Source organism: Arvicanthis niloticus, chromosome 20 (genome assembly GCF_011762505.2).
Source record: "Arvicanthis niloticus isolate mArvNil1 chromosome 20, mArvNil1.pat.X, whole genome shotgun sequence".
NCBI classification, from domain to species: Eukaryota; Metazoa; Chordata; class Mammalia; order Rodentia; family Muridae; genus Arvicanthis; species Arvicanthis niloticus.
This window is the reverse complement of record NC_047677.1, coordinates 18,218,490-18,273,250: the sequence shown is the minus strand read 5'-3', so window position 1 is coordinate 18,273,250 and position 54,761 is coordinate 18,218,490. Positions and strand designations below refer to the sequence as shown.

Genomic DNA, 54,761 nt, shown 5'->3' with positions numbered 1-54,761 from the left:
AAAAATAATGTTTTATTAATAATTTCTGAGATTCACTTTCCGTATTAATTTGTACAAGTAATAGATACAAACATCCATTGTTTTAACAGCTAAACAGTTACCTCATTATAAAAAACACCACGATGTGTACCACCTTTATTATAACGTTTTAAAAACAAGCCACATCTCTTTGCTCATAATGTGTGACACAACTTTAAGTGTAATACATGAGCAGACTTGGGCAACCTGATTGAGGGCATTCTGGGTGGTGTCCCCTATGCAAGAGTGGGGAGACAGGACTGGCTCAGTCTGAGACACCTTCTGTGGGTGAGGGGGAGGGAGCCCTGCTGGCTGGAAGTTCACATCCGAACTGGCTCCCATCACCCTCTGATGCCTTGGAAGTAACCTGGATTTATATTACCCACACACCGCACTGTGGCATCGTTCTGCCTCCAGGACCCCCATCTGTGCAATAAATTCTGTAGGGTACTGAATAAACAAAGGGAAAAGGAAGAAATAAACTTAAGATTGTGAAATGAGAAGCCAGAGGGGTGTGTGTGTGTGTGTGTGTGTGTGTGTGTGTGTGTGTGTGTACAGTCCTGCACAGGGCTGTAGGCAATGAGTCCTTTGTCCCTTAGTTATGGGCAGCAAATCTGTTTTAGTGAGTTAAAAGACACAGTGTAAAGCTCTTGCTTCATGTTCTCTCCCATCATCAGGCCAGGTTTCCTCGTTTGAAGCTGCGCAAGAAAAAGCAGTCTGAATACTCGAGTTCAGCCTCCGTGAGACACCTTCTCAGGCGCTGTAGTAACCCAGAAGCCCGGGGCATTCCTCACAGTTCCTTATCTGGGTGGTAAAAGCAGGATGCAGCCTAATTGGTTGCTGGTTCTCTCTGGTGAACACGGGAGGTTTCTGTTTTAAGAAATAAAGTGACTTCACAGCGGTTTGATTCACTGCCCCACGGGGAGACGGCTGAGCAGAGGCTTCCTCCCCGTGGAGATTTGCATACAACATTCACTTCCTGCTCGGGAGCCTGCTCCACCACCTACCTGGACCTGGAGAGGGCGAGGGGAGGTCTGAGCAGCCCAAGGTGGATCCCGAGAGCAGATCCAGCGACCACCCCCTGGGCCCGACTGTCGGTGGCGATCTTAGGTAAGTGAGCTCACGGCGCCTGCCTGCTCTGACCTCTTTAACCACTGACCGGCTTTCCAGTCCACTGCCTTCGCAGTTGCCAGCAGGTCCTGATCTCACTTCCCGCTGCCCTCGTGCCCTCACGTCCCCACCTTTACCTTGTTCATCTGGAGGCCACTTTGAGCTGAGACTGTGACAGAGTTCCTGCAAGAATGTGGCGCCGGTTTAGGGTTTCTCTCGGGCCGGCCAGGCTGGGCTTAACTCTTTAAGGAGAGGACACACCACTACAAGCTGCCTGGTTGGAATTTTCAGTACTCATAGTTAGCCATCAAGAAATCAAGGTGCATTAGTGAGTTCAAGGCCAGTCTGGGCAAGGTATCGAGAACCAGTCTTTAAAAAGAATCAGAACTGTTTTTCCAAGGAGGGAGCCATGGTAGAAAGGATTAAGTAATTGGCTTTCAGCCCAAGACACGTCAGTGATGGCGGGAAGGCCAACTCCCAGTTTTTCTCTTATTTTATGCAGGGGGAAAACACCAACATCACAATCTTGGGTCTGAAAGTGCTCCACGCCCCTCCCACCTCCCCACACCCCTCAGGCCTCCATTTCCCTTAACCAGTCATTCGCTGGGTCTGGATGGTGCTGGGATGATGCCAGGGGAGAAACACTGGATCTTAGAAGCTGCCTTCTCTGTGACTTCCTAGTTCACAGTGGCCTCTCAGACGACAGAGACTTTTTTTAAGGGTGTCAGTGGAAAGTAACCAAATTAATAATTGAAAAAAGGACAGAAAACTTGCTTCCAAGTTCTCCCTCTACTTTGCGTGGGTCCATCTCTTAGGCAATTCTCTTTGGCTCCCAGAAGCCTGGATTTTTCATCTGCAAACACACCACACACACACACACACACACACACACACACACACGCACACTAACACACACACAAAACATGATTATGTCTAAATTCCTAAGAAAACAAGACCAGGGCAGTCCCAGAAGGGTACCATAATGGGTGGTCTCTAAAACTTGTTTTGTTTACTATTATTATACATATAAAGCGCCTCTGTACTAGTACATCAGGAAGGCCTTTGCTTCTTATATTTTTCCAGCCCCAGAACCTGGCATATCATCAAACGCTGTAGAGGTACTCAATCTTGCACGTAAACTTAAAAAAAAATTTTTTTTTTCTTCAATTTCCCTCATCTGCTTTCCAGGCCGAAGGTAAAGCAGCTGTCAGAGCAGGCAGCCTGTGGTGGGTGGGGGTGGGGTATCCGCTGCTGCTCTGCAGGAGAGCTGCCTAGAATCCAGCCTTCATTGGCTTTAACCACATAGGGGGAATGGGATTTCTTGAATTAGCTCATGTCCCATGTGTTTGCTGGATGTCAGGGCAGGCTCCAGAGCTGGCAGAGGCCAGGAGCTGGATCAGAAGGCACTGAAGGCACTGAAGGCACTCCAGGCCCCGGCAGTCCGTGTGTGGGCCTTTAATGGGAGGGGAAAGGGAACAGCAACACATCCCGGCACCATGTAAGGCTGGCAACTATGATTAGAGTCATTCTAGTTGGCAGACACGCTGGGTCCTTAACCTTTTCCAAACCACTGCTTTAAGAAACATTATTATTGTTTCTTTTGAGCAATTACTGACAGTCAATACAGTTCCAGCAGGTTCTGGCTGATTTGGAGCTTTGGATATTGCTAAACTCTCTGGAGGGTGTCCAGGTTCTGGTTTAGGACACCACTTCTCCGTATTCTGGAAGGAGGGCACCAGACTTCCAACATGTTTGCTTGTGGTGAGCTCCTGATTCTTATTTCAAATCCTGAAGCGTTATCATCTGAAACCTGGGTAGCAGTGTATAGCTGCCAGCCCCACTTTGATGGTAGAAGCTCCACCACGGCCACTCTTAATCTGGTGCTGTTCTTCCAAGTCATTCCACACAGGACAAGTGTGAGGAGGCGGGCGGATGATGCAGCCATTCTGACATGTTCACTTCCTGGGGCTGCCTTGAGCAGGAGGCCAGACAACGTGGCAGGATCGGGGTGGGGGTGGGGTGGGGGGGGGGGAAGAAAGCTTCATAGCTTAGAGGGCCCAAAGACACACACACACACACACACACACACACACACACACACACACACGGTGTTCAAGCCTGCACCTCCCTTGATAAAGGGGTTAGTGACTTCCAAATACACTGAAAATTAAAAGAGGAGAAAGTTCTATTTTCAGGCATCCTATAACTGGCGGTTGGCAAGATAGATTACGGCGGCATAGTTTGTCTAAATTAAATCAATGTCTTATATGTTGCAGAATGGAAATCTCAGATAGATCCTGAATCCAAATCATTTTCTGCAGCAGGCAATTTTAGATTAGCTTTAAGAAGCATATCTTTATGAACCGTAGGCAACTGCTATAGGGAAGGACACAGGTGGAGGTGTGGTCAACTTCTAGGTCCTTCCATAGCCAACTAAACAACCCGTAAACTTTGATCTTATTTGTCAGAACAGTCCGGCTGGCCTTCCACAAGAAGCATCTGATGGCTGGAATCTAGAAGCCGACCTCCAGGCCTCTCCTATTTCTTCTCAGTGTTCTGTCTCCTAGCTATTTTTAGGTCATGAAACAGGGTTTTCCCTTCCCCAACTCCGACATTCCTCCTCTCCTGCCCAGCCTGCCTCCTAGAGCCCACGTGTGCTCCAGACTCAGTGCTCTGCTCACTCTTCTTTTAGACAGGTATGCACACAGGTGTGTGGTGCATGCAGGTGTGCACACAGGTGTGTGGTGCATGCAGGTGTGCACACAGGTGTGTGGCGCATGCAGGTGTTGCACACAGGTGTGTGGTGCATGCAGGTGTGCACACAGGCCTTCTCGGAGACCACAGACTATAAAGCAGCCAAGGAAGGGTGGGCTTTCATCCATGTGGCGGCCCTAAGCATGCTGTCACTTTGGCTTGATTCCCTCATGGCATTGCTGAAAGCAAGAGATTTGGGTAGGTGGGAGGCCCTCACACAGCCTGTTCCCCTTTATCGCCCAGCACACCCAGTCTGCATGGGGTCTTGGCATCTCCCTCAGTGATGAAGGAAATCTGGCTCTTGGACGGTGTTGGAATCTTGTGCCCAGGCCTCTCTGCTGCTCCTCTCAGGTCTCATGCTCATCTCTGAACCTTTCCTATCCTGGGCATCCTGGCCACTGGCCCACCCTACACACACATGCCTCTTCCCTGTGGCCCTTCCTGCACCTGTAATGCACGTTGGTTAAAAGGTCTTTCTCCCATAGCAGTAACAATTCCCAGAATTTTTTTTCCTCTGTCTTTTTTTTTTTTTTTTTTTTTTTTTTCCTGTCCCTTCATTAGAAAGGCCACCTTATATGAAGTAGACAGACAATGACAACAGAAGCTCCTGAGCTGGCTTGAGGTTGATTCTCCAAATGTTTTTATTCGCAGCTCTCACTGTGGTAGCTGACTGTTCCCAGAAGTCTCCCTCCCCCTTTCAAGTTCAGCACTAAGTCCAAGTCCACTTTGCAGATCAGAGCATTATGACCGCCCTCAGCCTGTTGTGAGTCTTCCTTGTAAGGTCCAGCAAATGTTCCCGTGTCTCCAAGGCTCACACCGCCTCAAAGACTCTGGCAAATCATAATGGAACAACTTCTCTCCCAGGGAAATTCTGCAAGTAAGCTTGGAGTATTTGCTCACTTGGGGTTGAATCACTCAGGTGAGCCAGACAGTTCACCCCAAGCTAAACTTCTACTAGGCAAACCAATCTGATGATAATTTGCACACATTTAGGCAGTAGGCAAAGAAATTAATGAGTTTACAGATATTTTCTAAAATCTGTGACTAGATACACACACACACACACACACACACACACACACAAAACTCTTTGTGGCCAGCAAGATGACTCAGCTTGTAAAGGTATTTGCCACCAAGCCTGACAACCCGAGCTTGATCCTAGGAGCCCACGTGGTGTAAAGGGAGAACAGGTCCTGCCCAGTTGTCTTCCGGCCTATACATGGGTGCCATGGCATCCCCAATGCACCATAGAACAATAAATAAATGTAAGAAGAAATTTAAATTATTCTCTGGAGAGTGAAAACACCTTGAGAATCTGTGATTGAAAATAATCTGATCCAGGTCGGGTGGCAGTGGTGGTGCATGCCTTTAGTTCCAGCAGTCAGGAGGCAGAGGCAGGCAGATCTCTGAGTTCGAGGTCAGCTCTGGTCTACAGAGTGAGTTCCAGGACAGCCAGGGCTACACAGAAGAAATCCTGCCTTGAAAAAACAAAAGAAAAGGAAAAAAAAAAAAAAAAAAAAAGGAAAAATCTGATCCAAATTAGAGTTTTGGATACTCCCAATTATTAGTATATATATGTATTTCTTATACCCACCTGAAATATTCATGCTGTTGTATGTCTTTAGGACTCTTCAACCCCATCAGTAACCCAAACAGTATTTAAAAAAAAAAAAAAAAGTTCAGGGCTTGGAAGATGTCTCTGTGGGGTAAAGTGCTTGTTGCCCAAGTTTCAGGACTGGAGTTCAGACCCATAGAATCCACCTAAGAGGCAAGCAGGAGAACAGAGCCAGGGAATCTGAAGAGCAAATTGGCGGACTACCCACGACGTTGAGGTGGGGAGACCTCCACATGTATGCACCCACAATTGAGGAGGACGCTTGATGTCAATCTGGGGTCTCCAAAAGCAATCAACCGTGCGCGTGTGTGTGTGTGTGTGTGTGTGTGTGTGTGTGCGTGTACCTCATACAAACATGCAGACATACAATTCCTTCAATTGAGCCTAAATACTGGTACCTATAATCTCAGCATGTAGGAGGTGGAGGCAGGAAGATGAGGATTTCAAGGCCAGGCTAGGATCCAGGAGTCCATCTCAAACACAAAACACAATCCAAGCAGCTGTGATCAGCTAGTCTTGATTACTTAGGAGCTGTTATGCCATTTGTTAATTACGCTGGCTGCTCACTCCTGCCCTTCCTCTCCCTGGCTGTACTGTTTGTCTTCTCCCAGGGACACAATGCCTTCATTAAGTTCCACCCTTCTGTCCTTGCCTCAGAGACGTCTCCTGGAGGCGATCCCCTTTCCAGCCGCCTCGCCCGCCCGCCATTTATCATCGCCTTTGTTTGTGCTCTGTCAACCAGGTTTCAATTTATTTTGAATTCAGTTTATGATTAAAATTTAATGAGATCCAATCAAGTGCCGTTTTTTCAAATCAAGATGCCTCTGCAGTCCTGCTGGCATCCTCCATTGTAACCACATGAGGGACAGGCACCCTGGCTTCCTCCTAGCGCTGCTTCCCCCTGCCCCCCAGCACTGGAGGGGCGTGTCCACGCCCTGGCAGGTCAAGGTGAATGCTCTGAGCCCTGCCCTCCCAAATAACCAGCCTCAGTGCAGGCTGTTCATCACACAGGCTCTAGGGCTGAACTGCTACTGGCCATAGGACCTTGAGAAAGTTCTTTCACCTTCCTGTGCCTCAGTTTCCCCCATTATAAAACAGAACCAACAACAGTACCCATCAACTCAGATCATAATGAGAATGAAATGAGTTACTACGTTATAAAAGTCTTTGTAACCATTTCAGGAATAACTACCATTCAGTGAAGATTAACAAAAGACAGGCGAGGGAGGGGAACTTTTCTTAACTAGATCCGTGTTACCCGGCTTACACTCTGCCATAGCAGCCTGGTTTTTATATGCAGGTGGATCCTAGGACCTCATTTGTCAGTCAGGCTAGGGTCAGTGACAGACACTGTCCAAGGGAATAACATAAAAGCAACTTCTCTGTCCTCACACACAGACACACACACACTCATGTACACACACCTATATACACACAGACTCACACACATACTCATATACACACACCTATATACACATACACTTACACTCACACACACTCATACACCCACACAAACATATACTCTCACATACACATTCTCTCACAGAAACACACATATACACACATATGCAAGCACATGATTACACATGTGTACCTATCTGTGCATATACCACACACAGTCAAATACAAGAAAGAGATGACATATGGCCCATAAAGTAGAAAGGATACACTGTTTGGACTTTATAGGAAAAACTTGCCAGCCCTGGATCCAATGGCTTATGGCAATTGCTAGGAATCCATGGGGAGATTTGCCTTCACCAAGCTCTTGGTAAGTGTCTCATTAAGGAATAGCAGAACGCTTCCTGTTACCCTGCATGCGGACCAAGACCAGATGAGCTGACTCCAGTGTGGTGAGAACATTCATAGTTCTCTCATAGACAGCTACAGTCCCCATTCACCAGGCTGAGGTGGCACCCTACTACTGGTATACCGGCAGGAGACAGCATCTCAAAAACCTGTTCCAAAGCCAAGTGTCTGGCTGGCCATGGGAGAAGACCTCTTTAGCTTCACAGTACAACTGTGGAGAGAGTTGCTGTTCCTCCCTTTTGTAGATGAGGAAAATGAGGCCAGAGAAGCTAAGTAACTCTGTTGTGGTCATAGCACTGAATTACACAGCTGGCAGAGAAGCCTGCGCCCTGAAGCAGTTTAGTTCTGAGTAGCTGTCACTCCTGAGGAATACAGGTCAATCCAGGGTTAAGGCCACTTGTAAGTCAGAATCAGAGTGAACTGCGAGCATAGCATTAGATCAGTTCACTTGTGTCCTGAGACTGTCTTGCTTTGCAAACAGGAAGGGGTAGGAAGCTGTCTGATAGACATGCAAGAAGGGAGGCCAGTATGACCAGAGGGACAGAGGCTCTGGTAAGATCATACAGGTGCTATGGAGATTAATGGCCTCCTTTCTGAGACTCTGTTGAGTTAGGTAGGTAATATGCTATTATTGTAGGGTGTGGATGTTGGGGAAGGATCTGAGCAGAGCTGATGGCAGCTCAGGGATACTGGCTGAGCTGTGTACAGAGAATGGCTGGAGAGGAGCCTGCACAGTTCTGTGAGAGGAGACAGGGGCACACTGCCAGCGGAGTATCAAAGCTTTTGACTGCTGGATAAGATCTTGTCTGCAAACCCAATTTTGCAGAGGTTGGGGAGGGTAGAGGATATTGGCCTCAGACCTAAGAGGGGGAAAGGAAAGCCAGAGGTTTGGAAGCCGTGGAGAAACTGACAGAGAGCTGAGGAGAATGAAGAGGGCTGGAGAGATGGTTCAGTGACTAAGAGGACCCAGGTTCAGTTCCCAGCACCCCCATGTTGGCTCTCGTCACCTGTAACTCTAGCTCTAGGGGAGCCAATGTCCTTCTCTGTCCTTCGAGGGCACCAGGCACAGACATATATGTAGAAAAAACACTCATACACATAAAAAATTAATTTTAAACAAAATTCCCAGCACTCAGGAGACAGAGGTCTACATCAAGGTCAGCCTGACCTAGGAAGTTCTAGGGTAGCCTTGGATACATAGTGAGACCCTCTCTCAAAAAGAGAAGAGAGGAGTCCAATGCAAGCACTGGAACACAGCAAGTGCAGCTGTCTGCCCATAGTGGGTGAGGGAGACCTACTGCCTTTAGTCGGGCCAGAGGGTATGTGGGTCCTGCCACGTGCCTAACTGGCAGTTCACTATGGCAGTGCTCGGTACTAGCCTGTTGCAGCCATGCCCAGCCCCAGTGGTACTACATTTTTGGGTTTTATATTCTAAGTTCACTCTCTTCTGAAGGTAGAGGTGGGGAATCGTGGTGACATTGGTTCTTAACCTTTGTGAGCATCAGGTCAGTGTGGAATCTTTACATTTTTAACAGAGAGATAGACACACACTCGGTACAAATTAGAAAAGGTGCAGGCTGTTCCGAAAAGTGACCCCTGCCCTGCCCCCTCCCAGAGATAACCAGCATTCTCCTTCGAGATGGCATGCACAGGAACAGTCTTACATCACACAGAGCCACGTGCACACTGTCCTGTTGTTTTATTTTTTTAAACCTAACACATTTGGAGCTGCCACCACTGCAGTGCGTGTGAGGCTTATTTGTTTAAAGATGGACAGTTCATTGTCCAGATACACAACACTTTGAGACCCAGAGCCATTTTGTTTTAAGTCTTGCTCTGTTGCTGTCTTTATAGGCTCCACTGGGAACAATGTGCACTCTTCTCTGTGGAGGAGATTCTTAGAAGTGAAATACTCTGTCAAAGGCCACAGACTTTTACAATTCTAATACTACTTCATTCCTCTTGGCTAAGCAAGGGAGAGTCTGTTTAAGAATCAGACATGGCAGCCCTGCCACATCATGGCCTATAAGCTGGGACCTGGGCATCTGTCCTGGGAACTCCAGACCCCCCCCCCACCCACCAGGTTTCCTTGCGGCCCCTCCCTTTCCTCAGAGTGGGCCGAAATTTAGTAGGCATGTTCTAATTCTCAGGCCTGACAAGTCTTGGCTTCCAGAGTTTTTTTTTGTTTTGTTTTTGTTTTTTTTTTTTGAGCTGTTCCAGCAGTGCGCGCTCCAGGGCTCCCACAGGCTGACCACCAGGCCTTCTGTCCGCTCAGAGGTCAGGGGCTTTCTCCCAAGGTCAAGGCTGGTGAGCAAGGATTTTCTACGTCAGTCTGGACTTTCCTTGAGCCAGGGACTGGAGTACAGGCTGAGTGAGACTCACATGAACAGAATATGGAGCTAGCCTAGAAGAAAACAAGGCAAGTGGAAATGGTCAGCAGAGGGAAACCCTGGGTTGTTTTAAAAGTATAATATCTTTACGTTTTACTACAGATAAAACTGCATCTTTGGTAAACTACGTGCAGCTGCTCCGTGTGACAGCCAGGAAGGCTAGGCAGGGCACTCACCATGTCCTGCCAGTTCTGACCAGGGCTCTACCGACCCTGCCAGGGGCCTGTCCAGCTACAAAGTACTGCTGCACATAGACACAATCATGTGTTCAGTCAGCAAACCTTTACTGAGCATCTACTATCGTGGGTCAGATCAAGGAACCATTTTGATAAGCTTTCAGTGTCTAGTCTTCCATCCTCTTTCATTCAGCACTACTTATAGATAGTTAAAAGAGAAAAAAATTATAATGGAGCTTATGCTTGGGGGGCGGTCTGCTAACCTGGAGTAAGGGCCCACTGTGGAATGACTTACTGAAAACAAGCGTCCGTGTGATTTTGTAGTCATTACTGTCGCTACAGTATTACTGGGAGAGCTTTCGTTGCCAAGACAGGCATGTGTTAGTATCACCTGAGGGGCCATGTCCCCCTTTACAGACCAGTTTTAAGTCATGTGAGGTGGTCACACTTGTCATCTGTGATTTAGTTTCCCGTAGCCTCTGAGTTAAAAGAACAAATCTACAACTTGTCTTTTGGTAGGAACTACTTTCCAGATACCCACATTGAAACCAGAGGGGGAATGGAAACATTTGCACCTGAAGTGTTTGAAAACTGAACAGTGCATGGGACTCACGTGACACGAGCTGGCAGAACGTCATCCCTTGCTAGCCGGCTCTGTCCCCTCTCCGTGTGTTCCCTCTCATCCGAGGGTTCACACATGCATACAGATCACGCAGCGCTCAGCCACCCTTGAGAGACTGCTTGTTTCCTGACTAGCTGGGTTGGCAAGCATGTCACATGGTGCATTCCCATTTTGTAGCTGTAGACAGAACTATAAGGTTAATGGGGAACTGATGGTGCACATTTAAAAAATAATAAAATGTTGGAGCATCTTATATCTTTTGGTAGTTCTGGTCATTTTAAAAGTTCTAATGAATTTAGACAGTGGGATCTCTCCCAAGGGACACACATGACAGCATGGAAGGAGGAGCTCCAGCCAGGGAGCTGGAGGCTGGAGATGCACCCTGTGTGCCCACAAAGGGTTCAAGTGTTGAGACCCTGAGAGAAGTGTTTTGCTCCTGGGCTCAAGTGATTCTCCTGCCTCAGCCTCCTTAATAGTTGTAATTACAGGCATGTGCTAACATGTGTGGCTTTCTGTAGACAGTTAAGCCCACTGGATAGAGACCATTGCTCTAGCTCAGAAGTTCACCTACTATGTTGAGAAGCAAATGCTGGCCTACCTCTGACAGGCAATTGGTGCAGTGCAGGCTAGGGTGCAAGAGACAGTAACTTCCTATTCTCCAAAAGCTGTCACAATAATCTGTGTGCCCTGTGGCTTCAGGCACAGTATGCTCTCAGTAAACGTTGGTGGTTGAAAGGCTGCATAGATCCAAAGTTGGAATTAACGCTCCGCACGCAGCCTTTTCTCTCTAGTATTGAAGTGTGCTGTGTACAAGGCCCTCTGTAGAATAAACCGCTGGGATTTCCCACAGATACTTGCTCTCTTACAACGCTTGCTCTGAAACTCCTGTGAACCCCAGTGTCCCTACAGCACCCTGTTTCCAGGCTTTCCTCTGTTTCCTACAGCTGGGCGTCACAGCAACTAGCTAATGACTAGACAAAGGAAGAAAACCCCCCCCCATTATGTTAAGTCGATTTTTTTAGAGATAAAAGCAATATTGCTTGGATCGAGGGCAGCTCTGGGGCTGAGGGGATAGTTTAACAAGCCTTTTGGTCTCCCTACCTTCGATGCAGGCACAATGCCCAGAGGTAAATACGTCCTCCAAATGACCCAAGTTGTTAAGGAGAAAATGTCACCATGACCTGGTCAGTGCGTTTTAAGCTTGTGCTTTCGTTTTTAAAGAAACTTATTTAGTTTTCAATTAAGCAATAGCCAAACAGTAAAAAAAAAAAAAAAAAAAAAAAAAATGTAAGTTCAAAAGGTAAAAGTCTTCCGCCCACTCCTCTCTCCTGCCCTAGTGTGGAGACTGTGTACATCCCGCATCCTCCAGGCATAGAGGAAGCCACGTGCCACAAGCATATGCTGCCCTGCTTCTCACTTTAAAACCATGAGTATGCCTGGAGACTGTCCTGTATCCGCTCCTGGGATCTTTTTCATCATGCACTCCAAGCACACAAAGCAGCCCACTTTATGACAATCTCTCTCTCCTTAACATGTGGCAGTTGATTTTTTCACTCATGTTTCCCCCTTGCTGGTAAGCAATTCCTACCACAGACCAACTCCTGGTCATGTTTCTTCAACGGCCTTCCAGAAAATATCTTAATAAGCAGAATGCTTTGCCTGCAGAGTAAGTAAACAGCTTGATGTGATTGGGGGCCCCTGTGAGCACAATGCTGTCACACTACTGTTAATTTAAACCACATCCTGAACCAGGTCCTTTAAGGTCATAAAATGGGGACTCCAAGCGCTGATCTATCTTCTGAGACTGGCATGTTTCTCTTGTTCCAGAAACTAGAATGATCGAAGCATTCCTGTGGAAGTTGATGAATCAGAACCATTCCCGAGTCAGTTGCTGAAACCGATCCCAGAATATCCAGAAGAGGAATTGGAACCACCTGCCCCAAATACAAGGAACATGGCACCCAGCAGCTTGTCTGTACTCCAGTACCCTCCCCTGAAACTTGCAAATCACCAGCCTGTGTCACCACAGGTCACCTGCCTGCGTGCCAAAGTCTGGAGGAAGGTGAAGCCAGTTCGTTAGAAGGCACCCCAATCTTGGCAAAGATGTTTCCTCATGTTCCTCTGACGCCAGCGAGCCTGAGTCTGAGTCTGAGCTTGGAGCCCTTCTCCAGAGCATCGGTTTATACTTACGGAAAAACGCAATAGATGGCTGGGATCTCAGCTTTCAGCAGCTTCTCCCGACACCGGCCATGACTCAGACAAATTGGACCCAAGTTTACCTAATGTTTGGCAGACTCCTCCAGTTGTGGCCAAGAGATGATGCCCCGGCCCCGGCCCCGGCCCTGGCCCCGCCCCGACCCCACAGGAACAGGGCAGCCCCAGATGTGCCCACGATAGACACTGGGTATGATTCCCAGCCCCAGATGTCCTGGGTATCAGGCAGCTGGAGAGGCCATTGCCCCTAACCTCCTCATGTACCTGCAGGATCTCCCTGGGCCTCTGAGGTCCAAGGAATTTCCTCAGTTTGAACTTCAGAGGTATCCAGCGAATGCACAGATGCTGCCTCTCAATCCTTCCCCACAGGCTCCGTGGAACTATCAGTACTACTGTCCCGGAGGGCCCTATCACCACCAGGTGCCAGGTAAGTTATCTTTATCGCTGAGGGACATTCTGGACCAGGGACTGAGGAAACTAGGCCTCCCAACCCCGCCAAATTCCAGAGACTAGCAGTCAGGAGTTTTCTGGTTTGATGATGAGTAGTTGGCTTGTGATGGGGTCTTAACATTGCATCGTTAGCCAAGGCCTGCCCCCACGTGAATCTCTAGGAGACGTAGGACAAAGTGCATCCCCCCACTGAGCATATTGAGACATGCTTCTAGACAGAGAGAAGACCCTAGTGAATTCCAGAAAATTCCTTTGTCCTAGTTCTTGGGGCTTCTTCCTGGGTTCTTCCTTTTCCTGTTCTTTCCCTGTCACGGTTGCAGAAAACGTGGGCGGGACCACGTGCCTGCTGAGTGCCAATCACTGTACAGGTGTGGTGGATTTCTTACCTGTGAGTCACTGAGAACTGAACTTTGGTAAGGATTTAGTTCTCCAAGGTTAGTTTAAAAAGCTTTTAAAATTCTACTTCTCCTACTTAAAGAAACTTTTGCTGGTCAGAACAGCAGTGTGTGGGTCGTTTTCCTCCAAATGAAATATGCCAGAAGTTGAAAATAGGGCTATTTCCTTTACCCAAGTAGAATTCCCTATTGTAGGGATTTTTGATATATTTATTTCCAATGGGCTTTAAAAAAAAAAAAAAACCAGACCCTTTGCATATATACCTAATATAAAATACTTTGCAGTGCTATTGAGTGTGCTCCATCTAGCACTGCTTTAAAATGCCGACTTGGGCTAGTGAGATGGCTCACTGGTTAAGGGCACTTGCTGCCTAGGCTGAGAAGCTCATAATGAAGGACAGCCATTCTGCAAATTGTTCTGGCTTCTACATGTGCATGCGCGCGTGCACGCGCTCACACACACACACACACACACACACACACACACACGCACGCGCACACACACACACACACACACACGCACGCGCACACACACACACACACACACACACACACACGCACACACACACACACGCACGCGCACACACACACACATGCACACACACGAAAAACTAAACTGTCAATGCTGAACTGTATTGTACTAGAAATATTGCTGAGTTACCATTAACCTGTTCTCTTTGTCAGCCATTGAAAGTTTTTCCAGTTTCTGGACCAATAGTAAATACTATGGCACACATTTTATTCTGCATTTTGATTAACTCCTTAGACGAAGGGCAGAAGTGTGAACTCACAGTCAAAAGCCTTGTGAGTCTCAAGCAGCTGCCTTTGTCTGCAGCCGGAGATGGCTACATCTTGATAGCAAAGCAGGCGTTGGCTCTGATAGTGACTGTCCCAGAAGCCCTCCCCCTGGAAAGTTTTTCCTGTTGAGCCTTTGGAGGTAGCATTGCCCCTTGGGCAGCCTCCTTTGAAGACGGACATATCCAAATGACTAAGAGCTGGCTTGCTTTCACCAGCTTGCCTTCCCCTTGCTTTCTGTGTTATCTCTTCTATAGGAAGGGCTGGAAGGGAGTGTCTGATCACAAGTGCAGAGAGAGATGAAGAAGGGCAGACAGGAGAGAACTTGGCTGGACATGGGAATAATTCACTTACGAAATACAACAGAAACGCCACACACGGTGCTGGAGAAATGACTGGCAGTTACAAGCACTTGCTGCTTGGAGAGAATCCTTCAGTTTTCAGCTCACAATGGTCTAACTCCAGCTCCAGAGGGTCCAATGTCCTCTTCTGGCTCCAAGGACATCTGCATTCACATACATGTACTACAGGTGTATACACACACCACACACACACACACACACACACAAATGGATTGAAAAAGAAATGCCAAAAATGCAATGATGCATTCTATATAATGATGGATGCAAAAATAAAAGTCTTGCACATACTTAGGGTGTAAGATAACGAATACTTTAGTACATTCTTGGTAAGAGCAGAATCGGGTGCAATTCTGGAAGGCAACTTCACTATTTATCAGATGCTATTAATCCTCCTGTTGGCCAGCAGCCTTACTTTAGTAATGTATCCAGTAGGAACACCAAAGAAGCAAATCTATACTTGTTATTAAAACACTGGGGGCAGGAGGGCTGGAGAGATGGCCCAGGGCTCAAGAGAGCACTCTGCTCTTCCAGAGGACCTGAGTTCAAGTCCCACTACCCCTATCAGGCAGCTCACAATATGCCTATGTCTCTAGCTCCAGGGAGATCCGATGCTTCTGGCTTCTGCAGGAACCTGCCCTCAAAGTCCACAAACCCACGTACCGGCTCCTCACATGTCCTTATTAAAAAAACAAAAACAAAAAAAACCATTTTGTGGTGGCTGGAGAGATGGCTCAGAGATTAAGAATACTTTCTGCTCAATCAAAAACATCAGAGTTTGGATCCAGTACCCAACTAACATGCTGGGCTTCCTGCAAGTGCCTGTAACTCCAGCTCCAAGGGATCTGATGCTCTTCTCTGTTCTCTCTCTCTGTCTCTGTCTCTCTCTTTGTCTTCCTGTCTCTGTCTGTCTCTGTCTCTTTGTCTTCCTCTGTCTTTCTCTCCCCCCACTGTCTCTCTCTGTTTGTCTCTGTCTCTCTCTGTGTACGTGCATGTGTGCATGTGTATATATGCACAAATAAATAATATCTTAAAAAACATTGTATGAAGTAAACAAGCTACTGTCAATTAATAATGGGCAGAAAGTGGTAGAGATGGTTCTGATCTGGGAGTTAACTTCGGGATGGTGTGGAATGATGGATTGGACAGAGGCTGAAGAGAGCCCAGTGCCTGGTCAGCTTCAGGTTCTAGGTAAGCAGGGTGCTCAGCTCTGAGGGTCACGGTGCTCTGGCTGTTAGTACAGTACACGCATGTTTACTTGTTTTTTTTCCGTTTATAATGCGTGCATGGAGACATAGCTCCACGTAGGTTGAAGAGTACCTGCATGCCATGATTTATTTACCCAGTGGACCACTGGGTCCTATCATGTGGCATAAAACAGTGTACACATTCTGACATAAAAGGGTTAAGGGGGGAAAACAAGATACAGTGTTGATCCCATATGTGCTTATAAAAAAGAAACACCCTTTAAAGGCCCTGAAGGATTGCACTAACATGAGAGGAAGCCGGGAATTAAAAGGGACAAGAAGAACTTACTTCTCCTTGTAATCTTAATATACTTGTGTTAATTTTTTGTAACATTATTCCTATGATGAAAACATAAATAAAAGTCGAAAGGAACAAAACATGCCTAAAGCTGGAGCCTGCCTTAGCTCGAGCTGTTCACCCTGGACAGTCCTCATCAGAGGGAAGCTACGGGGGGTGTGGGGGGGGGAGGAGAGTGCTGGAGGTTTTCTGCAGGGTACTGTGGCCCTGGAATATTCACAAGGTACCCAGCAGCAAGGACTCCCAGGGGGTTGCTGCCAGGGCTGGCTGACAGCAGGCCCTCAGCAGTTCTTAGCATTGCTGTTATTTGGAAGTGGATCCTGCAGCCCAGCCCTGTGGAGGATTCACTTTCAGACCCCTCTTTGCTGCATGGATTTTCAACATTCAGGACAGATATACAAATGCTTAGTTTCCTGTCATATATAAAATATATATATAACTGCACCTAATTGCAACAAAACCACTTCAAAAAGAGCTGTTTACCTGGGGGAGGCCGTGCAGTGGAAACCGTGGCCACGTGGGTCTTCCACTCAGCTCTACAAGAACATTGCTTCTTTGCCTGTTAATGAGTTTGTAAATAAATAATGATCACCATGCAAATGGTGTATCTTCACGCTTTGCAAGTTAAAGCAAAAGTAACATTACTGGTCACCTTTTCGTGTTAAAAAAAAAAAAAAAAAACTTCAAGGCAGATGAAAAAAGACAATGTTTACCTCACTAAAGCTCCAGGAGAGGTTGGTCTCTGATGTCTTGCTGTCTGAGAGCCCTTCAACTGAAGGTCACCAGATGAAGCCTGAGCCCTTATATTTTATACAACTTTTGTTTCTTTATTAAGGTGGCAGAATAAGATAACATGGTGGGTACACGCTCCCATGGACACACACACATACACACACACTATACATACATACATACATATACATACACCACATACACACAAATATATATATATATAATATGTATATATCACACATACATACACCCCCCCACACACATACACATACTACACACATACCACACACCACACACACACACCACACACACACACAGAGAGACAGAGAGAGAGAGAGAGAGAGAGAGAGAGAGAGCGAGCTCATGTGATTGTCTGTATCCTAAGATGCATGTACAATTAAAACCAGGAAAAGTAAACCAGATGGAAGAACTGACAAAGGACGGCCTTGCACGAGCCGCAGCTGCGTACAGCTGTGGGAGTTCAGCTAACAGTTTATGTTGGCATTTTGCTTCCTGGCTAAACTGATCACATTTCATTGTGATGTTTTTGACAACTGAAAATCAGATTTTTATTTCCTCCCTTATAAGCTCTTTTACTACCATTCTTAATAAGGAAGAAAATTGGACAGTTTCCCTGATACACGGAAAAACCTCATTAAGGCTTGGTTTACAATTCCAAATGGTCAGAGCCCAGCGACATGAAGATTGTCTGTACTGGAGCCAAGCGGCTCACGAGACTGACAAACAACAGGCGGTGCTGGGCGCTCACTTAGAATTGTGCAAGATTCCCATCAGCTGTTTTCATGTTGTGCTCAACACCGCCTCAGAGCCGAGGAGTTACTCGCTAGCAAGTCATCTGTCTGTCACATCACCCACCTTCCATCTCCTGCAGAGAAAACCCTCCTGATGGAATTTTAGGCACAGGAGACAAGTCTGTGGGAAGCTATTTTTGAGCAGCGATTCTCAAGTAGGGCTGTGGCTGCTGATGTATGCCTCTCCTTCTCACACACTGACTAGTGTGGGTTTGTGTTGAAAAACAGACACCTACAGACACACAGATTTCCCTCTGTCTCTGTTTATCTGCACTGTGTAAGGGAGCCGTCTCATTTTAATCTTTGCTCACTATGTGCCTGGGAGTAGAGGTTCTATAATATTTGTTGAATGAATGAAAAGAAGGCTCTCCCTTCTGGAGAAAGGAGAGACCTCTCTCTAGTCATGGGAGAGTCTTTGTGACATCAAGTCTTCGAAAGCCATCTTAACTGGTGTAGCAGGGGAAGAAGGAAGGGAGGAAAATGAACTTGTAAATAGAACATGCCCATTCATTTATCAATTATTTAGTAAAAATTGCCATGCTGTGTACTGGGCACACATATAATGTTAAATCAGCATACAAGCAGAGGAGACAGAATAAATACAAATATGCGTATAACATGAGAAAGCATATATGCTATAAAGAAAATGCAGGGTTGGAAAGGATATAATAGGCAGGCAGGCAGGTCTCATTTGACAGACAGTTGAGCTGAGAGCTAAGAATGAGAAGCTCAAAGAAGCAAAGAGACGGATGTTGCTATGGTGCCAAGAACAGAGGCCATCGGGGCGGGGAGAGTGACATCTCAGAGCAGGGAGGATGCAGGGCCATGGGAAGGACTCTTAGCCCATTCTGAGCTAATTCTCTGGGAAACAGAAACTCGAACTCTACAGTCTTGAGAAGAAACCCTAGACCAGTACTCAGCATGGAGCACGGAGCTAGAAAGGCCTGGACATGCTAGTGAAACAGCAGGATTACACTTTGAGCAATGAGGTGCGGCAATCTGGCTCAGTGGGTAAAGGGTGTCTGTCAGTAAGCCTGATCCCTGCTGGACCCCTGGGACCCACAGGGCGGAGAGGACCAATTCTCACAGCTGTCCTCTGACTTGCAAGCGTGCGTGTGTATACATACTTGTGCACTTAGATCCAATGGATGAAAGTGTAAAACAGATAAACAAACAAAACAGCATAAATGACAGGCAGTGGTGGTGCACGCCTTTAATCCCAGCACTTGGGAGGCAGAGCAGGCGGATTTCTGAGTTCGAGGCCAGCCTGGTCTACAGAGTGAGTTCCAGGACAGCCAGGGCTACACAGAGAAACCCTGTCTCAAAAAAAAAAAAAGAAGAAGGAGAGGAGGAAGAGGAGGAAGAGGAGGAGGAGGAGAAGAGGAGAAAGGAGAAGGGGAGGAGGAGGAGGAGGAGGAGGAGGAGGAGGAGGAGGAGAAGAAGAAGAAGAAGAAGAAGAAGAAGAAGAAGAAAGAAGAAGAAGAAAGAAGAAAGAAGAAGAGAAGAAGAAGAAGAAAGGGGTTCATTTCAGTTGACCCAGTTGACCCTCTGAGAGTCACTTTTTGTTTTAAACAAGAGGATGGCACAGAGGATTATATTGTTGGTCCTCTAATTTAAAAAACCAACAAGGTGTGCCATTTTTGTTGTTCATATACACTGGTGTAACTTCTTACCACAGGTGGCTGTTTCAGAAGTGAGTTGCAGCTCGTCAAACACTCAGCCCACGTGCTTGGTGATTTTAATGATACGATTTGTTGCTATGAGACAAAAACATGTTGTGCGGGGGAGTAATCTGCTTGAAACCATCTGACCTCGATTCAAAGGCTCTTGATTACCAGCACTACCACCCGCCTGCTGGAAAGGGAGCACACCCTCTGATAGAGCCTCCGAGTCCCTCTAAAGCGGATAAAATGTTATTAGGTAGTCATTAATGAATATGGGGAGAAAAAAAAATGGCTCCAAATAGTGAAAACTTCACTTGAGTTCACTTCAGCATCTCCTTGGAAAAGCTTTCAGGGCCCCCGCCAGTTTCTCCTCTCTGACCTTGTCTTTCTCATTTTCTGGAGGGCAAAACTGATTTCTAAAAGAGTGAACAGCAGACAGGAAGCAGGCAGTACAGCAAACCAAGGCTTAGCAAGCAGCCTGCACAGTCCAAAATGGCTCCTCCTCCCTGCGTAAGCGGACTCTGTTACCAACGGTCAGTTACTGAGCACAGCCTGTGTAGCTGTACTGTGCCTGGTGAATGATAATGATATTACATCCACCCTGTTCTTACAAACCCTTCCCAGTGATGCGCAAAATAAAACTAGAGAGGGAGGAGCTAATGTGTCAAGGCTGGGTCTCCTTGAACAGTGGGTGATAAGGGTCATGGAGAGGTAGATCTGTGAAGATTTAAGGCAAGATCTTTCTGAGTAGTGAGGATGGTAGGCTCCGACCCAGAGCTGATGACCAGCTTGGGGTATTTAAGATGAAGGTGGCCAAGATCGACAAGACGACCAGGTCACGAAGGCTGAATCTCAAGTGCAGTAGTGTACTGCAGGATTGCAGCTAGAGCTGTTTCCAGATCCATGGAAAGCCAACCTAAAGGAGAGCTGGGCTCTGCCTGGTGACGTGACTGCAGGACGTTTTGTCCCTTTTATCCTGAGTAGTAGTGGTAGTGACCTGCCTGGCTGCCCAAATCCCTACTGCAATCTCGACCTCCTGGAATCTATCTGACCTGCTCTACGAAGGCCATCAAAGCAAAACCTTAGTGAGAGACTTTGTCCTAGACAACAGAAGTCCCCATGGTCCTGTCCCCCCCATTCTTAGAGTTCCCCTCAAGTCCTGGTTGCCTTTGTCAGCCCCGTGTGGGACAAGCCTGGGCAAATCCCTTTCTTCTCCTCCCTTCCTCAAACCTCTGTTTGCAATAGTTAGGGCTTAACAATAGTAGACATGGGTCATGTGTCAAAGCCAGTAGACAGTCTAGGTTGGAGGGTCACGGTCACTTTCTGCAAAGAGGAAGAACGGTAGGAAGGATACAGCTGATATGAGGGTCAAGGCAAACAGTGGAAGGCTCCAGCGAGTTTGGCCAGGCGTGAAAGTCTAGCCTGTGTAAACTGCCAGGGTCATCCAGCCAAGTCTGAGTCCAGACAGTGGGGACCTGAAAACAGTCAAACTAGGAAAAACACATTTGTTGTCTGCTTCTGTGCCGAGGTTCCCACTGCCCTGGACGGTCCTTTAGTGTCCAAGGGTTCTCACTGCATACCAGATGCAGGAGTGCCACTCTCCCTCAGCGACCTGACCTTGCAGGGTGAATACTAACTGTGCCACTTCTTGTTATTGCAGTTTATTTCTCTGTGTCTCCCTCACATCGGTTACCCTGGCAGGCAAAAAGAACTACTAGTATAAGTCGGGGAAGGATTTAAAACCCATCACAGCTTTTTAACAAAAATGCTTTATATGTCCTTACAGGTTATGTTTCCTGGCTCATTCTGCCTCTGTCCTGAGTAGAGGGGACAGCTTGGGTCTGAGCAACTTAACACTAGCTTCTCTCCAGTCCACACATGCCTGCACCTCCAGGTTCCCAGCTTCGGCTCTCATAGCCCCATCCCACCCCCCCAGTCCTCACATCTCTCTGCATCTCCTTTCGAATTTTCATTGTATGTCTGTGTGAATATGTACCACAAGTGTTCAAAGGTCACAGCAGGGTGCTGGGTCCCAGGAGCTGGTGTTACAGGTCATGGTGAGCTGCCTGACATGGGTGCTGGGAACCGAACTCAAATCCTCTAGAAGAAACAGCAAGTACTCTTAACCGCTGAGGTATCTCTCCCAGCCTGAATTTTTCTATTTCTCTCACTTCGTCAGCTGAGCTGGCCTTCCCTTGGACCCTGTTGCTCTGGGGACTTCCTAGGACCAACTTTCTCCCAGGTTACAACATCACATCCATTCAGTTCCTGCCAGCCTGGCTTCATGCTAATAGTTACTCTTAAAGATAATTAATAATTAATTGTATTTTATGTTTATGTGTGTATTCACATGTGTGTGGATATATATATATATATATATATATATATATATATATATATATTATATTATTATATGTGTGTATGTGGGTGTATGTGTGAGTGTGTGCATGTAGGCTAGAGGGACATGTCAAATGCTCTCCTCAATCAGTCTCCACCTTACCTTTGGAGAGACAGCCTGTAACTAAGTCAGACTGGCAAGGCAGTGAACCCCAGGGTTTCCCTGACTCTGCCTCCCTAGCTTGTGTGTGGGTGCTGCTGTCTTGAGCTCAGGTCCTAACATGCTTACTCAGCAAATATCTAACATCTCCCCTTCCTCCCGTTCCTCGTCTCCTCTACTGTTCTGGAACCAAGAGCACACGGCACGGTAGGAGAGAATGTCAAGTTAGAGGGGGCTGCTGACTCCTTTCCACTGGACAAGCCAAGGTGTTACTCATTACTTCTTGTAAGAGAAGTGTGTGTGTGTGTGTGTGTGTGTGGTGTGTGTTACTTAGTAGTGGTGGGGAGCATAGTAAATATTTTTTGATTGGTTTTGGGACAGGAGTCAGTATGTAGATCAGGCTGGCCTTGAACTCACTGAGATCTACTTCCTAGGGCACTCGGTACCACACCCAGCCCAGCACACAATCTTAAATCTGTCTCAAGGATACTTTCTTGGAGCCCTAGGTTCTAGATATTGGGGAATTATGGAAGGGACAGTGGTACCAGAGAGGCCCTTCATGGTTGGATTATCTTAAGTATTTTATTAGAACATGACTTAATTTTTTTTTTTTTTGCGTTTTCTAGTTAGAATGTCAAACGTGATTTCACAGATATTTTCACATAGAAAAAAAGTGTATCAGTTTTGTGAATACCATAAGTAATTAGTAGTACAGAAATATGACAAATACTATGGAGGCGGTGGCTCTCGGCCCCTCAGTTGCTGTCGGGAGAAAGTTGTTCAGTGAGCTTGCATGGTCTTTCGCATGAAGGAGCTGGAGTCCGCTCCTTCTACTACACCGCTGCTACTCTTGTGTTCACAGATGGTCATGGCTACCCTCCAGCAGCAGCCTACCAGCAAGTCATCCAGCCTGCTCTGCCTGTACAGGCCCTTCCCGGGGCAAGGGTGAGAGGCCTGCGCCCTGTGCAGCAGGTCATCCTGAATGACTCCAGCCCCAGGACCAAGAAGAGAGGCCCGCACAGAGAGACTTCTCTTTCCCGAGGCTCCCAAGGTATGAGAATGGCAAGACCCACCCCACCCTCACGTTCTGACATGACAAGGATGTGGCTGCCACAAAGACACGTGGAGGTCTCTGTAGCCCACCCCTAGGTCAGTGCAGCCACACAGTGAGATGCCCAGTATGAGCACAAGAGAAAGTGGTTGACAGGGCTCTCCTTCTGCATGACAACGTCTGGCTTCTTGTTATTTTCTTTTGTAACAAGACCATCCATACAAGCTGACCTCTCTTAACGCCTGGTTTTCCAAATGCTGTCTAACCCTTTGCTTTGGTCTGTTTTCCACTGCTATAACAAGGTATTTGAAGCTGAGGACTTAATAAAAGTTTATTTCATTAGTTCAAAGTTCCAAAGGCCCCATCTGGCTCTGACACCATCATGGTGGACAGACCACAGCAGGAGTATGAGGTGGAGGGAAAGATGGCATGAATGATGAGGGACCAACCAATGAAGAAGCAGTTCCCCTTACCCTTTCCTTTTTATACGGGTGCTAACAACGTAGTTCATCCGACCTTCAATCTCACTACGTTACAGTTGCTGGTTTCAAAATCATTATCCTCCTGAGTCACCCTCACAAACAGCATGCACCACTGTGACAAACTTTGGACTTATTTTCTTTTGTTTTGCTTTTGTGTTCTCATTTGTTTTGTTTTTGTTGAGACAGGGTTTCTCTGTGATTGGCTGCCCTAGAATTCTCTTTGTATACCAGGCTAGCCTTGAACGCAGAGATTTACCTGCATCTGTCTCTAGCCTTGAGTGCTGGGATTAGATGTAAGTCACCATACCCAGTCCTAAAATAAACCTATGTACTAATATAGGTACTGTACTATGTATGTAGAGCATCAATTTAAGCCTGTTCGGATACCCCTAAATTATATTTTAACAAATTATAAATTATATTATAACAAAGAATGTTCAGCTAAGGAACTAATTCTACCAACAATTGGAAGGGAACTTTAATACCAGTTTACTCTTGCTAATCTCGTGATCTAATTTATATATGAAAGTTTTTGAACATTATTGTTTTAGTTATGATACTATTGCTGCAATAAAACACCATAACCAAAGCAAGTTGGGGAGGAAAGAGTTTGTTTGGCTTACATTTCCGTATCTTTCAAAGGAAGTTCATCATCAAAGGAATCAGGACAGGAACTCAAACAGGGTAGGAACCTGAAGGCAGGAGCTGATGCAGAGGCCATGGGGGGTACTGTTTACCAGCTTGCTCATCATGACTTCCTCAGCCTGCTTTCTTATAGAACCTTGGAACACCAGCCTAGGGATGGCACCACCCACAATGAGCTGGGCCCTCCCTATCCATCACTAATTAAGAAAATGCCTTACAGCCAGATCTCATGAAAGCATTTTTTTTACTTGAGGGTCCCTACTTTCAGGTAACTCCAGTTGGGTCAAGTTGACATAAAACTAACCAGTATTAATTATCAAGGTCTTAACATTTCTTTATCAAACTTGTAATCATCTTTTGTAACAATAAAACAACTTGTGTATAAAAAGATTTAATATAAATAATATGGAAATGAACCTCTAGTAGCTGAGAGTATATTTTAGAGCCTCATTTGTTCAATATTTATGAAAACATAAGATAAATAGCTTCCTTAAACATTCTCATGTAGTTGAGATTTTGTGATTTTCTTTTTTAAGTTCTAATGTTACATAAGACTTTAAGAACTTTTAAATTACTTTGGAGTAAAAACATAAGCAAAACCCTATTAAAATTAGACATTCACAGACTTACAATCATAACATTAAAATTTTACAATATGAAACTATTGAAAATATAAAACAAATGACAACCATGGTCTCATTCTCCTGACTTTAACACATTTCCAAATTTGCCTTCATTTTTAAAAAAGATACAAAACGTTATAGGTATAGTTTTAATTTCAGTAATGAGAAGTTAGTTACAGGAAGGAGAGACATCATTCTAGCTGGAAGTACTGTTTCGTTTCCCTTATTTTTCTCTGTGTGCGTGTGTGCGCTTGCATGCCATAGCACACATGAGGACAGAGCACATGTGGAGCTGGGTCTCTCCTTCCACCATGGGTCCCAGGGATCCAACCTAAGTCAGCAGCCTTGACAGCAGCTGCACCACCTGACCTGCTCACTTGCAGCTGGTTTAGGCAGAGGGGGTTTAATATAGGGGATTAAGGACTGCTTATAAAATTGGAGGCTTGAGGAGGGTCAGAAAATGGTTCAGGGAATGGAGCCGCCTCCTCCTCCTCCTTTTTCTCCTCTTCCTCCTTCTCCCCTCTTCCTCCGGCATTATGGCTACTGATGCAGAGGGTGGGGCCCCTCTCTACCTGGTAGAGCTGCAATGGCAAAAGAGGGATGCCACCCCTGTCTTTAACATCCAGGGATGCTGGGTTCTCTGCAAAACACACATACCTGTGACTGTTTGCCAGCAGAAATCAGAGAAGCAACAGAAATGATGCCTCCTTTCTGTTGTTTTCTAAAGCTCACAAAGGAGGGCCTGCAGTTGTTCTTCCCCTCAGCAGGACACTCACAGGAAAGACAGCAGGCAAAATAATAATGGATGTGCCATGTCACCAGTCAGATTTTTCACTTACAGAGTAACAAAAGAAATACTTTTTAAATTTTTTGATTTTATTAGTTTTACATCTCTGGCAGCAGTTTCTCCTCCCACCCCTCCCCCACCCCTCCCCTTCGCCCCTGTCTATTCCTTCTCTTATTTCTCTTCAGAAAAGTGCTAGCCTCTGGATATCAACCTGCCATGCCACGTCAAGTTGCAGAAAAACACATACTCTTCTATTTAGGCTAGACAAGACAACCAGGTAGTGGGGAAAGGTCCCCAAGGCAGGCAACAGAGTCCAAGAGAGACAGCCCGTACTCCCACCATTAGGAGCCCCACAAGGAAACCAAGCTGTGCAACTGTAACGTGTGAAGGGCCTAGGTGAGTCCCATGCAGGCTCCCTGGTTGGTGGTTCAATCTCTGAGAGCCCAGGTTTAGTGGATTCTGTGGGAGTTGTGGCATACTTGACCCTCTGGTCCCTACAATCCTTCCTCCCCCCTCTTCCTCAGGTCCCCCAAACTCCATCTAATGTATGGCTGTGTGTCTCTGCATCTGTTTCCATCAGTTGCTAGGTGAAGCCTCTCTGATGATAATTGATATGACTAGGAATCATTTCTTGGATTTTTCTCCCCCATTTGTGTTTGGTTCTAACATGGGTCTCTATCCAGCCTATGGCTCCCGGCCTTCTGAGCAATATCAGAGGTAGGATCCCTCTCATGGCATGGGTCTGGATCTGGACCAGTCATTGTTTTGGCCACTCCCACAATATCTGTGCCACCTTTACTCCAGCACATCTTGTAGGCAGGACAAATTGTACCTTGAAGGTTTTGTGGCTAGGCTGGTGTCCCAATCTCTCCACTGGAAGTGTTGCCTGGTTTGCAGGAGATGGTCTGTCTGTTCAGGATCCTGACTGGGTCACCCTCATCTATTCCCGGGAGTTTCTATTGCTCTAGCTCATCCCAGAGATGGGCTCCCATGCCTTTCAAGTTGTTTCTTCTAGTGCTCTTTCCTCTGTCCTCCCACCAGAGCCCTCCTGTTCCTGTCCCCAACCCTGTCCAGTCTCCTTTCCCCATCTACTCAAGATGTCTTTCTGTTTCCTCTTCTCAGTGAGATTCATGCGTCCCTCCCTTGAATCATCCTTGTTACCAAAAAGAAATGCTTTTAAACCCACATAGCCAAAAAAAAAGAAAAGAAAAGAAAAGAAAAAAAGAAGAAAGAAAAAGAAAAGCAAGACTTTTGAAATATAATCAAATGTTATCTATCATGAACTAAAAAGTGTCCTTTTTGTCTGAATGCCTTTATATTAGCTTTTTATGTCACTCATCATGCCATTTTGTTTTTCTGGTGACCCTGTCTGACCTGTACATGGGATTTATTTTCCAATTAGACAGACCTTGAATAGAGAAATCAAGCCCGCGTCCCTCTTTTGACCCCTAGCACAGGTCCTCACATATGGGAGCCAGCTGGCTTGGTTTTTTTTTTTTTTTTTATAAAGGAAACTCCATGGGACGCCCCCCCCCCTTCTTCCATCTGTGTCAGATAAGCAGTAGAGGCAGAGGGGAGATCATGCATTGGAATGGTCCCACAGTTTGTAAAGTTTATCTGTCTCCCCAAACTGTCTTTGTGATGAAGATAAACCTTGCTGTAAACATATCCCCTTGCAGGGACCAGCTCTACCACCCTCTGGCTAATGGAGCTGGAGCTTCTGAGGAATCCTTGGACCATCCTGCAGAGCTGAGAGCACATGGTCCCCAGGCTCCATCCCCAGCTGCTGTGCCTAGACCCCCTAGCAACCCCTTAGCCCGAGGAACTCTAAAACCCAGCAATTTGCCAGAGGAATTACGTAAGTTGTTTGCATCGTGGTTTCTTCTTGTCGGGTTTCATGTTCGGAGAGTCTGGCTTAGTAACTTGACCAAAATCTCAGCTATGTTTTATGTATATAGTAAAATTGACTTTTCTCCCTTTCAGTGACCCTAAGCTCAGAAGTGGTGCTCCCAACTACTACCACTGGATTCCCCTTAACACACAGGAAACAACAAACATCGCCCATCCGTCTTTCCGTCTAATGCTCCTTGGTAGATGGAGCGGCCGCTCGTGTGGCACTGGCTGGAAACCTAGTGTCTCACTGTAAATTAGCAGCAGCTCTCAAGAGCAGCGTCATTTTCTGCAGAAGTGAACAGTCTTGTTTGAAAAAACAAGAACAAAACCTGTCTCACATTGCCCATACTGCTTCACACTCCGATGCAAAGCTAAAGAAATTTAGTTTTATTTAAAGAAATATCCCATTCAGTGTCAGGCAGTGACTCGTTCCCCACATTTTGCTGCTAGAACCAGAAATGTTGGAATATCACCAGAATGTTCTGAGAGTGAGGCCAGCTAGGATTCTTAGTCCCAGAAACCTTAAGCAATCAGTCCATGACTTATAAATTATTATCTGCTAGAGAGGCTCACTCTTCTAGAACTGGGACACTCAGAACCAAGCCTCAGGACTTTGCCTTGCTAATTGCTTTTGTTGAATCTCTGCTTGAAGTTACTTCCAGCTCTGAAAGACTTCTATGACCATGATGACTATGGTTTTCCTGCAAAAATATCTGAGCACCTTAAAATCATACACACTTCATTTAAACAAAATATGTGAGTGGACAGACGTGGATGTACACTGTGTATGTCCCAATATCCTGTCATCTTATCTGGGAAGCCTTGGCCATCCGCTTGCCTGCTGGTTACTTCCACATCACACAGGGCACCACGCTCTCATTTCAGAGCTGCGTTCCCATTTGGAGGCAGTCTAAGCACAGATAAAGGACAGACTCCTCTTCTCTTCGGCATCTCTTAATCCTCTGCCTTGGGTTTTCCTGAGATTTAACTGGTTCATTCCACACTAAAAGGCAACGTGTAGAGATTATTAATCTACTATAGCAAACTGCTAGTGAAGAAATTTCCCCAATACTTTATTTAGTCTGAGAAAACAGCGGTTCTGGCTGGGTAGGGCAAGCTTGTCGGAACAGTTCTGTCTATGGCTCCTTGCTGGCTTGTGGGAAGAGGCCGCCTGCAACACTGAACTGCCCCGAGGCACTGTCTCCCCCTTAACTGTTGAAGCTGCACACGCATTTCTGATCTGGACATCAGACTACTCCTCCTTCCTGACCTCTCTCCAAAGTGAGCCAAAGGGGGCAGAGCAAGGAAACACTTTCTCGCCCACCCCCTACTTGGTCTTGTCATGCAAAAGTTCAGGGCAGCAGAGAGCATCATGAGATCAAAAGCAGATACTGCTGGGTGGCCCCTTAGCAAGCCTTAGCTTCTTAGCCTGCTGTGAGAGTAGTTTCCCTGGGCACAGGGCCAAGTGTCTCCAAGAAACTAGGCAGTGGCTTAAGCTGAAGGACATGTGGGCTGTGGGTGGCGGTCCACAGGACCTCTCTCTCAGGCTTGTCTGAGCCTGCCCTTACTTTACTCTGTCCTTTCTGCCTTCTGTTCACTCTGGACAACATGTACTCCCTTGGACAGCTCCCAGCCCTTGTCACATAGGACAGCAACCCACACCACTACAGGCATAAGTCCTCGGACCACCCTCCAACACAAACGGCAATGCATACTACTTACATACTACTTAGAAAGGCTATGTAGAAAAGAGTAATTTGATCGCTTTCAACACCTGAACATTTTCTCTCAGGGAAAGTCTTCATTACCTATTCTATGGACACAGCCATGGAGGTGGTGAAATTTGTGAACTTTCTGTTGGTGAATGGCTTCCAAACTGCGGTAAGTACTTGATTCAAAGAGGAAAAACTGAACAGTTCAGTTGAACACAACAATAACAACAATAATAACAGTGAAAAAGTATGAATAGTTGTTGATGTTTTAAACAATGTTTTATTATTTATGTGATTATGAACTAAATGCTTAAGAATTTAGATAACTGTGCTGGGCAGTGGTGGCACACACCTTTAATCCGAGCACTTGAGAGGCAGAGGCAGGCGGATTTCTGAGTTCGAGGCCAGCCTGGTCTACAGAGTGAGTTCCAGGACAGCCAGGGCTACACAGGGAAACCCTGTCTCAAAAAACCAAAAAAAACCTAAAAAAATAAAAAATAAAAAAAAATTGTTTTGTAAGTATCTATTTATTTCTTTGATGCCGAGAGTCAAGGCCAGAGCCTCACTCACTCATACTAGGCAAGTATCCCACCACAGTGTAAACTACCCAAAGTCTCCAACATTTTTCCTCCCCAAAATCCATAATAGTGGTAATTCCCACCGTGGGTCCTGCTGGTCCCAGCTAATGGAAAGGCCTGGCTTTCCTTTATCCTCCCCCTTCTCACCAGCCATAGCCATCAATGTCCCTCCTATAGTAGATGCTGCAATGTCACCGAGGTAGCTAAACCAGAGCCCTCTGTTCTGTACTGGTGGGTCTGAGAGATGACTCTAACTCACTCCGGTAGGGCCACTGTAATCTTGGTCCAAAAACTCTCAAGCACATAATCTTTCTGTTTCCCTGCTAACCCCTGAGACAGCACAGCTTAAAGCCATGTACATTTTTCCTTAGAATAAACAAAATACTACAGGTTGTTACTCAGTCGATTGGCTTCCCTCAAGCATTGAGCTTCCTTCCTTCCCAGAAGCCTCTCCTAGGCACTGGATGCCAGAGAGGAGGGACAAATCAGTAAAGCAGGGATACTGGAGGATAAAGAGGTTACTTAGCGTTGCTTAATAGTTTTGGATTTTGTTTTGGTTGGTTGGTTTTTTCAAGACAGGATTTCTCTGTGTAGACCTGGCTGTCCTGGAACTCACTCTGTAGACCAGGTCTCAAACTCACAAAGATCCACCTGCCTCTGCCTCCAAATTGCTGGGATGAAAGGTGTGTGCTACCACTGCCTGACTGTTTAACAGTTTTTATTTGAAGTTTTTTTCTTTTTTCCTATAATACATTAAAAAAAAATAGATGTACCTAAATTTTTAAAGAGATGCCTAGAATTTATGTAATACAACTTCACAACTCTCTAGACTACCATTTCACTTTCTCATTTCTAGAATAAGACAGTGCCAGGGCAGTTGTGATATAAAAAACAAACCACGAGACATGAGGCAGCATACAAGAGCTTACTTTTTCTCTTCTCCAAATATAACATGTGGATTCTGACTGCCCCTGGAGAATGGCCATAGTTTTAACCTTTAAAAAGCCTCTAATCAGGGCAGTTGGGGGGGGGGGGAAGGATTTAAATGTACCCTTGACTCTTATCCTGTAGAAGCCTGTGTCTGTGAACAGCTATGTGTTACACCTGACACATTGGGATCCTCTTAGTGAAATGAAGCCAAGAGGCATTTAAGGAGAATTAAAACAACAACAACAACTGCAACAACAACATCAACAACAGCAGCATAAAGGTTTGGGTAGGTTTTAGGAAACCCTTAGGGAAGAGTGCCATGTCCTACCACTAGCAGGACACAGTTACTAAAGAGACAGGGAGATGGTGCCTGAAACCTGAAGAAGCTGGCTGTGTAAGTCAGCCATAAGGCTGGTAGGCCAAGAACATGGTTGAAACAGGATTGGTTTCATCTTGGACCCTCTCTCCTTGTCTGGAGATGGCCATCCTCTCTGTGTCTTCACATGGTCCCTCCCCTGTGTGTGCACAGAGCTGTATACTGATTCTCTCTCTTCTTCCAGTGAACACCAATCTTATGGGATTGGGGCTCACCAGCACCTCAGTTTATCTGAATTATCATTAGGAAAAGCCCTATCCCAAATCCAGTCACATTATGAGGTAATGGCAAAGTCTCGGTAAACTAATTTTTATTTTTTGAGACAGGATCTCACTTTCTTGCCCAGACTGACAATCCCCTTATGTGGACCTCCCAAGAGGAGGGATTACAAATGTAAGCTGCCACTCCAGCTAACATATACATTTGAGGAACACACTTTAGCTCACAACAGCAGCAGTGTGAAAACTTGTCATAGACAGGTCTAGATTTCTGCTGGGAATCTGGAGAAGCAGACATCTCCCACAATGTCTGTCTCTGAGCCTGGGAACAACGTCCATGCTGAATAATAATGACCATTTATGGTATGTTCACATCGTGTATAGCATTGTATTTGTCTGTTTTGTACCTGCCATTAAACTCTCAGAACCACAGTCATGAAGGTGAGAAGCAGCAGAGCCAGGAGTAGAACCAAGTTGCCCATCCTCAGTCTGAAATGGTGATGAATTACCGGCACATCGCAGATTGGTAGTCTTTGGCCAGCACATATCTTATCATGGTCTCTTTCTATAGGGAGCTTAGAAGCCAGTTAAGAGGATGAGGAGGTCGTAAATGAGACACCGAGTAAATGGAAGAATGCTGTAATGGGTTGTTTGCTACGAGTGGCCATATGCGTCAGAGTTAGGGGATAGGGGGTCAGTGTGACTTACAGAGCAGGGGGCTTATGCTGTGCTACAAGGGAACCATCAGTGCGACTTACAGAGTGGAGGACTTACGCTATGCTGCAAGGGAGCTAAGGTGGGAGAAAGATGGTTGATTCAGGACACTTGATGAAGACCTGAGATCCCTTCTAAACAGCAGGGTAGTGCTAGGGTGATTAATATGTATACAGTGAGTCTAATCAAATAACCCTTCCCCAAAGACCTTCTGAACTCACCTACTGTAGCACATAATATATTCCCTCTTCCAACCAGGAGTGCCTTGTATACATCTCTCTCTCTCTCTCTCTCTCTCTCTCTCTCTCTCTCTCACACACACACACACACACACACACACACACACACGCACACACACACGCACACACACACACACATGCACATATGCACACACAAACATACACCACATACATGCACACACACTACACACATGCATACACACATAAAGATACATATGCCACACACATGCACACACACTACATATATGCATACACACAGATACATACACCACACACATGCATACACACTACACACATGTACACACATACACACACACTTCCAGGAGAGAAGACTACTTTGAGTCTTATCAAAGCCCCAGAGTTCTTGACTTTCATCCTTAACCCCTCCCCATCAGCTCAGTGATTGTTTTTGTGACTATTTCTTGGATTTTGCCCAACTTTCATACAATCTTGTTGAGATGTGTAATTGAAGCTGGACATAATTCTATAATCATGACCCAACACCACAGTTGTATCTCAGCATTTGCACACTACATATTCACTAAAGTTTCAGAATTTTCTTTTCAATGTTTCAAGTTGCAGATACATAAATGTACTATTTTTAACTTTGTGGATATATCTCATTTAGTGGTATACTATGTCTTTCAGATTTTTGAATATAACTATTGTGTAGCTGCAGACACATTTTGAAATGAACCACTATATTCTAACCATGGATATTATATACTTAAATATCTATGAACATTGAAATGGGCATATTTCACAAACCTCTTGTTTCTTTGTTTGGACTCATGTGTTCCTCCATACAGAGCACTAGTTTTAGGATTGCAAATGTGTGTAGCATCTTGTGTTTTCTTGAGGTCTGCACTCAGAGAAAGCTCTCATTAAGAGCCCTTTTGCGCATCCTTTTCTTGTAGATTGACATATTTGAGGATAGAATCCGGGGCATTGATATCATTAAATGGATGGAACGTTACCTTCGAGATGTAAGTATATTCCAAAATTCTGAGGATGTGTGCTGGTGAGAAAAACAATTAGCTTGTGAAGCTGTTTCACAGAAGAAACGCTGATCCTCTCCCCAAGTCTGAGCCCGAGGAAGCCTGGACAAAGGCTCTCTTGTTGGGAGCTATGCAAAGACTTGGAAAGGAAGGATGGGGTCACCCTCCTGGACATGCAGAGGAAGGAAATAACGGTCAAACCAGACACAGGTGGTTGATAACAATCAGCACAAACAATTTCTAGACCAGAATAGGGAAGAAGGAAATGATGGCGGGGGGTGGGGGGTGGGAGTGGTTGTAGGGTGGGCAGCAGAACCCAAGCATTTTGTAGGACTGGGTTAGGTAGCATGCCACCCCAGGGCACCCACTTGCAGCCCGGTGATTTGTTTTCCACAGACAGAATCTATACTAGCCACTGGGACACTCTGCTTTAACAAGATAGAAATTGATTGCTGCCAGCACGTCTGAGTCTGGGTACTTCTTTGGGCAGGAGTGGGTGGGGTGGGAGTCTCAGCAGGCTGGGTTTTGCTGCTTTCCTTTTGTCTGCAGCCTGGGGTTTGCTTTGTGTTGAAGGGTCTGCTCCTACTGACTGTGCTAATGTGCACAGGAGAAGCCGGGCAGTGCAGGAGCATGGTGACTGACAGCTCCCATCAGGCTGCAGGGAGGAAGGGCGCTTTTCCGTGCAGTGGTGATGCCTTTCTGCCTCCATGCAGAGTCAGTGATTTCGGATTTCATCAGATGTTTATTAGAGAAGGTTGTGGACGGCTAGAGAATTCCTCTCTGAGCCGTTTGCTCTACGTGTTTGTGGAGTGCTGGGCACAGAGGCAGTGGGGAGGGGTAGAGGTGACAGCAGGCCTGTGTGGGGGCTGGTGCCTTTTGCTTTCATAGAGAAAGGGACTGGTCCTGTACCCGCCAGCAGGTCAGGGACTGTGTATGGTCTTGCTGGCCAGTTTCCAGCTGGCCTTCACCAAATGAACCACACTTCCCGCTTCCATAAACATGCTTTTCTCCTTCTCATTACAGAAGACAGTGATGATAATCGTAGCAATCAGCCCCAAATACAAACAGGATGTGGAAGGCGCTGAGTCGCAGCTGGGAGAGGACGAGCATGGCTTACACACTAAGTACATTCATCGGATGGTGAGTGAGGGACCACCGGGCCTGGCTGCTCCTCTCTCGAACAGGCACCCTCTCTAGGGGGCTATTTCTTCATTCAAGGTGACAGGATGTTAGGGGGAGTATCTCAGACTTCCCATGCCAGGAGAAGTCATTTCTATGGCTCTGTATCCTTTGAACTTTGAGACCCATGGAGAAGCACCCCTCCTCCACCACTTAAACTGGTCCTGTTAGTAACTAGGAGATACAAATCGAGGTTCTAGAAAGTAGACCTTTGTTTGCTTGGCTATTCACCAACAAGTGTGAAGTCTTAGGGGCTAGAGCAGTGGGGTGAACGGGGTACTGTAGCTGTTACATTCTGTTCCATGCTTTTTCAGAGAAGCAAGGTGCAAAGTGGGAAGGATACTTCTGCCATGCCAGAAAAGCACCTTCCTAAGTACAGGCTGTATGACCATGGCTCAAGCACCTAAATCTTGCCCTTCTGCAACCCTGTTCACAAAATGGATCACTAGTATATACAGTGCTGTGAAGATAAATGAAGTAATATTCGAAGCATTTCGCACACAGAAAACCATAGAGATTGTTGTTGTTCCTTTGTGATTCGTGGCGAACATTGTACTGCTAAGCCTGTGCCGTGGGGTCTGGTTACACTTAAACCATGGCGAGAATTTAGAAGGAATCAAACTTGCTCGGCAACTCAGAGAAAAAATTACCCAGCTTCAGAACTAGCTGTTTTATGGACTCCTTGTCATCTTGTCCTTTGTAGGTTTAGAGATACTTTGGAGCCATTTCGATTTAACTAGGAAGCTAGACTAGACCTGTGATTTTCAAACTGTCCTGTAGAATCGATATATCTGAGGGTAAGAGTGGCCCTGAGCCTCTCAAACTAGAGCTGGTTTCTCTGGCTTGTTTGTTTACCAAGGGTTCGAGAAGGAGTAGGGAAATCACTGGCCTTGAACTCATAAGCTCAACCTCACTTCTCACCCAGCATGGGGATGTGGCATTATGTCTCAGTGCAAGGACTGAGTGAGCAGCACCCGGCAGGAAGCAGTCAGGTGGCCTCAGGCCACCTTGTCCGCAGAGGAAGCAAAGTTGAATGTCATCCATCCTGTGGGTAGAGGGCAGGGAAGGTGTGCAAGCAGCATCCTCACCGTCTGTGTCTTTATAAGCTCTCTGTCACCTCTTCCACCAGGTGTGGACCACTTGTTTGAGTTTACAACCCAAAGTGGAAGCTGAGGTGAGGTGGTGAGATTCAAGGGTCTGGCCAAGGGTCAGAAGCTAAGTCTGCCTCCTGTCCGGTGTTACTCAGTGCCAGCCGGTGGAAGCTGAAAACAGCATTTCTGGAAATAAACTGATCCACGAAGGTCATGACTGACTTTAGATGCTTCTATCCCTTTGCTGTCTGTATCATGTCTGCACATTTCCAGAACACGGACGTTCTGTCTATATCTCTAAGAACCTGCTAGTCCCAAGAACCAGCAGCTGGCACTTGGGAAGAACTCCAGGTCCCCAATAGCTTCTGGACAAACCTGTTTAGTTGTACTGGTATATGGAAAAGCCAGCCAGTAATACACACAGGTCAACCCAGTGACTGTGCCAGCTATAGCCATGTGGTCTCCAAATTTGGTTTCTCAGTAATGTCTTTGGCTTTTCCTCATCATAAGAGGCACTGCATGTTCCATCAGTACCTCCCTATTCCCAGGCTGACTTCCTGGCCTTCTCTAGGCACTGATGAGTAATTACTACACAAACCAAACCATGTCATTAGAAAGCCAGGATCTGAAAGAAAGTATGAGAGACAATAAAAACATACCGCTAAGGGCTCGTCCTTGACAGAGCGGGAGCCTAGTAGACAAACCAAGTAGCCCACACTGCCCCTGAAGCTGGAATGAAGCCCCCCCTCTACTTTAACTCAGCGGATCCCCACACCCCTGACTGCAGGTGCTTGCTCTGAGATGGCACGGCTGGTACTTGAGTTGTGTATGTAGCGTGTGCTTTTGGTGTTATCTTCTGTTTGGAAGGGAGCTGGCTCTGAGAAGACCCCAGTGGTAGATGCATTGTGTGAATCTGTGGGGGTGGGGTTGTTGAAGCCCGCACATTCACGTCCTTCTCGTTTTTGTTTTCATACACGACAAAAGGTTCTGTTGTAAAAATCATTTGGAGGGTGGAATTGCTCAGGGTACATAATTTCTTGCCATCATCCTTGGCCTCAGATGGCTGAAAGCTCCATGCTGGCCTTGGGATCTGGAAAACTTCAGCTCTTCCAGTATTGAAAATTCTGATTTTGTTAGAGTTCTTGTAGGTAAATCCTCTTGGATGAGCAGAGTCTGAAGCCTGATTGAGCTGGTGAGGGAAGCTCAGGTCTAACAGAGTGGGCTCTTCATGGCTGACCTCTAGCCTCCTCTGTCAAGATCATCTGTGCCCCAGAAGTGGATTGCTAGGTGGCCACAGTCAGACTAACACACATCCTCATCTCCAGGCTCTCACGCCTTCTGCCCTCAACTTCTCCCCACTTTCATCTACCCGACCAGGACCTTCTTCATGCCCAGGGATCCCTCTCCTGTTCCTGTCTCCAGAGTCCCCGAAGCAGAACAGATAGCCCCTATCTTGAGTGTCACACTCTTCCTGTGTCCTCTGGTTAACAATTTTCCTTCCTGCCTGCTCACTAGAGCGATAGCTTTGGGAGCGCTATGATTGTCTGAATCGTATCAGTGGTGCCCTGCTAAACAAACAAACTACTCTAGGTTTTAGCCCTTACTCATTTCCATATTAGAAGTATGAACTTGGCAATTGAAAGCAAATAATATAAAGTCATAGACTAGAGAACTGGGAGAGGGACACATTGCCTGACCATATGAACTGAGGTGACCTGATCTCTGTATACTTCTAACCTTTAAAACCCAGCTCAGCACTCAGGAGGCTGACAAAGGAGGACTTCTGTAAGTTCAAACCTAACCTGGGCTATGTAGTGAATTCCAGGCTATTCTAGGCTACATGTGAGATCCTGATTCAAAATAAACAATCAACATGTACACACACACACACACACACAAGCACGCGCGGGCATTTGTCACTAAACAGAGTGGAAATCAAAGGAGAACTTGCAGGAGTCAGTTCTCTCTTTCCACAATGTGGGCTCCAGGGATAGAATTTGGGTTGTCAGGCATGGCAGCAAGCAATTGTACCTGCTATGCAGGCTATCTGGTCCCTAGAAAGTGATTTTTAATACGTCTTCAGTAAATGGCTATATTACTCAGAGTTTTCTAGAAGGCTAGAACTTTCTCCATATACATACATACATACATACATACATACATACATACATACATACACATCTCCATATATATATCTGGAGAGAGTATATACAAGAGAAAGAGAATTTATTAGAAAGGCTCTGGTCCAGCTAGGCCAACAATAGCTGTCTGCCAGGAAAGGTTCAAGGGTCCAGTAGTTATTCAATCCACGAAACCAGATTTCTCAGCTGGTCTTCAGTATATACTGGAATCCCGAAGAGGCAGGTTCTAATCTAGTGAAGGGATGGATGTGCTAGTCAGAGTGAGAGCAAGCAGGCCAAGAGAGATGCTTCTTCCTTCTTCTAGCCCAAGGTGTGGCCTGGATTAGGAGTGGGTTTTCACATTTCAAAAATATCTGGAATAGAAGTGGATCTTCCCACTTTGAATGGTTTACTTAAGCAAAAATCCCTCACTGGTGTGCCCACCCATTTTTAGTTTTTAGTTAATTCTAAATGTAGCCAGGTTGACAGCCAATGATAGCCATCATAGTGGCCCACACAGGAAAAGTGGCGTAATATTGTCATAGAGAAAGCTTAAAATTATAAGTAATATGGCACTCAAATAAAGTTGCCATGTGGGCTGGTAGTGTTGTTGGCACATCAACTCATCTTTGATCCTGGATTAAGCCTTCATATTTGTTTGGTTTTAGATGCAGATTGAGTTCATAAATCAGGGAAGCATGAACTTCAGATTCATCCCTGTACTCTTCCCAAATGCCAAGAAGGTACGTAAACAAACAAACAGCCCTCAACCATTCTATCTTTGTTTTCAAGTCTGGTTTGATGACTATCTGGGATTTTAGGTTAAAAATCTTGTCAACTCTTTGACAGCTCTCAGAGATAACACTGTCACCAGAAAGATCAACGAGTTTTATGTGCACTGGGCTCTGAGCTGTCTGCAAGTGTCACTGGGTAGGACCATGGCTGTCCTAATTCCTCTGTCTGTGTACAGGAAAGAATTGCTTGTGCATAATTACTTTTCTGATCCTGTGATAAAGCACCATGAGCAAGGCAGCTTACGGAAGGAAGGGTTCATTTGGGCTTATGACTGCAGAGGGAGAAGATGCATCTCCATCATGCCAGGGAAGCGTGGCAGCAGACAAGCATGGCTTCTACAGCTAGAAGCTGAGCTGAGGGCTCACATCCCGAGTGACAAACGGGAAGCAGAGAGAGTGTGGCTTTTGAAACCCCAAAGCCCTCTTCAAGTGACATACTTCCTTCAGCCAGCCCATACCTCCCAGGCCTCTCCAAACAGCATCACCAAATTGTGGGTTGATGTGTGGGTCCGTGGGCGTCTGCCTTCCCACCCCCCCACCCTCACCCAGGGCAGCTCTTGGATGACAGTGGAGGACTCGTTAAGTTGACTGTGCTCTCACAACAATGCAGGCTTCGGCTATGTGATGCCACAGACCGGACCCCGCTCTGGGGTGGAGGGAACACAGTCTGAGGTCCCACAGGGAGCCAGAGCTCTTGGCTTCGGGGTCACCAGGCCAAAAGGTGGCCTCAGACCGGATGGTTCTCAGGCTCTTGAACCCCCAGGTGCCGCTGGGGGACCTTGGAAGGGCTGAGAACGAAGTGGGTTTGTATGGGCTGGATTGGCACGCAACAGAAGGGGAGAAGGAGATGAGAGTTCTTGGTCCTGGTGGCTTGCTTGGCTTGGTCACAGCTGGCTCTGCTTGCTTGCCTGGGTTGGTGGTCTCTGTGGCTGAGAACACAGAGAGTTCTTCTGCGGGAGATTAGGCGTCGGCTCTGTGGATGAAGGCCTGCTCCACTGTTCCCCACAGTGAATTTCAAAGAAGAGAAATAGTCCATGATCTTAAGTCCATGATCTTTATTGTTATGTTGTAAAGTAGATGAAAAGTATACCCCAATCCCCCCAGGGCTGGCCAGAGGTTAAATACCTTTTTGCAGGGAGGAGGGGCTGGGAAGGAATGTTTAATTGACTCCGCCCCTCTGGCCTTTAGGTATCTCATTAATATGGAGATCTGTCTTGAGGCTCTGTGGCCTGTAGTCACACCCTCTACCTGTGGAGGGGCTTTGCCCTACATGACCAGAGGACTCAAATCTATGGAGGGCCTCCACTTCATGTCAGGAACCTGGAGTCTGGGAGTGTGGCGAAACACATCCCACCTCTTAGGGTTACCATGTCCCACCTGGGGCCCCTCAGGATCACCTGGGGTCTCGACCAGAAACCAGGTTAGCTTTCAGGGTCCTACAATCTAATGCTTCTTATCTCGCACATGTTAGAGCCAAAGTGTGGACACTTTGCTTTCTGCCCCACATAACTATTTTGGTGCATGCACTTCAACCTTCACACCTATACAGTGCAGGCACTGAATCCCCACAGCCCTCTCGGTGAGCCTGGCTTGGGGTTCACGTGAGGGTTTTTATCATATTCCCAAAGGTATGCTGACAGCTTTCGAGAATATGAGCCAAGCCATCAGAGAACGTTCCAGGCTTGGCAAAGGGAGGACAGAAGCTAAGTAAACAGCTTGAGACTCAGACCAGGGCACTTGGAGCTTGGGTGCAGCCTCATTCCAGAGGATTCCCAGATGTTAGGACTGCACTGGCACCTCTACTCTGCATGAGGGAGAGCCTTGTTGTGGTGGTTTGAACATGCTTGGCTCATGGGAAGTGACAACATTAGATGTGGCCTTATTGGAGTAGGTATGTCCTTCTGGGAGAAAGTGTGTCACTGGGGGGTGGGTGGGGGGGAGCTTTGAGATCCTCTTCCTGGCTGCCTGGAAGAGTCTCTCCTGGTTGCTTTCAAATCAAGATGCAGAACTCTCAGCTTCTTCTCCAGCACCATGTCTGCCTGCATGCTGCCATGCTTCCTGCTATGATGGTAAGCCAGCCCAGATTAAATGTTTGCCTTTATGAGTTGCTTTGGTCATGATGTCTCTTCATAGCAATGGAAACCCATACTAAAACACCAGTCTAAGTGGACCAGATACATAAGGTTGGACAGTGAAGGATGCATATGAAAGAACCCCTTGTCCTTGCTGGCCCTGGCTTGTCCAGGGACTAAATGCAGTTATTGACTGGCAAATCTCTTTACTGGTCTCCCCTTCCTCTGGACTCTATACCCACCTTCTACTTTGCCATCAAAGAACTCCAATCTCTATCTCTCTACTTTTAAAATTCTGTGAAGTTTCCCACTGACTTCCTTAGCATGACACGTGAGGCTCTTTGGAACAGCAATGTGTCCGCTTACTCATTCTCCTTTCTTATCACCTGGGTCCCTAAGCTTTGGTCATAATGGGGCCATGTCAGCAATCCCACTCTTGTTCTGTTTAGGGTCTTTGCCCCTCTCTTCCCTCTCCTTAAAATGCTCTTTCCCAACTTGTTAGCCTAGTAAGCTCTTGGTTTTCCCTGAATCCTTGCAACCTCTCCAGCCTGTGAGGTTCTCCTTCCCTTCAGGCCTATGTAAAGCATCGTCCCTTTCCTGAGAGCATCTGTTAATTACAGTACTTTGAATCACTGGTATATTTTAGGGGCACTGGGAGTAATTGCTTAGATTCATTGATATATATATATATATATATATATATATATATATATATACATGGATGAATGAATGCATACATAAATGCATACATAATGCAATATATATGCATATATATACATGGATGAATGAATGCATACATAATGATATATATATATGTATATATATACATATATATATATATATATATATATATATATATATATATGGGTTTACTATTGTTTTAAAAATTCTACTTGACAGTCTCCTTATGGCCAGAGCTTGGGACATGCTGGCTACTTGTTATACTATGACCTAGAAAATAGTTTATGCTGATTATTACCTCTCTGTAAGATCTTGACTCCTCAAGACAATTATGTCCTTTTAATGGCTTATCTTCTGCCCTCAACACAAGTGCCAGCTCTGAACTTGTGCTACCATTCCCAAGGCAGCTCATCTCACAATGAAACCAAAGGCCTTACAGTGCTCTCCAGGCTGTGTGTGATACAGCCCTAGAATTCTGGCCCTCCTCCCGCCCGCTCATCTCTGCTGTGTTCTGGACACTGTGGTGCTGTTGCTTTTGAACATGCACGCCTAGCAACTTCCTCGCTGTGTGGCTTTTCTGAAGCATCTTCTAGGTGCTGTGAACTCCTCCTCCCATAGCAGCAGCTCACATTTCATTTCTGTGTCTCTGCTGAGATTGTCATAGTCTCTCCTCACCAGAATGTGTGCTCCACACAGACGGTCCTGAGGGCTGTCCTGAGGGTGAACAAAACTGGCCTGTGGAAGCCCAGCCTCATGGCTCTGAGCTCTGTTCTGCTCCTTTCTCTTCAGACCAGAGCTGAGTTTGGAGTGAAAGAATCATGAATTAGATTAAGCCCACGGCTCTGGCATCCTTCCCCCAAAGCCACAGGGGAATTCACATCATTCAGTGTGACCTCAGTCCTACCCCTTTCATGTGAGGTGGTGAAAAGCACATTGACATGCAAAGGGCAGGTAGCCTGGGAGACTGACAGAAAACGCTGCACACATGTGGTTTCCATAATGAGATACACAGCTTGCACCCGAAGCCAAAAGTGCTTCGCGTGTTAAACCCTCCAAAAGCAAAACAGCTGCTCCCAAGACAGCCTGGTGGGAACACCTATGGAGGGCATCCAGAGCTGTTCAGAGCTGAGCCCTGGATCTGGAATCCAGGCTTCCCTCCCTCCCGTGACCTTTGTACCTGTCCTCTCTTCCACAGGAACACGTGCCAACCTGGCTTCAGAACACTCATGTTTACAGCTGGCCCAAGAATAAGAAAAGCATCCTGCTGCGGCTGCTCCGAGAGGAAGAGTACGTGGCCCCTCCCCGGGGCCCTCTGCCCACCCTTCAGGTGGTACCCTTGTGACCACAGCCATCTCCAGTCAGTGCCAGCCTGTTCTCACAGCATTCTTCCAGCCGAGCTGGTTGGTGGCACTCAGACCCCGGAACACCTCTTCTACAGAGTTCCCTGTCCCCTGAGTCTGAGCTGTCCTCGCTGGGCTTCCAGTGCTTCAGTGAGTGGATACTACAGGTGCCAGCAGCAAACGCCTATGACCACAAACTCCCTCATCACCTCAGCTACTTCTATGAGTTGGCCAGATGCTCTGTGTCCATAGACCAGTCTGAATCATGCTCAAATAATAAAATGATTATTCTTTGTAAGAATGTGTTTATCTCAGTGGAGGGGGGCAAATTCATTTATACTGAAACAGGCAGCTCTGGGACATCAACAGATCTACTCCATATAATAGTGATAAATGTGACCGAGTTCTCTGTATGAAAGGATTAAAACCAGGAAGTTACACATCCTTTTAATGCGAAAGGCTTTCTCTTGCAGTTAAGGCTTTGAACAGAGCAATCCTAATTATAAATAGTGTAACTGGGTTGGGAGTGTAGCTCAGTGGTAGAGCACTTGCTTAGCATGTAGAAATTCAAACTTCAACTCCCAGCCCTTCAAGAAGAGAAAAAGGTCTGGCCATTTAGGTGAAAATATGAGTATATGCATGAAGTGATGGGGCTATGTCACATAGGCCAGAGTTATGGTCTAGTTTTCTAATCTTTGTCCCACTCCCGAGTACCTCTGTGACTAAGCAAGTCATTTCGATTTTCTGGGACCTGGGAGACTTATAAAATCATACGGAGCAAGGTATTTCTAATGAGCCTAGAAGGTCTGAAATATGGGCCTTAAACTCTAATTCTCTTTAGAGAAGTAACGGGGTGTTGATTTTTTTTATAGTCACATCTCCCAGGGGATAAATCTAATTTTACTTTTTATTTCTCTTTTGTTCTGTTTTGTTTTTTGGAGTCTTACTATGTAGTTCTGGATGGCCCAGAATTCAATATATATAGTAAGATGGCCTTGAACTTATAGTGATCCTCCTGTCTTGGCCCTCTAAGTGCTGGGATTATAGGTGAACACCAGCAAACCCAGTGGATCAGTTACTATTTTATTACTGTGTTTAAAAGAAAGCATTTAATTAGGGCCTTGCTTAGTTTCAGAGGTTTAGTCCATGGTTATCATGACAGGGTAATGTGGCAGCCGGTAGGCAGGCATGGTGCCGGTGTAGTAGCTTCCAGCTCACATTTTATCCAAAAGATGGAGGTAGAGAGGAAGGGGAGGGGAGGGAGAGAGCCTGGCATTGGCTTTTGAAACCTCAAAGCACACCTGCGGTGACACACCTCCTCCAACAAGACCGCACCTCCTAACCCTTCCAGAACAGTCCACCAACTGAGAACCAAACAGTCAAAAATAGGAATTTGGAGCCATTCGTGTTCAAACCACCACACCTGAATATATTTTCTTTCTTAATTTAAACGTAACCAGTTTTTTTTTTTTTTTTTAAAGCAGAAAACCAACTGATTCATAATAACACAAACTAAACCTCAATGGTTTTGACTGACTTATTTGGAGGAGAGTCTTACTGTGTAGTTCAGGCTGCCCTAACTGCTTAGCCCAGGTTGGCTTGTAACCTGTAATCCTGCTGCCTCTGTACCTGAGTACTGGGATCATAAGCATGCACCAATGTATCTGACAGAACTTGTTCCTCCAGAACCCCAGTGCTGGAGATTGAATCTAGGCCCTGAGTGCTCTAAACACTGAGGCACACCCCTCAGGCCTCGGGAACATTGTCTCATGAGATATTTCCTTCTTTTAAAAGTGTTCTTAACAATACGCTCAATCAATAACTTGGGCTTATTAGGTCTCCAGGAAACAACACATAGTCTTAGAAAATGTGCATGTGATCTAAATAAACTGTTGCACAAGGAAAAAGATGGCGCTGTGACCCAGTAGGTCAATAAAAAGGTGTCTGGGCAGGGAGAGCTAGTGCCTCCTTTCTCTAACTCAGGAAACAAATTTAACTTTGCTACGAGATAGTCATCCCTCACTGTAGAGAAGACAAATCATTTCAAGCACAAATAAGAAAAGCTGCTAACGAGTTACGAAGAATACAGTTTGATTTCCTTCATGACCAACATGTACATTGAGTAAATGCTTTTAAATAGAAAAAAAAAAAAAACCTAGCGTAATTTAAGTGCTTGTTTGTAAGACCTTATGGAGATATTAATTACCCTTGTGGCACTTGAGACCTAGTAGGATTTTCTTGTTTGGCCAACTCTGAATTCTTGGAAAGCATTTCAAACTTCAAGTCTTTTTTCTCTTCTCATTATTGTTTCAGTTTGAGGTGAGACTATTATTGAGGATTCTACATCTGCAGAAATAGCCCTGCAATTATTTCTTTGAAATGTTCCCAGTTTGCAAAGATTTAGAATGTATTGTTATTAGCACCCCTCCCCCTCGAGAAACTTTTCCAGAGTACTCAGCAACTAGTTCCTTCTACTCTATCCCAGGTGACTAAGAGAAAGGTCCCTCATGTGACACAAACAGTCCTTAAAGGGTTATAGCTGGTAGCGGTCCATGTTAAAAAAAAAAAAAGTAAACCAGTCAAACAACCAAACAACACCCTCAGTATGTGTGTGTGTTCGTGTGTGTGTGTGTGTGTGTGTGTGTGTGTTCGTGCTCGAAGTCACCTAGAGTTGACAACTTGGCTCTGAAGTATCTGAAGTCTGATGACCACCACCAGCAAAGGAATTTTTATAATTATTTTAGAATACTGATACTCAGATTAACACCTGGTTTGTTTAAATATTATCCTTGTGTATCTATTTGTGGACATTTTGAGGGTGGAAATTAGATATAGCAGACTTGGTAAAAATAAAATTGTAACCCCTGGTGTTAGTCATAATAAGCTGATTTGGGTCAGGTGTACTGGGTATAGACTCAGATTATTTTCTGGAATTTAGTGGCTAGTTTTAATTTCAGTGACTATTTTCAAAACACTTGCCTGTCTAATTTAACTTCTATAGAGTTCAAAGATGTCTTGGCATGGAGATGCAATCAGAGTATTGGGCTGTGTTTTTCTCAGCTCAGATCAGAAGAGTCGTTGCTGTAGTTATTACTCTTTCTTCCTTCCCCCTTAAACAAATCATCCCCCTGAAGACTTGACTTCTTCTGAGTCATCTCAACAGGGGCTGCAAGTTCTCCAGTTTGAACTCTGCATCCGTGTTTTGGGATGTTTTGCCAAGAGCATTTTCCCTAACCCCAGCTACTTCATCATGCACTACACCTCCCCTCATCTTTGCCAGATGGATTGCAAAGTCCTGTGATCACTGAAATGACCCAGGGAGAGTCTTTTAAACCACAGGATCTTTCTGTTTCTCTTTAATATACCTAGAAGAATCTGGAAGACCCTCTCCTAATAGTGGATGAAATGAGAAGGTAAATTACACTCTGGGGAAAATACTACAAAGAAACCACACCTCTCATCAGAGAATCTTGTGCTGCTTTCTAGCATGAATAGCTCTATATGAGACAACCCCACAACAGGCAAAAAGAAAGAAGCAGCACAATGATGATACTTTAACATTTCTGTCATGGAATCTTCAGTCTGACAGGGACCCTGGGATTTGTTTTATGCCGGAATGAAGCTGGATCCAAAGGAACCGATTTGTCCAAGTTCACTCCAGAGCCAGAGCCCCGTGTCTACAGTGGCAGAGTTCCTCCCTGAGGTAAACACGGCCTCCTGAACATGGGAGGGCTGAGGGAAGATTACCTCTATCCTCTGGTGGCTGTAAGAGTAAATGATCAAGTCACAACTTGTGCTGGGAGAATCTCTTTAGGGAATTAATTATTGCTGTGATGATATGGAGTGTGGCTTTTCTTGACATGGTTTGGCATATTTAGTTTGTAGTGGTTTTATGTGAACCCTAGGCCAACTTAAAATTCCTCAAAACCTTCCTGAAGCTTGAAGACAAAAATCTGCAATTAGATCAGTTTCTTTTAAAGCTCTTTGTGTGTGTGTGTGTGTGTGTCTGCATGCTCGTGAACGCATGCACTCAAAAAATCAGTAATTTAAAAAAAATGTCTTTTACTCTTTAAATACTGTAAAATCCCTCTTCGTTGCATTTTTCTGATGCTACAAAAGTGGTACTTGAAGAAGTTCGGGAAATGAGAAATGCCTGGGTAACTAACTGCCCTTGGGAGGGTGTGGGGGCAGGGCTGTCTGCAGGAACAGCACAAAAGAACCCAATCAGTATAGTTAGCATTCTGGAAGACCTGCATCCAAGCGATAGCACGTTCCTAACTTCATACCAACCCTTTCATTTTTTTTTTCCCCCTTGAAAAGTGGTTTCAGGCTCAGAACACATAGTGTGCGGCATCAGGGCCCCTCCAGTGTGACTGTGTTTGCTCACAAGCTCTTAGCATCAAGCCAAGCAGGTGGGGTCTGCAGAAGGAAGGGTCAGTGTGGCTGACTTTTGTATTTACCTTCTCAGGAGATGTCTGGGTGTGGTCCCAGATCTCGTTTAAGGTTTAGGAAGTGTTGAGACTTCGATAAACAATGAGATGAGAAGCATGGGCCTGTGCGGCTGGGCAGAGGTAACAAGGTTGGGGCCTGCTCACCCTTTTCTAGAAAGTCTTGTGAGGAAGGCATAATCATGGCCCCCAGATCTCTTAGGGCTTGTAAGCTGAAACCACTAGGGCACATCTTTCTTGTCCCGTGCCTGACCTCCCTTTGCTCCCTTCACTGGGAAGGTGCTGATGGAAGAAGGCAGCTGGGGAGGGGGGAGAAGGTGAGCTGGAGAGGACTCCTGCCTGATGGATCCCATTAGGCTTAGAGTGCAAAGCGCATGAGGATGAAGTAGCTGTTCTGGTATGCGTCCAGGCTGCTGGTCTATTTTTACTCTCTCCTGCATGCTTCTTAGCCCAGAGTTGTTTGCCTGGGCACCTGGATCAGCAGCAAAACGTGGAACTGAGCCACTCAGTAAAGCAGGGAGGATGGAGGCCATTGACGCAGGCTTTGTTGTTGCTGACAGGGAAGAGAGACCTGGAATGTTAATGAGGATAGCTTTCCGAAGCGTGCCTTCATGGTTAGTAAGGAGTTCAAAGGAGAAGGCAGACTCAGGCTGGTGCTGAACAAATGTGAACTGTTGATAGAGAGACAGAGAAATCAATTATGCTGTTGCAGGCTCCCAGGCCATTGTGTTGGAGTTGTTAGAGAAGGTAGGACAAGGACCAGATTTCAAAAGGAAACAAAGCCACATGGCCCTGAAGTATAACGAGTTTGCCATGGCAACTGATGGAAGTGCGCCTCCCGGGCCTGAGCAGGTGTGCTATCTTACAGAATCAACAGACTTCTCTCACGCTCTGGATTTTATAATAAAACCTGTGTTTGGATTACTTTCCCTGCTCTTTGTCTCTCAGGGAAGTTGGCTGTTGCTCAATCAGCCCCAGGCTCTAGCGAGGGAAATGTAATCAGTGTTATCAAAGGACTGCTTTGGAAAAGGCTGCCTATAGGCCTGGCTGCCAGCTTCTCCACAGAGTGGCAGCTGGCCTCAGGTACCTGCCCGGCCTTTGCCAACTCTCAGGCAATGCCTTGGGCTGAAAGTTGCTGGTTCTGAGTTCATCTGGGTACAACAGTATGGTCTGAACCTCATATTGGCATTGGTCAAAGGTTTCTTTATAACCAGAGAAGTATGTTTGGGTCAAGTCAGGACCTGACTGACTTAGCGCCTTGCATTTTGTCTGTTGGGGTTCCTTGAGTTCAAGGACTGATTTTCCTCTCCAATCTGTTGTTACCCAGTTTGTTTACTCAGAAACTCTAGAGAACTTACGTTTCCCTGGTTTGAAATCCCTCTCCAGTAGGTTCCAGATCGGCAGATTCTTGAGTCTGAATTATACACAAATGTGACGGTTTTGTAAAGAACCCCCAAACTAAAGACTAAGGAAGCTTACATTTAATTTTTATAAGGCCCAGGTCGCAATGGTGTAAAATAACCATTCTCGGTGTTCTCCTTTGTGACTAGAAAGACACTTCTTTCACGCTAGTTTCAAATAAACCTTTTAAACAAGCTGTTCCTTCTCAATGGTTCCTAAAACAGTCTGTGAACGTGGTCATGGCAAACAGTTGACATGAGGATAGCTTGTTTAGCCAGCCGGTTCTTGGCCTGAGAGGATGTCTTGGCTGGCCTGTTGCATACTGCCTGACCTTTGACCCCAATAAGAAAAGCATGGCTGACCTAAGAACTGATCCAGCTGTGGTGTGAGGCGTTAACCCTCCCTTCTTCCCCTACCACAAGCACAGACCTTGACCCTGTCACACGTGTGCTTACATTTTGCTTATTTTGCCTATAGTCTTACTGAGTGCAGTGCCGGTTTCTTCACCCCTAGGAGGTCAGCAGTTGCACACTTAGGAAGACACCAGGGAAGATGGGTTAGAAACTGGCATCCTGAGAGAAAGTGGCAGCTAGCATCCTGACAACATGGTTTTGTTAGGAAAACATTTTGAACAGATGTCTTTGTCACTATTCTGTGGCTGTGAAGAGACACCGTGACCAAGGCAACTCTTATAAAAGAAAGCATTTAATTGGGGTTTGCTTAGTTTCAGAGGGTTAGTCCATTGTCATAATGTCGGAGAGCGTGACAACAGGCAGACACGGTGCTGGAGAAGTATCTCAGAGTTCTACATTTGGGTATGTAAGCGGCAGAAAGAGAGTGACTCTGAGCTTGGTGTGGGCCTTAGAAAACCCAAATCTACCCCAAGGACACTTCCTCCGACAAAGCCATGCCCCCTAATCCTTTCAAATAGTGCCACTCCCTGGTGACCAAGCCTTTGAATATGTGAGCCTATGGGAACCATTCTTAAAAACAAACCATTAAATATGCAACTTTTAAAAGGTTGCCAAGTGACATTTACAAAAGCAACCTTATATCTAATTTTTTCCCAAGTGAAATCAAATTAGCCACAGCTTCAGTGGTTCGGATTCATATACTGCAATAATAAATATCCCTGTGCTGGACAGTTTTATGTCAACTTGACACAAACTAAAGTTATCTGAGAGAAGGGAACCTCAGTTAAGAAAAATGTCTCCTTAAGATCAGGCTGCAGGCAAGCCTGTAAGGCATTTTCTTAATCAGTGATTGATGGGGGAGGGGTCAGCTCCCTGTGGGTGGTGCCAATCCTGGGCTGGTGGTCTTGGGTTCTATAAGAAAGCAGGCTGAGTAAACCATAGGAGTGAGGCAGTAAGCAACACCCTCTCATGGCTTCTACCTCAACTCCTGCCTCCAGGTTCCTGCCTGGCTTGAGTTCCTGTCCTTCAGTGATGGACTATGATGTGGAAGAGTAGCAGAGTAAACCGTTCCCCGACAATCTGCTTTTCTCCTCATGTATTTCAATACAGGGAAAGATTACATCATGTTCTCTCTACCTTGCTTATGAAAGCAGTTGTGCACCTCATTCAGAAGGTTCCCTAAGTGAAGTCATTTACTATTTCCTCTGGGAATGACACTCCTGTACCTAAGCCATGGATCTATTAGCCTGGCCCTAACCTGCCTTGTACAAAGGAGAAGCCCAATATCTCTGTCAGCAAGGGGGCGTATCTGGGGCATCTCCTACTGTGTCTACAGGCAGCTGTTTAACCCACTTCTGATCTATCTGAGTGCTTCAGTGTGTCCCAAAGGATGTGAGCAGAGCGTCTCCACAGTCAGGTTTTTAAAGTTCAAGATCCCGAGGTCGAGGTGGAAGCCCCACCTCTCTTGTCATCTTTTCTAGAGAGATTACCATTCAAAGGGTGGGGGGTTAGCGGCTACCACAGCAACAAAGACACCAACCCGGATCTCCTACTACTCCCTCACAGCCTACTATTTGCAATGCAGTATACACAATAGAAGTAACACACATTCTTGTTCTTCAGTTACTTAAAATCCAGCTGGGGAAATCTGAAGGCAGGGTGGGGAAGCTCTCAGGTTAAGACGTCGTGAACTTCACATAACCTTTGACTGATAATCAGTTTCTGGGTCAACTCTTCAAAGAAGCAGGTGGGGTGTGTGTGTGTGTGTGTTCCTAATAAACAGAAGATCCATTCCTTCCTCCACACACTTTTAAGATTATTGTATTCAAGTCTCCTATAAATCACCATGAAAAGGAGATAAAAGAATCAGAGACAGAATGTAAGAAATGGAGAAACAGCGCTACAGAATGTACGTCTCCAACCAATAAATGACAGCCCAGACCACTGGCCATCCGTCACACCTCTCTAGAGAGCAGCCCAGCTCCATACCTGGATAAGGGCCAGATGACGCTGCCTGCTGCAGGTCGAAAGGAGAAGACATCAGCCTCACAGCAGGGCGAGCTGAACCCCGTTGGATGCTGGCATAGCCGGAGCAAAGCAAGTGAATTTCTGCACTCTTCTTAGTAGGGTGTGGGAAATGCCTGCAGCTAAACCTCTCAGCTAAATATACAAACAAGCAAGAGAGCAGAGAATGATAACTTGCCAGGGTGGGTAAAGAAATTCTATGACTGGATACTGGTACTGTCCATGTTCCTTAGTCACAGTATGCGGCCTGCAACACTGCCAAGCCAAATCTGTGGCAGGCTTTCACAGGAGTCTTGTGCGTGGTCCAGCATCAGTCAGGCACACCTAGGTTTGGAGCTCAAGTCTCTTACACGTAATATGACCATAAACATGTTACTTTTCTCTGTCACAGCTAACTACACACATAGAGAGAACTGATTTCCGGGGAGGTTGCCAGGATAAGATGAAGGAAAGAGTGTATCTAGAGTTGTGCCTGTGTGTGGTAAATCCTCAAAAGGCTTCCTCCCTTTCTTGGGCCTTCATCTAGCTTTGTGTCCCATGGTTATGGAATATTTATGGGGACTTTGGATATCTTTAGGTGTGTGTGTATGGTGTAGGTATGTGTGTGTGTGTGGTGTAGGTATGCATGTGTGTGTGTGTGGTGTAGGTATGCATGTGTGTGTGTATGGTGTAGGTATGCATGTGTGTGTGTATGGTGTAGGTATGCATGTGTGTGTGTATGGTGTAGGTATGCATGTGTGTGTGTGTGGTGTAGGTATGCATGTGTGTGTGTATGGTGTAGGTATGCATGTGTGTGTGTATGGTGTAGGTATGCATGTGTGTGTGTATGGTGTAGGTATGCATGTGTGTGTGTGTGGTGTAGGTATGCATGTGTGTGTGTATGGTGTAGGTATGCATGTGTGTGTGTGTATGGTGTAGGAATGCATGTGTGTGTGTATGGTATAGGTATGCATGTGTATGTATGTGTAGGTATACATGTGTGTGTGTGTGTATGGTGTAGGCATGCATGTATGTGTGTATGTGTGTGTATGGTGTAGGTATGCATGTGCGGAGGTCACATAACTTTGAGGAATTGCTTCCTCCTCCCACCAAGGTTCTTGGGATGAAACTCAGGTCATGAGGCTTGGTGGCAAGTGCTTTAATCTGCTTAGCCATCTCAGCAGACCAAATTTGAATCACACCCCTGCCCCCCGGATCTAACAGCAGATTCTAATAACAAAACTCTTACAGTTTAAAAGTGAAATCTTATAAAATGTCGATCATACAAGTTTTTGAGCCTAAAACTCCCAGGAAGTCTTTCTGGAGGTGCCGATCAGCATGGTTTGTTTTCTTAAAAAGGTCAGAGAGAAGCCATAGAAGAATCACAGGACCTGGAGCCAGCCTTCTTTTCCTGAAGCTAAATCTTACTAAGAAGCAAGACCCTGGGCAGCACTAGCTTGGATGATTAAAGGCGTGTAACAGCAGAACTTGGTAATGGTGCTGACTTTAAAGGGGCAGCTGCCTGTGGGGCCTCAAAGATAGGAGACTAGATGTGCAAGCATGCTGAACATGATGAGAGCAGCTTATTGTGTTTGCATTATACCTACTATTAAAGACAGAAAACCCAGATTTGGGTTGGGAATCCTGCTATGCTCTCAAGGTCTGCTTTCCTAAGAAATGAAGATTTATTGTCATCTCCAGCCCAGTCTCCTGGGTAGGCCAAACACAGGGAAAAGCCAGGAGGGCTGGCAGAGTACTCATTAAACTGAAAGAAAGCTATCACAGTGGTTAGTGTATTTCAAACCTCCTATTTTCTTAAATACAAAAAAAAAAAAAAAAGGTTCTCCTGGAACCCTCACCCCCAACAGGGACTTATAAAGATTTCATTGAAATGTTTCTTAAATATATGCAAATATATAATTAAGTATAAATGCTTTCTAGTAATAGTTGATTAACAAACACAAAGAGGAAGAGTCCTAGGGACCCGTCGCCTACCACTGCAGGTCTTCTTAATAATACTGAGGTGGTCAAGATGGTAAATTTTCTATCTTTGTGTATGTGTGGGCTTAGGTAGGTGTGTGTGCCCACATGTGTTTGGAAGCTAGTGTTTCATACCTTCTTAGGTCACTTCCACTCTATTTACTAACGAAGGGCCTCTTTGCTAAACCTGACTCTTACAAGTAGGCTGCTGCCATGGCTGCTGGCTTTTATGTGAGTGCTAGCATTCAAACTTGAGTTCCTGTAGTCGTGTGGTAAGTGCTCTGTCCTCACCATCTCCCAAGCTCAATTTTATAATATTTTATTTTATACGCAGGATTGCTTTGCCTGCATGTTTATCTGTGTACCAGGTGTGTGCCTGGTACCAGGAAAAACAGAAGTAGGCATCAGATTCCTTGGACTTGGAGTTAAAGACAGTTGTGAGGTACCATGTCAGTGTTGGCAATTGAACCTGGTCCTCTGGAAGAGCAGCCAGTGCTCTTAACCACTGAGCCATCTCCCCAGTTTTCCAAGTTTTAAAAACCACAATTTAAAAAGCTGTAAGAAAAAAAAATCATACATGTAGGTTTAGTGAAAACAAAATCACCTGGTAAATTCAAAGAAGGAAACATCAGTTCTAGGTAACAGGTACTGCAGAAACTAAATGTCCAGTGTTGGGTTAGTTGTAATTTATACATGTAATTATAAAAGCACAATAGGGTGGCATTATACATTTTATGTTTTGATAGTTGATTTGAGCACCATGAGCAATTATGTGACTTGGGATCATTATTCTTAACAGGTTTTCCTCCTATCAACTTGCTCAATTGAAGTCTCCATTGATTGTTTTATGTTTAATTATGTGTCTGTGTGTGTAAGGGTAGATGCACACAATTGCAGGTTCCCATGAAGGGCATTGGAACTCCCCTGGGAACTGGTGTTATAAGTGATTGTGAACCTCCTAATATGGATGTAGAGAAGCAAGTTTGTGTCCTCTGAAAGAGCTGTATGCACGTTTAACAAGTGAAGCACCAATCCAGCCCCCAGTTCATTACGGTGTTTAGTCCAACTGATTCTTCCATTTTCTATTGTGACCCTAGCCTTTAACACTAGGTCATCTCTCCAGCCCAGCACAGCTGATTTAAAAATGCTTCAACACTGATATTTTTAAAAATTAAGCTTTTAATAAAAATTTCTTGATCGACCTGGAGAGATGGCTCATAAAGAGTACTTGTTGGTCTTGCAGAGGACCCAGGTTCAATTCCCTGATTTACAGCCATCCATAACTCTAGTTCCAGAGAATCGAATGCCCACTTCTGACCCCTGAAGTCACAGACATACATGTAGGAAAACACTCACATATACATTATGTAATAATATATAAATAAATATAGTAAAATATAATAATATATACACACAAAAAAAATCTAAAAAAAAGTTCATTATGGAGAATATTTTGGGGTTTTAATGTGACATAAACAAAATCAGACTTATACATAATGCTCTCACCCTGAATAAAGTGATAGCTTTGCTTGGCTTCTTCTGAGTTTAGCCTGAGCTACTATGAGCCCCCCTCATGGCTTCATTTCCTCAGAATGTTTTTCTACTTGAACTACTGTGAAATTTCATTTGTGCTGGGCGCCATGACTCGTGCGGCCTTCACTCTGCATGACTGCACTGTTTGTGTATGAAATTGGCCTTGTTCGTTTCTCACTAGTCTGTGACAATTAAACTGGGGGCATGATTGTTTTTATGATAGGAAATCAAAATCAATTTATTAAATAAATTAAGATACTAAACCCACACACAAAGAAGTTAAAGGGGGGGGGGGGTGGGGGATGGTATGATGTTTTTACCTAGTAATCCCAGCATCCAGAGGCTGAAGTAAGAGGAAGACACAAGTTGAAGGGACACCCTGGGCTACATAGTGCATTTCAGGCCAGCCAGAGGCACATAGCAAGACACTGTCTCAACAAAACCAAATAACTGAAATAGACTAAATTCAATTGTATCTCATCACTGAAAAGTTTTAGCTTTAAAA

The 54,761-nt window shown here is 45.6% G+C and overlaps 1 protein-coding gene and 2 long non-coding RNA genes across 3 annotated transcripts; 1 reads left to right on the top strand and 2 right to left on the bottom strand.

The window, feature by feature from the left end:
• Positions 1–121: 121 nt before the first annotated feature.
• LOC117724417 (uncharacterized) lies at positions 122–1,612 on the bottom strand. The gene is made up of 2 exons (XR_013105472.1): positions 1,026–1,612; positions 122–888 (listed from the first exon to the last, which is right to left on the bottom strand). It is a non-coding gene; the product is annotated as an uncharacterized LOC117724417 (long non-coding RNA).
• A 7,373-nt stretch (positions 1,613–8,985) lies between these two features.
• On the bottom strand, positions 8,986–10,751 carry LOC117724416 (uncharacterized). Its single transcript, XR_004608811.2, has 2 exons — positions 10,483–10,751; positions 8,986–9,707 (listed from the first exon to the last, which is right to left on the bottom strand). It is a non-coding gene; the product is annotated as an uncharacterized LOC117724416 (long non-coding RNA).
• Positions 10,752–12,416: 1,665 nt separating this feature from the next.
• On the top strand, positions 12,417–42,778 carry Traf3ip2 (TRAF3 interacting protein 2). Its single transcript, XM_034524203.2, is given in 11 exon segments — positions 12,417–12,909; positions 12,912–12,965; positions 12,968–13,132; positions 22,817–22,948; positions 22,951–23,005; positions 27,222–27,400; positions 29,228–29,316; positions 33,120–33,188; positions 34,224–34,340; positions 38,259–38,333; positions 42,333–42,778. Coding segments are annotated over 11 exon segments (1,251 nt in total). The 5' UTR covers positions 12,417–12,740; the 3' UTR covers positions 42,480–42,778.
• Positions 42,779–54,761: the final 11,983 nt, after the last annotated feature.